At 35.2% G+C, this 70,894-nt stretch overlaps 7 protein-coding genes and 1 pseudogene across 9 annotated transcripts; 7 read left to right on the top strand and 1 right to left on the bottom strand.

Moving 5' to 3' along the window:
• Positions 1–2,057: 2,057 nt before the first annotated feature.
• Positions 2,058–8,842, bottom strand: LOC116144560 (vacuolar protein sorting-associated protein 45 homolog). The gene is made up of 14 exons (XM_031430004.1): positions 8,805–8,842; positions 8,533–8,658; positions 7,761–7,962; positions 7,579–7,658; positions 6,561–6,788; positions 6,335–6,460; positions 6,130–6,210; positions 5,899–6,040; positions 5,602–5,780; positions 4,507–4,662; positions 3,980–4,087; positions 3,780–3,901; positions 2,936–3,067; positions 2,058–2,514 (listed from the first exon to the last, which is right to left on the bottom strand). Exons 2-14 carry the CDS (start codon positions 8,620–8,622, stop codon positions 2,454–2,456), a joined length of 1,707 nt encoding a protein of 568 aa, XP_031285864.1. The 5' UTR covers positions 8,623–8,658; positions 8,805–8,842; the 3' UTR covers positions 2,058–2,453.
• A 5,221-nt stretch (positions 8,843–14,063) lies between these two features.
• On the top strand, positions 14,064–17,659 carry LOC116144556 (putative UDP-glucuronate:xylan alpha-glucuronosyltransferase 3). Its single transcript, XM_031429999.1, has 4 exons — positions 14,064–14,296; positions 14,829–15,038; positions 15,291–15,925; positions 16,459–17,659. The coding sequence occupies exons 1-4, from the start codon at positions 14,241–14,243 to the stop codon at positions 17,478–17,480; spliced, it is 1,923 nt and encodes a 640-aa protein (XP_031285859.1). The 5' UTR covers positions 14,064–14,240; the 3' UTR covers positions 17,481–17,659.
• Positions 17,660–21,614: 3,955 nt separating this feature from the next.
• On the top strand, positions 21,615–23,957 carry LOC116144552 (annotated as a pseudogene).
• An 8,118-nt stretch (positions 23,958–32,075) lies between these two features.
• Positions 32,076–35,390, top strand: LOC116144558. Of its 3 annotated transcripts, none has more exons than XR_004130272.1 (6): positions 32,076–32,381; positions 32,537–32,610; positions 32,705–32,880; positions 33,444–33,552; positions 33,881–34,815; positions 35,041–35,390. XR_004130272.1 is itself a non-coding variant. In XM_031430002.1 (5 exons), exons 1-5 carry the CDS (start codon positions 32,138–32,140, stop codon positions 34,187–34,189), a joined length of 912 nt encoding a protein of 303 aa, XP_031285862.1. In that variant the 5' UTR covers positions 32,076–32,137; the 3' UTR covers positions 34,190–34,990. The 3 variants fall into 3 exon arrangements, 1 of the variants encoding a protein (XP_031285862.1); XR_004130273.1 differs by having other exon boundaries at positions 35,035–35,390; XM_031430002.1 differs by lacking the exon at positions 35,041–35,390 and having other exon boundaries at positions 33,881–34,990.
• A 5,271-nt stretch (positions 35,391–40,661) lies between these two features.
• On the top strand, positions 40,662–44,553 carry LOC116144557 (serine carboxypeptidase-like 42). The gene is made up of 10 exons (XM_031430000.1): positions 40,662–41,142; positions 41,774–41,881; positions 41,983–42,075; positions 42,175–42,267; positions 42,640–42,725; positions 42,840–43,118; positions 43,231–43,364; positions 43,667–43,759; positions 43,878–43,995; positions 44,085–44,553. Exons 1-10 carry the CDS (start codon positions 40,893–40,895, stop codon positions 44,250–44,252), a joined length of 1,422 nt encoding a protein of 473 aa, XP_031285860.1. The 5' UTR covers positions 40,662–40,892; the 3' UTR covers positions 44,253–44,553.
• Positions 44,554–45,199: 646 nt separating this feature from the next.
• On the top strand, positions 45,200–48,840 carry LOC116144562 (pentatricopeptide repeat-containing protein At3g09040, mitochondrial-like). Its single transcript, XM_031430008.1, has one exon. The coding sequence runs from the start codon at positions 45,238–45,240 to the stop codon at positions 48,304–48,306; it is 3,069 nt and encodes a 1,022-aa protein (XP_031285868.1). The 5' UTR covers positions 45,200–45,237; the 3' UTR covers positions 48,307–48,840.
• Positions 48,841–51,026: 2,186 nt separating this feature from the next.
• Positions 51,027–53,302, top strand: LOC116144551 (serine carboxypeptidase-like 42). The gene is made up of 7 exons (XM_031429995.1): positions 51,027–51,253; positions 51,357–51,489; positions 51,604–51,882; positions 51,995–52,128; positions 52,431–52,523; positions 52,642–52,759; positions 52,849–53,302. Exons 1-7 carry the CDS (start codon positions 51,027–51,029, stop codon positions 53,014–53,016), a joined length of 1,152 nt encoding a protein of 383 aa, XP_031285855.1. The 3' UTR covers positions 53,017–53,302.
• Positions 53,303–53,966: 664 nt separating this feature from the next.
• On the top strand, positions 53,967–56,701 carry LOC116144550 (pentatricopeptide repeat-containing protein At3g09040, mitochondrial-like). The gene has a single exon (XM_031429994.1). It carries the CDS (start codon positions 54,005–54,007, stop codon positions 56,699–56,701), a length of 2,697 nt encoding a protein of 898 aa, XP_031285854.1. The 5' UTR covers positions 53,967–54,004.
• Positions 56,702–70,894: the final 14,193 nt, after the last annotated feature.

The following is a 70,894-nucleotide window of genomic DNA, read 5'->3' as shown; positions in this document are numbered from 1 at the left end:
GGAGTTAAATCCAATGGGCATTCGAAGTTGATATGTATGGAAAAAAATTAATGAAAATCGAAAATATCATATAAAAGGTTGGTATCTTGATAAAAAAAATTATTTTGAGTCAACTGAGCAAATCACAGGGAAGCAGAAAAGACAAATGCATGTTATTATGTCAATGCCTCCCATTGAGGTACTGTTCAAAAATATTTTACTAGTTTGAAGAAAGTTTGTGAAAGGTACCAATGTACAAGTCATTGTATATATTTTGAAACTTGGCATTTGGTTGTTGGATTGAATTTAAAACTTCATTGTATAAGTGAATGTTACAGTACCGTACTCCTCTTATATGTATTCAATTAAATTCGTACATTTATCGACTTAAATTAAATCTTCCTTATCCAAAGATTGAGAAAACCATTGAATAAGTCCAAGTATAATTTTTAATTACCTGAAACTCTGGTTTGCTCCAAAAAGAGCAATAAAAGATGTTGAAACCTTGATGGTATAAAAGAAAATGAGGTTTTATGAGTTTTTGAATTTGAATCTCTTAAGCATATAGTCTTTAAGAATTAATTAAGATATATACAAAGTGATTCGAACAACTTTAACCTTTTTAAGATGTACTAAATTAAGCAAATTCTTAATAAAAAGTACTGATTTCTTTTAGTCTCAAATTTATGTCTCATTTCAGTTCAGTCTTTGTTGTTTTTCTACTCTTACATTTTTCATCACAAAATAAATTATCACATGTTTTTTTAATAGAAATAGATTATTTAAATTTTGAACTGATTCTAAGGAGAATAGTATGTATATTCATCTATTCCCATCCATGCATGCAGGTATGCGGTGTGAGAAACGATAGATAGATGGATGGATGGATTAGGAAAGATGGGGCAGTGAACAAAAAGAGCAAAAAGGGGAAAAGGGTTTCGTGTCGAAAATAGGGAGTCACTGAGTAGAGTTAGTAAATAATAAATCTTGGTAATGGCACTCCAGCGGAGATATTTCTGCAACAACCCACCCTTTTGAGAAAAGGGAGAGTTGAAGTTGAGCAATACTTGAATGAGATTTGATAAGCGTGATGATGAGATCTCTTGGATTATCCAAGGTACTTGTGCACACTCCTCACGGCGAATCCTCATCTCAGAGATTAGACAGAGTACAACTTTACTTATTACTGACTCATTTACACTCCCAACTCATCTACACAAACTTACTGCAATTTGCCAAAGTTTTGTTTTGTTTTTGGAGGCAGAGAGAGAATGGAAAACTGGAAACATTGAAGTTTCCATTAATGTAATGTAATGGGTGGCTTGTCAAAATCTGCAGTTATCTCTGCTTATTACCGCCGCTTTAGGTGTTAATCATTTGATGGAAGTTTAGAGGCCCCGCTACCAAAGCTATAACCGGCTAAAACTGATTTTTTGCTTGGCTACTTTTAGGCACTCCAGCTTATACATTTTCAGTACGCCACCGTAATTGGTTAAGTCTCCTCGATTTCCCTGCCATAATATTCATTATACACCCATCTTTCTGCAACTTACATCATCATATTTCTAACCCTAACAGAGCATCCAATGTTAACTGCTTGTAGGGAAAGTGTTAATGACATTTTAAAATTTTAGAAATGGACACATTTTGTTTTGGTCAAGTATGCTGTAGAATTTACTATGTACATTATCTATTTAACTGTTTAATAGGCATATGGATTCAGTATTACCACAATTGCACGTTCAATCCTTTGATTTTCAGAGGCTGACATTTAAGAAGGGATACAAATAAATTCTCTCATTAAATATTTATAAGGTGGGTCCAATATAGTTTATTTTATTTTATTTTTTTAAAATCCATTTTCAAAACTACACCTCTGCTTACATTCTATGTTAAAGCTCCCAAAATTATGCCACCAGCCACATTCACTTGAAATGACATTCTTTAATTAATGGTCACAAGGACAGAAAAAAAACAACTATGCTTATAGATCATGGCCGTTACTTTTCACAAAATCATGATTGTACAACTACAAGGTGGATACATCAGTAAAGTATATAAAAGAAAGAAAGGAAAAAAAAAAAAAAAAAAAAGTTCATTTCTGTATGCAAAATTACAATTCTTTCTTTCTCCAGGGTCAAAAATGACTATGTATATTGAACTTGGAGCCAAAACTCGGTATAAATTGAGATTCTATACGGGTTAAGAGGGAGAATACAAACATCACATATCATCCTCCAATAAGAATTGATGGATTTTACCTCAAAGAACTCCGATTTGTTTTTCAATCCTGTCCAAATTGGAGAAGATGACAGACTCTTGTAATCGGGTTGGGTTGATTTTCATGATTCCCCTCTCCAAGCTTCTGCCAGAATTTTCTATCAAAGTTTACTACAAAGCCAACATGTCCAATTCCTCAAATAAAGCCGTAAATTATCTACATGGCTCTCAAAATGCAACACGGGGAATTAACTTCAAACAACATTTGTGCTGTATTTAGCTGTCCTCTGAGCTTCTTCCAGGTCCTTTAAAAACCTGCACATTTGAGACAAATTAATAAACCAGCAGACCGATTTCATGTACACTCTCCCCTTCCCATATATATATATATGCATGTAGGATTCCACATTTGGATAATATCGACGGTGACAACTTACAAATATGACCACAAGACCTATTGTCTACACTGTTAATAAATAATTCAATTCTGAAAAGATGCTAGTTCTTCTGAAAAATAGTAACCCACATATTTGGGAGCATCAATACATGCAGCCGGGATATTGATAAACTTACATGAGAAAGTAAAACTTTATAGTTTGAACTCATTTAAAGAAAACTATTATCCTAGCCATTTGGAATTGACCAACCAATCTGCTTAGGCATGGATTCATGTATGTTAGTTGTACTTTACATACAATCTTAACTTTAGCTCCCCGCTATCATAACCACAGCATACCTCTTAGAATTGAGAATTGCAGAACCACCAAGTATAAAACGAATTCCAGAATTGCTGGCATTCTGTAGAGAAACGGAACGTGACTCCTCATATGTTGTCCCACCAACAACGAAAATAATCACATCTTGTGGCCTGCTTAGATGAAATGCAAATCAAGGAAATGTTTAATCCTTATTATAACTTAGTAGTCAGTATAAGCTTTTCCACATAAAAAAGGCATAACTTATTCCTTGAAAATATCATTAGAAAATAACTAAAAATATCAAAAAGACTTCAGCCCAAATAATGTTCTGACTTTGTTCAAATATCTTCCAATAAATGATGAAATCAAGAAAAATTAAATTGGTAAATACAGATAGGAGTTATACTAAAAATGAAAGCATCTAGAGGGAGTGTGAGTGGGAAAAAGAGAGCAACTAATCATAATTGTAGGTCCATCACCAAATGGGCATAGACATGAGCAAGCCTGCAAGAAGCAATCTGGGAAGAACCTAAAGTCTTTTTCTGTATGGAACTGTTAATCTCCTAAACGGATTTAATGCCTGAATCAACATTTTTAACCCTAGATGTTTTGTCAACTGGATATTACATTTTCCATGTCAAATTTCTAAACCTCTACCTACTGTCAACAAAAGTAAAACCTCTGTACAGCCAGATATTACATTTTCAATGTCAAGTTTCTATAAGTTAACAACAAAGGACACCAAAGCAAGTGTGACTTTGCAGACGACCACTGGAGGCAATTATGTGACATGATAGATTATAAATAAATCACAATGGTTCCAAAAATACAATAAAGAGATGAACTTAAGCATTCATGTTGTGAATTTATAAAGCACCAAACCTGCCCTGCTGAAAGTGATTTCCAACAAATGGGTAGTCTACATCTCGCAACCGTCCCTTAGTTATGCTCTCCATAGTGTGAAACAGAAGAGGTTGGTGTTGGGTGTAGACATTCTCAACCCCCTACAACAATAGTGGGAAATGATCTATAAGCACACTGAAGTAAAATCCAAGCAGAAAGTACAAGTTTTCAAGACAAACCTTCAAGCCACGAGCCATATTTCGAGCAATATTCAAAAAATCACGATTTCCATAAAGATCCCCAGTACGCTTATCGACACCCGCTTGCTTCAAGAGGAACTGAACAAGCTGCCATTCCCCAATGGACAACATACAGAACTAGTTAGTTTCTTATATACCAAGTTCAAGTGATGTAACAATTACAGTCAGATTAAACTCTCACAAAAAGCTAAATCTCCAAGAAGAATGTAGAAGAAAAATGTCGGCAGCCATACTAGAGAAGCCCAAGATAAAGAAAACTTTTTTATTCAAACCAAGAACTTTCTCATGGAATATATGCTAAGTGCAAATATGACAGGCTTAGAGCAATCAGAAGCTATATAACAAGCATCATTGCTGAGCACGATACAAATGATGGATGCCAGCCCAATAAGCACTAATATATATAAATTGTCAGACATGTATGTATATATGCAAAAATTAATATAAAGAGAAAAAGAATATGAACAAGTAGATGCAGGCAGCCAGTGATAGTTTGGTAATGTTACCCCAGGCTTGTACTTGGCAGATTGAGAAGCCAGTTTGTTGAAAAGCTGCATCAACTGAACTGGGCTCTCCTTCTCATAGCGTAAAGCATACAACATCACTAGGCGCAGACGGTCAATGTCAGATATGCTCTCATTGTTTAGAAGATTTGTCACTGCCTGCAAAGAATTATGCAAGGAAGAAAGTCATGGCACAACACCACTGTAATTATGAAAAAATTGTACTCTCATTGTTTAGAAAGACTTGGTAACTGTCAGTTTCAAATTACCATTGCACTATTGCTCAGTTAATTAGCTTTATTTTTATCATTGATAAACTCATATTTGTTTCTCATGAAGAAAATAAAATTCTCAGTTACTATCTCAAAGTAAATGATGTCACTGTCTACAGATGGAAATAGTTCAGATAAGTTGAAATTGTGACTATTTTCAAGACTAGTAAACTGAAGAGTATCTGACACAAAGAATCAGTTGATACAATGATGTGAAGGCCAAATCACCCTATAAGCTGCAAGAGAATATTTATTTAATAAAATCAAGCATGGGATACTTGTAATCACGAATGAAACATATTTCTTGCATGAACTTTGTTTCCATACAGCAAGGATTCTCTCTGTATTTTGTAATATAATTGTGATCCCTTTGTTACACAAATTCAGCTCATATTTAATAAGGGATGAACCCCGTTTATGTATAGAACATGATTTATATCTTTCACATTCTGCCAGACTTTAGTTTTCAGAGCAATTTATGTTTGATCAACTATGACTTAATATTTCTGGATTCCCTTTCATAATATTTTCTTGAATAGTCTATCTTCTTTGTCCCTTTTGTAAGATCAATAAGAAATAGCTGGAATGCATGCACTTGTAGCAAAGCTAATGGTACATGAAGTTGAAAAAGGTAATAAGTATTTGAAAAAGGTTGGAAGTATAATAAGTCATCAATATTGATGCAAGCTTGTAATGCCATTACAAATGAATAATTTAGTATTTGTACTTCCACATAATTAATAAATAGTTCAGTGAAGAATCAATTTATCTAGACTCATTGGCTCATAACTAATAGGATCCAAGAGAAAAAAATAAAAAACAGTACCTCAAAAGCAGCCCCTTGCCCACCATTACATGCCAACTCCTGTTCTGTTTCCGAAACCAACATGAGTTTTCGCTCTTCAACTATCTTGCTCATTTCTGTGACTAATGTCACATGTTTTGAAACATTTCCATGCATCTTTTTGTACTCCGGATAATTTTCAACAAATTTGGCCATATCTTCTGCAGAATATCTCATAGTGTTTGAGTGATGAGTGCATATTTAGCCATAAATAATAATACTGGCTAACTAAACATTCAAAAAATGAATCTAAAATACATAATTCTGCTGTTTGCAAACCTATAGTCTGGATGTTTTGGTTGCTTTTTGCAACTTGCTGAAAATCATCAACCATCCGCTTGATATTCATTCCGATGTCTCCAAAATTCTCATACATGTTAGATTTGAAGAAAGCATCTTGTTCTGATGACAGCACAACCTCCTGTAAGCATATGAATAGCAAAAGAATAACACTTCACCACTGCATGGTATTCAAAAAACATGTGCAGCAAAGGGAAAGAGTCAATCAACCTGCTGATCTTTTGGAACTTTGCCAATGTTTCTCAAGTCAACTTTATTATCCTGAATGCCTATCAGTTCATGAACCATTGCCTACAAAAAATAACATAAACAATAAGCTGACCTTCTCCTTGTAACACCATAAAAAATCAAGAGGCTAGCTTATACTTGAGAAAAAACCAGCTGGTAAGATTATATTTATTGGGTTGACACATACCTGATAGGTCCACTGATTCAGCAATGGAGTCACAGGGTCATCCCTTCTATCAATTATTAGCAATAGTGGAGAAACTTCTGTACGTCTGAAATCAAAAAGACCACTTTCCTGCTGGTACATCAGCTTCTGTCATATCCCAAGAAAAGAAAACTTTAGTTTTCTGTCTGACTCTAAATATCATGGAATAAACTGAGAGCACTAGTCCAGCACATGCAATTCTACTTACAGCTGTTTCCTGGGCTATCCTCTTTGCAATATCTGAGGTCCTTTGGTATCGAATAACAGGTCTTCGTTTTAATGCCAAGAAAACAGCGGCTATACCATCAACAACTCGGTCAGAGAAGTGCTGCAAACTTGAAGGATCTACAACTGCTGGAAGCATATAAAGATGATTTGAGGGTATATTCAAAGTAAAATGATAAGGTTCACTTGCAACAAAATCTGCATAAAATTCCTGCAAAATCAATTCTCATTTAGGTCAGATTTACATTGTAGGTAAATAAACTGAGGTGACACTACAATATAATAACAAAATCTACCAGAGAAATACGACGTTAATGAAAATGCATTTCATCGTGTATCAGAAGGAGAATAATACAATATAAGTATAAAAAAGATTTCAGCCTAGAACAAGAAGCTATTACAAATTTTTTTCTGCTAACTGTTGCACAAAACCAACTATTATAGAAATAATGTTCCTCTTATACAAGTAACACTAACGGATTACAAACTCTTTTCCTCTCCCAAATTCTAATAAATCAGAATACTAAGTTGACATAGACAGAAAATCATTTCATCAAAAGCTCTCCCATGTGAACATCCCTTACACCTTAAATATTTTTCTCAAAGTTGTTCTAATTTTCTTTTCCCAGGAGTTTACTATAAAAGAGGCCATTATGCAGTGCAATTCTACCATAACTGGCCTAGGTCAAATAATCCAAATATAGCCCAACTTTCAAAACTTTTTCATCCAATGACCTCTCAGGATACTAACTCGTGCTTTTAATTGGCTGTTCAAAAGTTTAGCTCCCCCACCAAAAATTGGTCCTTGCTAAACAAATACCACAGCTTTCTTCTGTCAAAGTTCATACAAATAAAGTTGGCAATGTCCCAGTACAAATGTGCAAAATAATTCATTATTGATAATCAAACACTTTCGTATATAACTATTAAATACCAAAAAGAGAAAGGCAAATGAAGAAAATTTCAGTCAAGCACAACAGTATTGATAGATGAAGAGTTACCTGAACTTGCTGTACAACTTCCTGCTCATCTGAATCAGCTAAAATATGAATCTGGGTATCCTTCAACATGTTTGAGAAAACTGTAAAATTCAGTATGAGATCAGAAAGGAGCTTTGGATGGGCTGGAAACATACTAGCAAGACTTTGGATTTCTAACAATAAAACGGACAATAAAAACTTACATAAGTGATACTCTCCAAATCTAGGATTAGCCAGCTGCCGTCGCAAATGCTTTATATTCTCCGATGTGGGCCGAAGGAAATAAATAGCTTTTAGATGTGACATGGATTCTTTCGACTTGGAAATGGAATCTACCAACTCCACCAAAAATACTTCTTTCTGAAGTAGCTCTGTCTGAGAATACACCACACTTACAACACTAACCTGTAACTCAGTAAACAACACAAATGCCTCCACAATCACACCACATTTTCCTTTTACCTCAAATGCCTTATTAAACTAATCCACATACCAAGCCACATAAACTAGCAACAAAAATAATAATAATAATAATAATAATAATAATAATAAAAATGAAAAAAACCAAATCATTCAATTATGTCAATTTAGCATTACCAAATATAAGATATAGCTTTAAAATATCACGAACACTAACAATATTCTAATTTACAACCCAAGACATATACTGCAGAACTTCATACTAGTAACATTTAATCTCGTTCATAAACAAAATATGATGTCAAAAGTTGACAGTTAAAACTTCTAAATTGTCACCAAAAATTCCATTTCGATAACATTTTAATATTCGAGTAACATGATGCAACCATAAAACATTTCCGCTACTAGTGCTGTCATAAAACGAAGTCTTAACTAATAGAAACCGGATCGCATCGAATTGTACAATTTCATTCTAATGAACGACTAATAAGCATCGTAGAATAGTTAATTGATTGCTGAGAGCTTAAATAAGAAATTATGAGGTCAAAGCGTTACCGTTTGAGAATCGAGAATGAGAACTTTCATGCCGGAGATGTCCTGCAACATCCGGTTGATGTAATCCCGCGCAGCCGTAACTAGAACCATTTTCGTACGCCCTGAGGATCTAGGGCTGTGATTTCGCTGATATTGAAGAAGAGAATTAGGTCTAGCAAGGTATTCAAACTGAAATTAAATTGGTATGATCTTCTTCCTGTTCCGCGAGTTGCAGATCTGCGAAGATGAAGTTGGAACCAGAACTGAAACGTTAGATACAAAGCAATACGCACCGTTTTTCAGGTTACTCCGGGTCGAGGCAACATTTTTCTGCATGTTTGGTTTAATATTTTTATCCCTATTCTGGATCCTATTCTCCAAATAATGTTTGGTACAATATTCTAAAAATATTACCTTATTTTTTAATTACATTTTAACCCCATAAGGTTATTAATTTCACTAAATACCCAATAAAAAAAAGTTTAAAAATTAACAAAAACACCCCATCAACCCAACTTGTCAGATTCCGGCAACCACCGTCGGTGATAGCCGAAATCTGTACAACGGCCTAACTTTCGACCAGAAATGGCCAGAAGTTCTGGCCGTTAGCGACGGCCAAAGAAATGGCCGTCGTTGACCGAAAACGACGGCCACATCTTTGGCCGTCGCTAACGGCCAAAGATGGCCCTCGTTTGGCCTTTTCCGACCGTCGACGGCCATAACAGACCGTAGATCTGGCCTTTTTCCTGCCAGATCCACCATGGATCTGGCCGGAAAAGGCCATAATGACGTGTTACGGCACAGATCCGACTAGTCTGTGCCGTAACGAAATTTTCCGGCCAGATTCCGGCGGTGGTGGCCGGAATCTGACATTGCAGGTGGTGGGGGTGTTTTTGTCATTTTATATGTTAGGGTCTTTAGTTAAATTAGTAAACCTAAGGGCTTTTTTACAAATTTTTAAAATTTACCTCGTAATATTCCCATATCCAATAACCCAATACTATCCCTAAAATCCTATCCAAAATACTAAACCAAACGCACCTTTTGTAATTAAGATCCAAACACGTCGGTTATCATTGCAAACATTTTCCTATCCTTTCTATATCCTATCCAAAATACATTTGTTTCCTTATTATGAAAATTATATTCTATTTTATTTAATTATTTTTAAACCCTCTAAGTTTATTAATTTAACTAAACACTTCTAATAAATTTTAAAAATTAATAAAAATACCCCACCCACTCATGTTTATCAGATTCCGGCCACCACAATCGAAAGGTAGTCAGAATCTGGTATAATGACACACTACTAGCTTGATCTGGCCGATAGTACGTCGATCAACGACAATCATATCTCTAGCAGTCATTGACGCCAAATGCAGCCAGATCTAGCCTTTTTCGGTTAGATTCATGGTGGATTTGACTGGAAAAGGCTATATTGGCGCACGACCGGCCAGATCCAGTCGGTCATGTGTCGATAGGGTGGGTGGGGGTGTTTTTGTTAATTTTTAATGTTTTATTACATGGATGTTTAGTAAATTAACAAACTTATGGGGTGTTTTTGTTAATTTTTAAATCTTACTTTGTAATCCACCCAACTCATACTTTTCCAAAAACCATATCCAAAATACTAAAACAAACACACCCTAATTGACAGAAGTTAGTTAGATTTAACAATGATCACATAATCTCAATTGAATAGATTAATACAATATCAATAAAGATAACTCAATTTTATAAACTTTCTCTTATAATTTTAANGCAACCATAAAACATTTCCGCTACTAGTGCTGTCATAAAACGAAGTCTTAACTGATAGAAACCGGATCGCATCGAATTGTACAATTTCATTCTAATGAACGACTAAAAAGCATCGTAGAATAGTTAATTGATTGCTGAGAGCTTAAATAAGAAATTATGAGGTAAAAGAGTTACCGTTTGAGAATCGAGAATGAGAACTTTCATGCCGGAGATGTCCTGCAACATCCGGTTGATGTAATCCCGCGCAGCCGTAACTAGAACCATTTTCGTACGCCCTGAGGATCTAGGGCTGTGATTTCGCTGATATTGAAGAAGAGAATTAGGTCAAGCAAGGTATTCAAACTGAAATTAAATTGGTATGATCTTCTTCCTGTTCCGCGAGGTGCAGATCTGCGAAGATGAAGTTGGAACTTTTCTTCAGGTTACTCCGGGTCCGGGCAACATTTTTGTAATTAAGATCCAAACGCGTCGTTTAATCAATGAAAATATTTTCCTGTCTTATCCCCATCCTACTTAAAAAATACATCGTTTCCTTATTCTGAAAATCATATTCTATTTTATTCAATTATTTTAAACTTTCTAAATTTATTAATTTAACTAAATACTTCCTAAAAAATTTAAAAATTAACAAAAACACCTCCCACCCATATTTACCAGATTCTGACCACCACAATCGGAAGATAGTCGAAATCTGGTATAATGACACACTATTGGCTGGATCTGGCTGATAATATGCCGATCAACGATAGTCATATCTTTGGCCTTTATTGACGCCAAACGCGGCCAGATCTGGCATTTTCTAGCTAAATCCATAGTGGATTTGGCTAGAAAATGCTATATCGATGCACGACCGGCCAAATCCAACCGGTCATGTGTCGATAGGATAGATGGGGGTATTTTTATTAATTTTTAATGTTTTATTACAGAGGTGTTTTTATTAATTTTTAAATCTTACCTCGTAACAACCACTCAACTCCTACTTTTCCAAAAATCATATCCAAAATACTAAAACAAACACACCCTAATTGAGAGACATTAGTTAGATTTAACAGTTATCACAGAATCTCAATTGAATAGATTAATACAATAACAATAAAGATAACTCAATTTTATAAACTTTCTCTTATAATTAAGATGTTGTAGCTCGTAATTAGATAAACGAGACTCATAACAAACAAGCAGGATTCATTTAGGAGTTGATCAGTTGCAAACTACCATATTGGAAGTTGTGAGAGAGAATTTTTTAGATTAAATTATAAGTGTAATATTATTATTATTTAAAAAAAAAAAAAAAAGATAATTACCATTAAAATACACCCCCTCCTCCAACAAAGCCATTTCCGTGGGGAAGCGAAAAAAGATTTCTTCTAGGTTTATGTTTATTTCTTTCTTTAAGTTTTTCATTTTATATTATTAGTTCTACAATTAACAATTTCACAGAGTTTATTGCATGACAGGGAAAAATATTTCATTAATCTAACAAGTATTTTATTAACACTGTTTTTGATCCTACAATTAACAATATCACGAGGTTTTCCTTCAGGGGTGTTTTTGTCACAAGAAATCTAACAATATTTCATTAACTAACTTCGAAGCCTCTCTCTCTTTAAAACAATTTCTTTCTTATTACGAAGATATGTTATAATATTTCAAACATTTCATTAAGTGATATAAAATAACAAATAATATTGTCACGCATTTTTCTCTTATAATTATAAAAATTGTTAAAATATGATAAGTAAATCGCTCCATCATACAGAGAATAATTATCTTTACTAATACAGACTTGATGATATAATTAAAAATCTTAGTTAAATAGTTGTTTATCAACAATTATGAAAAGTTTGATCATGTCTCACAGTTGATTAGAACATCATGTTTCAACGATATCATTCAGTGATATATAAATGATTATGTAAAATTAAGAGAATAGTAACTTAAAAATAGGTGGTGTCGTAACCAATATTTTAATGACCAACCCTAGGTGAAACCTGTCAAAGTTGTCGGGTCCTGGGTTGACCGGATTAACCGGTTTGACCGGCTTTTAAATCGAATGATAAAAAGTTTAAAATTCAGTAAGTACACCCCTAAAACTTACCAGTAAATCCTTACAGGTTTGAAATTTAGCAAACACATCCCAAATAAAAATCGACGGTCAACTAGTTGGCCGCGGCAACACATCAAATGTAATCTCAATCATCCTTTGAGCCCATTCCCCAGAAAATCTACCGAAGATCTAGCCGAAATCGGTTTGACTTTGATCAGATCTCACCGATGCGAGTGTCGACATTCTAGGTTAGATCTCAACACTGTCGGTGTAAAAAACCATCCCCATCACCACGAAAATACTCTCCTTAGCCTTCTGACCAAAAACCATCTCTCCCCACCCTTGTTCGCTTCGTCAATCGGGGGCAAAAGCTAGCTATTGCTATCGTCGGTTTTTTCGAATTTTGGAGATTTACTCACTAAAAACCAACTCCATTGCCAACATTGCATTCATTGACACTTTCTCTTCAAAAATCCCAACATCTTAGCCTTCAATTGTTCGTCGATTATCATCTTAATTTATAGGGTTTTCGGTGAATGAAATGGGTAATCAAGCTTGATGAAAGCCCCGGTTCTGGTTGAACTAGCTAGGATGGGCCGGGTTTTAAAACAATGGTCGTAACTATCCACCTCAATCTCTAATTAATTGGATCTAATGTGAGCTCCTGAAAATATAATTTTTTTTCTTTCTAAAATATTAATTTTAATTTTAAATCCTAAAACCCAAGAGTGGAAACATATTTTACAAGCTACGGAAGGATTTCTGTAATTTATTTGGTAAATTGATTTGTGTATAAAGATTGTGCCCATAAGTGAAGCCTCCAATTCAGTTGTGTTTATATTAGTTTGGCAAATCATATTCTAATTGTTGGTTAGGAATTGGAAATTGCTTTTAGTTAACAACACACGACATTTGATTTTGACATTCACCAGCTCTTCACCTGCCATCAACCAACTCTCAATTGACTTATCATAATTTTTACCTGAAGAGAACATCAATAAATTAATGGAAAAGGACAACAATACTAGTTATACTCTAGACATTTAAATAGGTTTAGGTTGAAAACAATAATTAATTATGACCCATTAAACTAATCATAGTGCTAATAAAAACATGGATATGATAAATAGTTTAAGGAATTGCGTATTCATTTCATTGATGCAATGATTCAGTTTTAAAATTAATGTATTAATTATATAAAATAATTAATACATTAATCAAATTGAATTCATATATGATAGCATTTGATTGGATTAGTGTATAATAAAAGCCTATATATGTAATTTTATACCATAAAATCAAATTTATTACTCATATTTTGGCTTAATTTATAATTTTGTTTGTCCTTATTTTATTTTTTAATGAGAAATAAAAGAAAACAAAGAAACAATGGATGATGGTAAGGTAAGAACGTAATATTTTCTTTGACCACAAACACTCCTATTCCTTGAAAACATTTGAAAATAAACCAAAAAGTCCTTTTATCATTACGCGTATTTACAATAATAATTTTCCCAACTTGTAATATCTTAATCACCCTCCATTAACCACAAATTTAATAAAATAAAATAAAAATATCCCAAAATAAAATTACCTCGCTAAGCAAGTGTAACAACGGGTTAATCTTAATTTAAACCTCTCTCGCGTTGACTAACTGCTCTGACAGCGACCACGCTCTTTCGTATTAACAGGCTCCAGACTGCCGCCTTTGATCTTCACACTTCAATAAATTTTATTTTTGCAACCACACCCCCAATAGATGACAGCTCTCTTTTAGTAATAAGCAAATATTTTTCCACTGATCTCTCTGTTTTCCAAAACCGTTTTTCTTGTTTTCATTTTTTTTCTCTTTGACTTGCTGTGAGTTTCGTTATATAAAATCAGATGTTGCCTCCCCGGTGCTGCAGCTGAGTCGAAGAAGATGAGAGGTCTCTCTCCTAGTCCTTTAGAGGCCAGACACCGATTGTCCTCTTCATTGTCAGTATTCTCTCGAAATCTCATTATAAATTTTAACTAGATGAACGCAAACTAATTGTCATGCGGTCGAAGCACTTGATTTGTGCTCTAGTTGTTAACGATTTCGTTAAAATTAGTTTGGTGAATGATTAAGTAGCTTTCGTTCAGATCTATTAATTTATTGAAAATTTGAATTCCTTAGTCTTTGTTTCTGCGTTAGAGTTTCGTGTTTGAGTTGCTTAATTTGTCTATACTGATTCTTGAAATTTAGTTGTGTTTGAGATCGTCACTTGTGGCTCGAGTTCTGGCTTTGATTGATGATTGCAGCTCTTGACACTTAATTTGAATCAGTTAGTACTCAAATTTGTAAAATAAGCATTTAGAAGAATTTAAGAGTTGAGTATTGGTTCATTGTGCAAACGATTCTATGGTGTACTGAACGAGTTCCGATTTATTAAGTTAATATCTAGTTATCTTTTGATCTTGCGTCAATTTTATATTATGAAGACACAATTTGCTGTTCTGGCTGTTCATGAATTTCTTTCTGTTGCAGTGAAGAGGCAAACAAAAGGAGGTCCCAAAGATATAGGGTTTTTAGAAATGTTGAGAAAGCGCTTCATGTTCCAATACAATATAGGAATTTAAACTGCAAGAAGTCCAGCTTGAAAGTATTGCTGGTTATTATCTCGTTGGGAACTTTGTTCACACTTTTCCGTTCTCCAGCAGTTCATATTGCTGATCATCCATCCAGTGCTGCATCTCGGTATGTTTGATTGTCTATTCACGAGTAATCAGTTGTAATTAAATGTTTGGTTTGCTTTTTAGTAGGTTTTAGCTTTTGTAGTAGTTGTCATCCTGAAATTGGGTTTCCTGAATTAGAACTTTGTCTCAGTCTCTAGGACTAGACATCACATCTCTTTTTATGAGTCATCTAAACTATTGATAACTAAAAGGCAAAAGGCAGCTTTTTTTTTTTTTTTTTTCTCTTCCTGACTGAGAAGTTAATTGCATACAGGTCAAGTTTCATGAGATGGATGGGAGAGAGTGCTACTGCAGATCCACGTTATTTATCTACTTTAGATATGGACTGGGACCAAATTTCAAGTGTTGTAGAGAAACTGACTGACAGGAACAAATATCAAGGTATTGGCTTGTTAAACTTTAATGACAGTGATATAGAACAGTGGAAGCAGCTATTACCAGATGCCGAGCATGTTCCTTTGCACCTTGACCATGTATCAAACAACATAACGTGGGAAGTGCTATACCCAGAATGGATAGACGAAGAAGAAGAATTTGAAGTTCCCACTTGTCCTTCTCTGCCTATGATTCAAGTTCCTGGAAAACCACGAATTGATCTTATTGCCGTCAAGCTTCCTTGCAACAAGTTGGGGAGATGGTCAAGAGATGTGGCCCGTCTACACTTGCAGCTTGAAGCAGCAAGGCTTGCTGCCTCTTCTAAAGGCCTACATCCAGTGCATGTGCTTTTGGTAACTGATTGCTTTCCAATTCCAAATCTCTTCACTTGTAAGGATATTGTTGTACATGAAGGGAATGTATGGCTATACAAACCCAACCTTCATAGGTTGAGAGAAAAGGTACGGCTACCTGTGGGGTCATGTGAACTTGCAGTTCCTCTCAAGGCTAAAGGTCAGTCAGAAACTGGTTTCATTATGTTGTTTGATTCTGCTATCTGCTTAAAGATTTTAGTTGAAATGGAAGCTAGCTAGTTGATTCCATCCTTTACCCAATTTGGAACTTCTTTTTTTTTTTCTTCCCTTGTCTCACAATGTATAAGCATTTATGGTGTTTAGTTGAGTTATATTGACTAGCACATCAATCCATCTAGATAATTTAAAAAAAAAAGGTAGCAGCACATTTTCATTGGGAGTTCATAAAACCGTGGCTGGTTGAAGTCATTTTACTGATGGGAGTCTTATTTGGTGATCTTAATCATTGACTATCAACTGTACCATTTCTTATAAAAAGAGCGAAGACAATACTATGATCAAATGGTTTACATGCTTTTCTATCTATTGTTGTTTTTGTTTTGATAAGCCGTAAAACATATGCATTGGAACCTGTATATGGTAGGTCAATACCTCTGGATCTATGCCGCATGGATTAAAAAAAAAAAAAAAAAGTAAAAAAAAAAAAAATAGTAACTGAATACTTTTGAACAGAGCATTTCTACTCGGAAAGGCCACATAGAGAAGCATATGCAACAATCCTTCATTCTGCACATGTATATGTTTGTGGGGCCATTACTGCAGCTCAGAGTATCCGCTTGGCAGGCTCAACACGAGATTTTGTGATACTTGTGGACGAAACAATTAGCGAGTATCATAGAGGTGGGTTGGCGGCTGCAGGCTGGAAAGTCCATACAATCCAAAGAATCAGGAACCCAAAAGCTGAAAGGGACGCATACAATGAATGGAATTACAGCAAATTCCGTCTGTGGCAGTTAACAGATTATGACAAGATCATTTTTATTGATGCCGACTTGCTTATACTTAGAAACATTGATTTTTTATTTGAAATGCCAGAAATAACTGCCACTGGAAACAATGCTACCCTGTTCAATTCAGGTGTTATGGTGGTTGAGCCATCAAATTGTACATTCCAGTTGCTAATGGATCACATCAATGAGATTGAGTCTTACAATGGTGGGGACCAGGGCTATCTGAATGAAATCTTCACATGGTGGCACCGGATTCCAAAACACATGAACTTCTTGAAGCATTTTTGGGAAGGTGACGAGGAGGAGAAGAAACAAATGAAAATTCATCTTTTTGGAGCTGATCCTCCTATCCTTTATGTTCTCCACTATTTGGGAAATAAACCATGGCTATGCTTTCGGGACTATGACTGCAACTGGAATGTGGACATTTTACAAGAGTTTGCTAGCGATGTTGCTCATAAAAGATGGTGGAAGGTGCATGACGCCATGCCAAAACACTTGCAAAAATTCTGCTTGCTTAGGTCCAAACAGAAGGCAGCATTGGAGTGGGATCGAAGGCAAGCTGAGAAAGGTAACTACACTGATGGTCATTGGAAGATCAAAATAAAAGACAAGCGTTTGGAAACTTGCTTTGAAGATTTCTGCTTCTGGGAAAGCATGTTGTGGCACTGGGGTGAGAAAAATTGGACAGATAATGCAACTACAACTCCAGCTCCACCAGCCATTACCACTGCATCTCTTTAATCTTCATGATTGGTAATTCTTTCATTTTCACATTCTCCATGTAGCATATGGAAGAGTTTTAACACATTTTGAATATCAAGCAATTTTGTAAAAAAGTGTATCTTCTGCATGTACTTCTTGACTTCTTATAGCCAGTATAAGATACCTCCTACATCAATATTGCACACCCTTTTATCAAATGCATTTTACACTATTCTTACATGCGAGTATCATAGAGTCATGCACACTTAATGTTCTTGAGGTATATACATCCGGCTATGCAGCGGCTGCATCACCCATGTCGGAAAGAGTTAAATACTGAACAACTTTTTTCTATAATATGATGATTGGAGAAAATTTTTAATATCCGAATGCATCTCTTGGACAAATATACTCTTTAACACAAATTGAGTTGCCATTGATCTTGAATGATATAAAAGGTACGAAAATACATGGAGCAATTGCTGTATTGTTGAGCTTTCTGATTTCTTTAACTGGTTACTGGTTAGGACTCACATTTACTTATAAAATTGTATCACGGTAATTCCCAAGGTCTTGTAACGTGGCAGCATTAAGTTTGGATTCTCCCTCTGTGGCTGGATTAACCATGTCAAAGTCTTGCTGCCATGGAGGAAGAGTACGAACAGTAAAGATTTTTTATTTTTTAAACAAGGTAAAGGATTGGACTTGAAGAACAGATATCGATTATATAACTATTTAACCAGAGACAAAACTTGTGTTGCTAATCTTTATAGACCACGGAATCACATGCCATTATACAATTGTAATATTGAACTTACAATACCAATCGGCTTCTAGGCAATGAATTCTTAATATCTTTCTTTATTAATATGCACCTTTTGATTAATTTAAAATGGAATGAAAATGGAAGCTAACAGCTTATTTCAACAAATTTATTATCCCAATTAACTGATGATTATTCATCTTGTTTGTTTAACTTTTTAAAACTCTATACTATTATAGTATTTAAAGTAAACAATAAAAAACGTATTTATTTTAATATTGATGGAATTCAATTCAAAATCTAATCATATTCTATTCAACTCAAAACATTTAACAATTACCTTTCATAATAAAAAACTACTGTTGGCCACCAGCCACCACTGTTCACCGACGTCGGAACAACGCATGATCGATCGAATTTGGCCGATCGTGCGCCAATCTGGCTTTTTCCAGCCAAATCCACAATGGATTTGGTCGGAAACAGCCAAAAATCTGGCTGTTGACTATAGCCATATCTTGGTCGTTAACGACAACCAAATTTTAGTTGTAGATTTGGCCGTTTCCAACCAAATACACTTTCAATCTGATCGGAAAAGGTTATATTGGCGCACGACCACTAGATCCAACCGATCATGCGCCATTCCGGTGATTGTCGACCATCGTTTGATGATGGTGGCCGGCAGTCGGTTGGGTGGGTGGGGATATTTTTGTTAATTTATAAACTTTGATTGGGGAAGAGGGAGAGGGGGGGGGGGGGGGGGGGGGGGGGGGGGGGGGGGGGGGGGGGGGGGGGGGGGGGGGGGGGGGGGTGTTGTTTAGCTAAATCAATAGATGTAGGAGGATAAAAAATAATCTAAATATTTTCAAAAAATGCTTTTCAAAAATATACCAAACACTTTTTTAGAATCCTATCCTATTAGATTTAAAGCCTGTTTGACTCAGCTAATGAAAATTAGCTTATAAGCAACTAGTGTGTAACGCCCCACTTGAGGTACGTAGTAAATTCTGTTGTATGTTTGAATGTTTATTGCTTTGTTCTCATTTGAGCTTGTATGTCGCTATTTTCATTTGGTTGACCCTTAGTTGGTTGACCCTTAGTTGGTTTGATTGAGTGTTTGCCCTGATTTTGGTTGAGTTTTGGTGAAGTATGAAATTTCAGTCTTCGCCGCAGCGACGTTGGCTTTGTAATTGCGGTGTAGGTTCTGTAATTTTTTGCCGGGGTGATGGAACTTTCTTCGCCGCGGCGACGGGACGGTAGAAAAGTGTATTGAGGTTTCTAGAGAATTCTTCATATGGATAGAATGACCATTCTACCCCTAATTAACAGGAAAAGTGAGGAGTAAATTGTAAGGAAATTTTATGGAGAATATGTTAGAATGGGGGTGTGTTTGTAATGAATAAAAGGATAATGATGGATTTTTTAAGAAAGAGCAAGGGCAATATGGGAATGAATGAAGATAATTTGAGCTAAAAAGGGGTTAAGCTTAGTAAACCCATCATTCTTCATCTTCCATTGCCTCTTTCATTCTCCATTTCCTCTCAACTTTTCCTTCAAGCTTTCAAGGATTTTTGAGGGGTTTTAGTTGGATCTTGGTAGAGAATTAATCTAAGCACGAAGGATTTCTGTAATTTATTTGGGAAATTGATTTGTGGTTAAAGATTGTGCCCATAAGTGAAGCCTCCAATTCAGTTGTGTATATTAGTTTGGCAAATCATATTCTAATGTGTGTAGGAATTGGTAATTGTTTAGTTAAAAACACCGACATTTGATTTTGACATTCACCAGCTCTTCACTGCCATCAACAACTCTCAATTGACTTATCATAATTTTTACCTGAAGAGAACATCATAAATTAATGGAAAAGGACAACAATACTAGTTCTACTCTAGACATTTAAATAGGTTTAGGTTGAAAACATAATTAATTATGACCCATAAACTAATCATAGTGCTAATAAAAACATGGATATGATAAATAGTTTAGGAATTGCGTATTCAATTCATTGATGCAATGATTCAGTTTTAAAATTAATGTATTAATATATAAAATAATAATACATTAATCAAATTGAATTCATATATGAAGCATTTGATTTGATTAGTGTATAATAAAAGCCTATATATGTATTTTTACCATAATCAAATTTATTACTCATATTTTGGCTTAATTTATAATTTTGTTCCTTATTTTATTTTAATGAGAAATAAAAGAAAACAAAGAAACAATGGATGTGGTAAGGTAAGAACGTAATATTTTCTTGACCACAAACACCCCTATCCTTGAAAACATTTGAAAATAAACCAAAAAGTCCTTTTATCATTACGCGGTATTTACAATAATAATTTTCCAAATTGTAATATTTAATCACCCTCCATTAACCACAAATTTAAAAAAATAAAAAAAATATCAAAATAAATTACCTCGCTAAGCAAGTGTTAATCTTATTAAAGCTCTCTTGCGTTGACGACTGCTCTGACCGCGACCACGCTCTTTCGCAGTAACAGGCTCTAAACTGCCGCCTTTGATCTTCAACTTCAATAAATTTTATTTTTGCAACCACACCCCAATAGATGACAGCTCTCTTTCAGTAATAAACAAAATATTTCCACTGATCTCCCTGTTTTCCAAAACCGTTTTTTGTTTTTTTTTTTTTTCTCTTTGACTTGCTGTGAGTTTCGTTTATAAAATCAGATGTTGCCCCCGGTGCTGCAGCTGAGTCGAAGAAGATGAGAGGTCTCTCTCCTAGTCCTTTAGGGCCAGACACCGATTGTCCTCTTCATTGTCAGTATTCCTCGAAATCTCATTATAAATTTAACTAGATGAACGCAAACTAATTGTCATGCGGTCGAAGCACTTGATTTGTGCTAGTTGTTAATGATTTTGTTAAAATTAGCTTGGTGAATGATTAAGTAGCTTTCGTTCAGATCTATTAATTTATTGAAAATTTGAATTCCTTAGTCTTTGTTTCTGCGTTAGAGTTGTGTTGAGTTGCTTAATTTGTCTATACTGATTCTTGAAATTTAGTTGGTTTTGAGATCGTCCTTGTGGCTCGAGTTCTGGCTTTGATTGATGATTGCAGCTTTGACACTTAATTTGATCTGTTAGTACTCAAATTTGTAAAATGAGCATTTAGAAGAATTTAAGAGGTGAGTATTGGTTCATTGTGCAACGATTCTATGGTGTACTGATAGAGTTCCGATTTTATGTTAATATCTAGTTATTCTTGATCTTGCGTCAATTTATATTATGAAGACACAATTGCTGTTCTGGCTATTCATGAATTTCTTCTGTTGCAGTGAAGAGGCAAACAAAAGGAGGTCCCAAAGAATAGGGTTTTAGAAATGTTGAGAAAGCGCTCCATGTTCCAATACAATATAGGAATTTAAACTGCAAGAAGTCCAGCTGAAAGTATGGGTTATATCTCGTTGGGAACTTGTTCACGCTTTCCGTTCTCCAGCAGTTATATTGCTGATCATCCATCAGTGCTGCATCTCGGTATGTTGATTGTCTATTCACGAGTAATCAGTTGTAATTAAATGTTGGTTTGCTTTTTAGTAGGTTTTAGCTTTGTAGTAGTTGTCATCCTGAAATTGGGTTTCCTGAATTAGAACTTTGTCTCAGTCTCTAGGACATAGACATCACATCTCTTTTTATGAGTCATCTAAACTATTGATAACTAAAAGGCAAAAGCAGCTTTTTTTTTTTTTTTTTTCTCTTCCTGACTGAGAAGTTAATTGCATAAGGTCAAGTTTCATGAGATGGATGGGAGAGAGTGCTACTGCAGATCCCCGTATTTATCTACTTTAGATATGGAGGGACCAAATTTCAAGTGTTGTAGAGAAACTGACTGACAGGAACAAATATCAGGTATTGGCTTGTTAAACTTTAATGACAGTGATATAGAACAGGGAAGCAGCTATTACCAGATGCCGAGCATGTTCCTTTGCACCTTGACCATGTATCAAACAACATAACGTGGGAAGTGGTATACCCAGAATGGATAGAAGAAGAAGAAGAATTTGAAGTTCCCACTTGTCCTTCTCTGCCTATGATTCAAGTTCCTGGAAAACCACGAATTGATCTTATTGCCGTCAAGCTTCCTTGACACAAGTTGGGGAGATGGTCAAGAGATGTGGCCGTCTACACTTGCAGCTTGAGCAGCAAGGCTTGCTGCTCTTCTAAAGGCCTTCATCCAGTGCTGTGCTTTTGGTAACTGATTGCTTCCAATTCCAAATCTCTTCACTTGTAAGGATATTGTTGTACATGAAGGGAATGTAGGCTATACAAAACCAACCTTATAGGTTGAGAGAAAAGGTACGGCACTGTGGGTCATGTGAACTTGCAGTTCCTCTCAAGGTAAAGTCAGTCAGAAACTGGTTCATTATGTTGTTTGATTCTGCTATCTGCTTAAAGATTTTAGTTGAAATGGAAGCTAGCTAGTTGATTCATCCTTTACCCAATTTGGAACTTCTTTTTTTTTCTTCCCTTCCTTGTCTCACAATGTATAGCATTTATGGTGTTTAGTTGAGTTATATGACTAGCACATCAATCCATCTAGATAATTTAAAAAAAAAAGGTAGCCGCACATTTTCATAGGGAGTTCATAAAACGTGGCTGGTTGAAGTCATTTATTGGGGAGTCTTATTTGGTGATCTTAATCATTGACTATCACTGTACCATTTTATAAAAAGAGCGAAGACAATACTATGATCAAATGGTTTAAATGCTTTTCTATCTATTGTTGTTTTGTTTTGATAGGCCGTAAAACTATGCATTGGAACCTGTATATGGTGTCAATAACTCTGGATCTATGCCGCATGGATTAAAAAAAAAATAACTAACTAAATACTTTTGAACAGAGCATTTCTACTCGGAAAGGCCACATAGAGAAGCATATGCAAACAATCCTTCATTCTGCACATGTATATGTTGTGGGGCCATTACTGCAGCTCAGAGTATCCGCTTGGCAGGCTCAACACGAGATTTTGTGATACTTGTGGACGAAACAATTAGCGAGTATCATAGAGGGGGGGTTGGCGGCTGCAGGCTGGAAAGTCCATACAATCCAAAGATCAGGAACCCAAAAGTGAAAGGGACGCATACAATGAATGGAATTACAGCAATTCCGTCTGTGGCAGTTAACCGATTATGACAAGATCATTTTATTGATGCCGACTTGCTTATACTTAGAAACATTGATTTTTATTTGAAATGCCAGAAAAACTGCTACAGGAAACAATGCTACCTGTTCAATTCAGGTGTTATGGTGGTTGAGCCATCAAATTGTACATTCCATGCTAATGGATCACATCAATGAGATTGAGTCTTACAATGGTGGGGCCAGGGCTATCTGAATGAAATCTTCACATGGTGGCACCGGATTCCAAAACACATGAACTTCTTGAAGCATTTTGGGAAGGTGACGAGGAGAGAGAAACAAATGAAAATTATCTTTTTGAGATGATCCTCCTATCCTTTATGTTCTCCACTATTTGGGAAATAAACCATGGCTATGCTTTCGGGACTATGACTGCAACTGGAATGTGGACATTTTACAAGAGTTTGCTAGCGAGTGCTCATAAAAGATGGTGGAAGGTGCATGACGCCATGCCAAAACACTTGCAAAAAATCTGCTTGCTTAGGTCCAAACAGAAGGCAGCATTGGAGGGGGATCGGAGGCAAGTGAGAAAGGTAACTACACTGATGGCTCACAGTTGATTAGAACATCATGTTTCAACGATATCATTCAGTGATATATAAATGATTATGTAAAATTAAGAGAATAGTAACTTAAAAATAGGTGTTGTCGTAAACAATATTTTAATAACCAACCCCAGGTGAAACCCGTCAAAGTTGTTGGGTCCTGGGTTAACCGGATTAACCGGTTTGATCGGCTTGTCAAATCGAGTGATAAAAATTTTAAAATTCAACAAGTACACCCCTAAAAATTAAAGGTAAATCCTTACAGGTTTGAAATTTAGCAAACACACCCTAAATAAAAATTGACAGTGTACTAGTTGGCGGCAGCAACACATCAAATGCAATCTCAATCATCCCTTGAGCCCATTCCCCATAAAATCTACCTAAGATCTGGCCGAAATCGGTTTGACTTAGACCAGATCTCACCGACGTGGGTGTCGACATTCTAGGTCAGATCTCACCACTACCGGTGTAAAAAACTCTCCCCATCACCATGAAAATACTCCCCTCAACCTTCTGACCAAAAGCCCTCTCTCCCCACCCTCATTCGCTTCGCCAATCAGGGCAAAAGCTAGCTATTGCCATTGTCGGTTTTTTCGATTTCTGGTCGATTTACTTACTAAAAATCAACTCCGTTGCCAACGTTGCACTCGTTGGCACTTTCTCTTAAAAAATCCCAACATCTTGGCCTTCAATTGTTCGTCGATCATCATCTTAATTTATAGGGTTTTTGGTGAATGAAATGGGTAATCAAGCTCGATGAAAGCCCTGGTCCCGATTGAATTGGTTGAACTAGCCAAGCTGAGCCGGGTTTTAAAACACTGGTCGTAACTATCCGCCTCAATGTCTAATTAATTGGATCTAATGTGAACTCATGAAAATATAATTTTTTTCATTCTTAAATATTAATTTTAACTTTAAATCCTAAAACCCAAGAGTGGAAACATATTTTACAAGCNGCATGATATGAAACTAAGCACAATGCTATGTATGATTGATTGCTATGTATGATTGAATTTTATAAATTTTATAACTGAATCACTTTTGCTGATCATTACGGCAGTTGCTGCAATTTGCGCAAGTTGCAATTTATTTGTATAATATAAATATTGCAAATGCTGCAATGCAGCTGCTGCAATTTGCACAAGCTGTTGTTGCAATTTGCACAAGCTGCTGCAATTTGTTTGGTCTTTTTTCTTCTTTTTTGTTTGGTTCATGAGAAAACGTACACTTTTTCTTGGGAAGTTTTAGTTTTGACTCTACCATTTTGTACTGTTAGTAAAACCCCGAAACGCAATTAATGGTAAATTACCATTTCTAGAGCTGTAAATTTTTTTTTTTTAATTTTCTTTTTCTTGTAATTTCTAGAGTTCTAATTAATTGTACAGTTAGTGAAACCCATAAAGGAAATTACTCTCTCTATAGTTGCAATTTAAAAAAAAGAAAAAAAAAAAGAAGAAGATTTTTTTCTTGTTTGTTTTATGAATAACTTACACTTTTGCTGGGAAGAGTTAGTTTCTGTTGTACCCTTTGATGCAGTTAGTGAAACCGAGAAATGAAATTACTTTTTAATTACTCTTTCTGTAGCTGTCCTTTTTGTTTTGTAATTTAACTTAAGTGTAATTTGCGGCAGTTGCAAACTTAGATGAATAATTGTTTGTGTTTTGGTTTTGATTGACGAATTTTATGTGAATTGTGATGAATTGATTGAATTCAAGTGTTGCCTAGAGATTATAGGATATGAGTTACATTAGACACAAATGAATGAGTAATCAAAATTTGTTAGGGTTGTATTTGTAAACTTTTAAGGTATTTTTATCATTTTTTAAACTAATAGCGGGTGATTGATTTTTACAGGGTACCCGGAAAAGGAACCGGAACCTGCATTTTAGGTTCTGGTTCCTTGAATTCAAGAACCTATACTATGCGGTTCCGGTTCCGGTTTCGGTTCTGGGTCCAGTTCCTTTTTTTTGGAACCTGCACTGTGCAGTTCCGGTTCCCCCGGATAATATAAGGTACCCAGAACCGCTCACCCCTACCTCCATTGACTTTCAAATTTTTCATTTCATTGTACTACAATGGATCTTTCATTTTCTTTGTTGCATTTGAGTGCAAAACACTTCTTTCTTAACTTGTTTTAATATCATTTTAAAATCTTTGTAGATTCTTTCTATGGAAAGCATGGCTAATGTGAATTGGGCTGTAGTTTTGGATATTACCACTAGTTCAATGATGAAATAGTCCTCCCTATGCTCGACGTGCACTCAATATGCATGGTGCGTGCACCTGGCATGCATGACCAGGGTCCAAACCCACCATCGCCTCAAAGAAACATACAAATTGGATCATGTATTTTAATATAAATATAATGCAAGACTTGAATGATGAAATTGGTGTAAAAGATTTAATTTACTAACCTATGAAGAATCCTTTGAGAAAAGGCTAATTTAATAAACTAATTTTCAGGCCTAGTTGTGAACCATTATTTACTAAAGAATAATTGGAATTAGTAGACAAGGCAGATTTAATATAACATGTCTTCAACTTCGATCGATGACATCAACCTTGCCAGTGGCGCTGACTCTTCTACACCAAATCTCATTCTCTTGGCCGTTGTTGCTAAGTTTGAGACAAGAGACCTTGACGCTAGTGAGGAATCTTAGACTCTCCTCGACCTTCCAACAATTGTTGACTCTCTTAGTGCTTTGGTTTTGATTTTGACTTCGACTTCAACTTCAACTCCGATTGATGACATCAGCCTTGCCAGTGGTGCTGACTCTCCTACAGTAAATCTTGTCCTCTTGTCCACCATTGCTAAGTCCGAGACAAGAGACCTTGGCGTTGGTGAGGAACCTTAGACTCTTTTCGACCTTGCAACAACTGCTTCTGGTCATGAATCTCATTCGGAGTCCTTACAGATGAGGTTTGCTGATTATTTAATTGATTATGCTATTTAATTATGTCATATATTAAATTATTCTAATTAAGTATAAACTATATTGATTTATTGTATTACTTTATCTGTTCAGACAGCTTATGATAGTTGGGACTTTGTCCTTGGCTCAGCTGTTGGTCTTATAAAAAAATTGTTAAAATTGTCTGACACAGTTAAACTGTTGGTTTGGGAATTTTGCAAGAGTGATAGTATGGAATCTAGTAGCATTGAAGATCAACTTGAGGGTTCAATGATTATTAATGTTGATCTTCAATGATTATTAATGAAATGAAAAAAAAAAAAAAAAAAAGCAGCCATTTATTTGGGTGATATAAGCGTAACTTTTTAGGTATAAAATAAACAAACGCCGCCCTAGTCAGTCAATCAATTACTAAGATTATTACTCAATGTAGACTGGATGCGATGAACTGATTGGANTTTTTAAATTATTGAAGTTTCTATTATATGATCACATAGCATGATTATATAGTATATTGTTTATTAATAGCATGATTATATAGGCGGTAATTGATATATTTCTTATTGTTTATTAATTCTGTAAGTAATTGTAATGATTTTTGGTATATTTTCTTTTTTACTTTTTTTTTTTTTTTGGGTTAATTTCGTGTGTCTAATAAATGGGTCAAGTCAATAGTATGGGAAGATTGATTAGCTACACTTATGTAGAATCTGATACAAAAAGGTTGTATTGTGTGCGGTGATGATAATAACCAATAAGATTATATTGTGGAATCAATACAAGGGGTAAAGTTGAAAACAAGTTCAATATATACAAAAATAAATTACATTTAAACACTAGTTCATTGTATTACATAATGTTTTTTAGATTTATTTTTCATAATAACATCGTAGATTGAAAATATGTATTTGGTAATTGGCTTGATTGAGACGATAGAGACTATCATTTTTGCTCTGCCCCAAACCGTGGCCAGTAGTACGGTTGTCACCTACAACAACAGCCTCAATTCCCTTAAATTACAGAGTTGAAAGTGGAGGGAAATTGAATCAATGTTTTTTCGATTTATTCCTCGAGAATGATTGCTTGACGAAGGAAGTAGTGCACCATCACAATATGAAAGTTCTCCAAATAGTAGAGCAAAGGACAAATTATATGCATCGATAGCTGATCGCCTGCCCCCACAGTTCATACTTCTCATGCATTGAGCCCATACAAAGTTGATTGAAATGGACAAGCTTTATCTTTAGAGTTGGACGATGTGGATTCTAGGGATGGTCCTGGAACCACGTCTCTTGTACTTCAACCTATTTATGGTTCCATGTCGTAGAATACTTCTTTAGTTTCACCTGATATACATGAAATCTAGTAGAAGCTTTTTCTCAAGTTCTATGCCTTTAGAGCTAATGCTAAGAACAACAACATTAATGATTCAATGTCATCTGTTCCTGCTAGGTGGCATGAGAAATGATAAAGGGTAATACTACATGTACAAATAAATTTACAAAGATTTTTTATACAAAGTGATGTGGTAGGACATGTATGGAAAAATAAATACGATGAATTTGATTTTTGGTATTCACTCTTCTATTCATCTCCTGCTATCTCACTTTGTACAAGAAATTTTTATAATTTTCTTTGTACGTATAGCATTATTGAATGATAAATATTTAGATGATGACAATATTTTTTTCTCTCAACGAGGAAGTAGAAGTTTTGGTTTTAATTTATAATTTAAAAATGACCAAAAAGTGGCCTTTGCAAATGAAGTCATTCTCATTTTTGTTTTGATTTCAAAATTTTTAATATTAAAAGAGTGGTGCTATTCAATGTTCTGAAAACCGGACCGAACCTCCCGGTCGGACCGGTTCGACCAGCAATCGGTGAAAAATCCGGTCCGGTATATATAAAAAACTGACATTTTGATTTAAACCGGATTGGACCACGGTTGGACCTTCGGAATAGTACCGAATCGCGGTCCAATCGTAGCTAAACCCCAACGGATTCCGACATCTTTCGACGCAGAAAACACCCCTATTCGACGGACGACATCTCCACGACCAAAACCATCCATTTTCAGTCGTTGTCGTCCAGCCTACGTCAATTGCCGTCCACCTAAAGTTCATGCGTGACGCGACGTCGGATTTCTTTCGTTGATTCCGACGAGTTCCGACGACGATGGAACTCCCTAGCACCACCATTAGAGTTGCCGGCACCTACACATCAAAAGCCCCAAGATTCCAGCTTCGATTGGCCGTCGATCGTCGCTGCCGCCACCACTCACCAGAATCTTCGCGCGACAGGGGTGTTTTAGATAGATTTCAAACCTTAAGGGAGTATTATAGGGGTGTTTTTGATGGATTTCGAACCTTCAGGGACTAAAATTTTTTACAAATTACGGTCCAACCGACAGATCTAACCGGTCAAACCGGAAACCGGACCCTTAAACGGGTCATTGTCCGATCCGGTTTTCAGAACATTGGTGCTATTGGCACCACACCTTTTATCTTAATTGACTGTAATTCTAAATTTACCCATTTGGTTAAACAAGTAATTATATATTTTTGGTAAATTTTATAAAAGTTAAAATTGTAAATAAATAATAATAAGTAGATGGGGTCTATTATAGTGTTACAAAGAAATAAAAAACAACGTGATGAAATCTTAAAAATATTAGAAGGATTTATGTCAAAACACGCCCTTAATATTCAATTTGGCTTGACTTCAAATGATAGAGATAGGGTCATTTTTGTCTTCACATAATTTTAATTAAATTAATATTGTTGATTATTTATTTTAATAAAAATTGACCTACTTAAAGTGAAAGGTTAAGAAAAGCACAACCCCTGTTTGTTTAACTTTTTAAAACTCTATTCTATTATCCTATTAAATAGTAAAAAACGTTTTTGTTTTAGTATTGACGGAATTCAATTCAAAATCCAATCTAATTCAAAGACATTTTTTAGATTGAAAATGAAAAATCCAATCTTATTTCTATTTTCCAATCCTATTCAACTATTGTGTCTCTCCTTTTTCTACCTTTCACAATAAAAGTTCATAAAGTAACAAAAACACCCCCACCACCCACCCAAGCCACTATCGATCACCAGTCGCTACCGACGTTGGAACAATACACTACTGGCTGGATCTGACTGATCGTGCACCGATCTTGCCGTTTTCGACAAAGATGGCCAAATCCACAGCCAAAGATCTGGCCGTTGATGACGACCATATCTTGGTTGTCATTGACGACCAGATTTTGGCTGTTAACGAAGGTCAGATTCTGGCTGTAGATCTGGTCGTCTTCGATGAGATCCACATGGATCTAGTTGGAAAAGGCCAGATCCAGCCGGTCGTGTGCCATTTCAACCACTGCTGGCTGCCATTTGGCTTTGGTGGCCAGTTGCCGACAGTGGCTTCGGTGGGTGGGGGTTGTAGATAAATTAACAAATGTAGGGGGTTAAAAAATAATCTAAATATTTTTCAGAAAATGTTTTCAAAAAATGTACCAAGCAACTATTCTATATTTTTATCCAACTCTGATATTTTAGATATTATACCAAACACATTCTTAGAATCATGTACCAAACAAGCCTTAAATCTCTGTTAATACTTTGATAATCCTAATTTAATTTGGTAAAGATGAAATTAACAGAAAACTATTTAATCTAACTGTGCAAAAGGAAAAATGATCATTTCAAAGATGCAAATTTTAAAATAACCCTTCACTTCTCAAATTCACCCCATCGGCAATTTCAGGCCATTCTGGCTTGTTTTCGGCATAGTTGACCCTTCTCGACACCACCATTACAATCCTCTCAACCCCCACATCAAAACCCCAAACCTCCCCGCCTGATTGAACCTCCCAATCGTTGGTCTCTACTCTTAGTTTCAGTCAGCATTTCATCCAAATTCTGGTAGGTCCCGACATCGAAAACCACCCCCAACACCACCAATAGCATTACCGGCTTCCCCCCACCCAAAACCCCCAACATCGTCGATCGCAATTGCCCATCGATCGATGCCGCCTCTCCCTTAGGTTTTCGTGTTTTGTCGCGCCTTTCCACTCAAATTCTAGCACCTTGCTGAGGTGCAATCAAGTGAAAAAGTTAGGGGTTTTGGTGAGGAGGATAAGGGGATGTTGATGGTGATGTCAGGGAGGTCCAATGGTGCCAGAATCAAGTCGGATTTTGGCTTGGCTGGGGTCTCCTTTGGGATTATTTGAGAGAAATTTGATAGGAGTTATTTTGAGAGAAAAGTAATGGTGTTAATTTTAGGGTAGGAATTTGCAATTTATGAAACCAGGGGTGGGAACTTGTAGGTTCGCCAAACGTTGGGTGGGAAAATGTCGTTTACTCTTTGTGAAATAACTAACAACCAAGGGAAGAAGAAGAGAAACGACATCGTTTCTTGTTATCAATTAAACTATTAAGGGTCCGTTTGGTTCAAAGAATGTTAGATTATTGGAAATGTTGGATTGTGAGAAAGTTAAATTACCTCGAAAATTATTGGGAATTTTTAAGAAAATGTGTTTGATTAGTTGGAATAAATTGATGAGTATGTTATATTAATATGTTTGGTTGGGAGGAATAAATTGGTGAGTATGTTATTTAAATTACTAAATTACCTTTTTTTAAATATTAATATAATATTATTTTTATTATTAATTTTTTAATAATTTCTTTTAACTCTCAACATTTCGGATTTAGCTAAAACATCCTAGCTTATATAAAACTTTAATTTATAACAAAATAACCCCCACCATCCCAAGCCACTGCCAACCACCGTCAGCCATCGCTGGAAAGTCGCCGAAGTCGCTAAAAATGGCCAAGAGTCACTGGGAGGCTCCCAACGACTCTCGGTCATTTTTAGCGAATTTGGCAACTTTCTGGCAGCGGTTGGCTCGCTGTCGACAGTGGTGGTTGGGTGGCGGTGATGGTTTGCAATTTGTTTTAAATATAAGGGTATTATTATGTAAAAACTTAATTAAATAAGGGTAAAATTATAATGATGGATTAATGTAAATTGATTTTAAAATAAAGATATTATTGTTCAATATTTTTATTAATAAAAGATAAAATTATAATAAAAAATAAAATTACTTTATTAATCTTATAATATTTAAAAGAATAAAGATAATAAAATTATCTTCAATATTACCAAAAATAATTATTATTGTTATTATCAAAAACTCGATAACATAGGCATATAATCTCCTACCAATCGCCTCCTCAAGGCAATCCATTTCGACCGACTAATAACACAACACCCAAAACACAGACACTTTGAAGCTTCCACTTCTCAGTTCCAACAAAACGCATATGGATTTGATTTCATCTTTTAATATGAAAGCCACCCAGATTTTAATTCCAGCAATCACAAACTCGAGTAGCTTCTCAGCTTCACTTCGTAACTCTAAATTCCCAGTTCCAAACAAGTCCTGTACCGTCCATGCCAGGAAGAGAAACTCAAACTCAAACTCCGACTCACTTCCCCAAAAAAATTTAGTTGAAGAAGTATTATTAGACGAAGAGGAAGATGTTCTTTTTGAAGACTTTGAAGATGGTACTAATAACCCTTTTAAAAGAAACAGAGTCATCTCATTTAAGTTCTTATGTTAAGTTTTTCTTTACAGTGAAATGACCGTTATTTGATAATCAAAGAAGCTTTTATGAGTCATTGGGATTTTTTTTTCTTTTTCTTTTTTTTTTTTTTTGTAGAGGAAGTAATGGACGGTGATGATGGTGGTGATTATTTTGAAGATGAGTATGCGGAAGAGGATAGCGAAATCTATGTAAGTTGGTAGTGAAGTTATTTGTGTCCTTTAGTAATGTTGTGATTTGAAGTCGTGATTTTCTAAGAACATATTTTACATTTTGTTTTTGAAGGCTGGCGATGGAGGTGAAGGAGGTGGAATATCCCTTGCTGGGACTTGGTGGGATAAAGAAGCTTTGGCTATGGCTGAAGATGTCTGTCTGTCTTTTGATGGTGTCTTGAAAATATACGCATTTAAGACTACGTTAAATTGCATCATTCGAGTGCGCATTGAGAACATGTCAAAGAAGTAAGCATTTGTTGACATTGTTATAGGATTCTAATTGATTTTGCTTCCATCGGTGCATAATGTAGATTGCATTTACTTGCAAGAATTTCAATAGGACTTCTGTTTAGTTAGTGATACTCCTTTCATTTGCTATCAATCTGTTACTGGGTATATCTTGATGCTATCAGTTGCAAACATAATTGAGTATATATCATGGAATGCTTTCTATAGATAATTCCTTCTCATGCTCGTGAGAGTGGAAGTTGTAATTTACTAAGTGATGTATCCTTAGAGATGAACCAAAATGTCAATTACGCTCAAATCAAATGATACACGATGAGGGAACTTTCTGTCATAAGACGAGGATAGTTCATGTTCTAAAGATTCTTCTGCATAATTTCTTTATTTTCTTGTTATTTATTTATGCTGAAATCAAATTCTTGACTACCATCTGAATGGCTTATATTTCATTAGGATTTTTTCCTTCAACTTTTTATGGCTATCGCTTCCTAATTAGGAGGATTTTCACCATAAGATTAATTAATAAATGTCTCGGGGCTCTCTTTGCTGGCAATGTGTCACAGATCAGGTTCCCCAAATATGGAAGATATTGAAGCCTTTTCTGCATCCTATAGAGCTAAACTAGATGAAGCAGAGATTGCGAAATCCATACCCGAGAACATGTCTTTGGAGGTATTTATTAATTTATATTTATTCTGTTTTGGTTTTTCTTTTGATATGTTAATTGTGTTAGCTTCCTGTGGAGGAGGCAATCCTCTCTAGACAAGCAGTTGAAATTGACAACTAAAATGCAAGGAATGAACTGCATGTGTAGTATAGACTGGTTTGGTTATCTATTTGGTTATTCTTTTATATTGCCACTTTCTTTGGCTTGAAGAGCTGAATTGATTTTGTACTTTGCCACCAAATATCTGCTGGCTATTGCTTTAAGGCTAATTGTTGAATTGTTCAAGTTCTCTGTGAAACATTTTGGTCTAAGTAAATGCTTTTTTAATTTCAGGTGTCATCTCCCGGTGTTGAAAGGGTAGTTAGAATTCCACAAGAGCTGGAACGGTTCAAGGATCGACCTATGTATGTGAAATATGTCAGTGAAGTGGCTGCAACAGGTTCATCTTCAGAAAGTGATGGTGTTTTCAGGCTTATCTCTTTTGACCTGGAAACAAATTGTTGCACCTGGGGTTTGGCAGATGTGAGAATAAACAGAGAAAAAGCAGGGAAAGGAAGACCACTCAGCAGAAAGCAACGAGACTGGCGTTTGGATACAACCTTTGATTCCTTGTGTTTCGTCCGATTGCACTCTGATTGTTGAATTTTGTTCTCCAGTTATTTTTTCATCCATTAAATCATGTGTATTCATAGGAAACTCCATAATGTAGCCAGGTATGCTAACATAATGAGTTCTTAGGATGCCATCGGACAGGACCAATCCCTATATGAGTTGTTTATGTACATACTTTAATAAAATTCTGTCTTTTGTTCTATATACTACTGATTTTATATGGATGAATTGAATTAAAAAAATGAAATGAGAAGGATAAAACTGATGAAGTTTGGAAGTTACGGGGTCAAGATTAGAAGAATAAGAAAAAAAGGTACGAATAAAACTACTAGTTAGCATAATAGGTAAAGTTTTATAGAGGTTTCCTGGCCCTGGTTTAAAAATCTTCAGTTTGTTCTCAGAACTTCTTCACCTCCTTGACTAGTCCTAGAAACTGAAAATAAATATATAGGATTCTGTTAGCATTAGCTATTTATCGGGACAGTTGCAAGTTTATATGGATTTTTGTCTCACTTTATTGCTGAAATAAACCAAGGATGTTGTATCCTCTGATGCAGTGACATTTGAAAATGAAAAGTAAGGTTTTACTAGTCTATGAGATGGTGCAAGTTCTGTTTCGTCTTCATGGCATCCTTTCTAGTTACCTGGAAATTAAGGTATGACATCACCATTGGATCTTTTACTTTTGTCCTTTAGGTTTTTTTTTGTGGACGAAATATATTTTTCTTAAGTAGTAGCATATTTCTTTCCACAAATGCCACTGGCTGAATATTTAGTTTGGTCCATTTAGTCCAATTTTACTAATTACTAGGATGGGTCTAAATACCAGTAGAATCTTTGTTTTTGATTGTTAATTGTCTGAGTTCATTGTGGAGATACAGGAACCTTCCAAATTGCTGGAAAGAGGGCTTAGGGCTGAAAGTTTAAGCAGCAAGTAGCTCAGGCCTGCCACAAATCCTTCTGCATCCTCTGAGGCTGCTAATAGTGATCCAGGATTAGATCCGGTAGTTCTGGTCATTTTATCCTTTGAGCCAAAACATAACATGATCTGAAAATTTCCTGTGTCAGATTGCTCTAACAGTCTAACTGCCTGCATACTACCATTGAGTTGCAATTTTTTTCCGACTTCTCATTGTAATTTCTGTATCTTTGTAATATGTCCGTTGGCTGTGTGGCAGATTTTTTTTTTTTTTCTAAAAATATGTTCTAGTGTTGATTAAATTTGAATAAGCTGCCCAAATAAATACAATTATTTGGTTGCCTGATTGGTGCTCTTTGGAAATAATCTGTTGTAGAATTGGCCCCTCTCATTGATCTAGCTCTGGTCCTGATTTTTCTTTTTCAAAAGTTATTAAAACTGTCTACCTTGGTCCTTAACTTCTTTTATGTTAGAACTCAGGTAAACTGAAACATTTAAACTATAGTGCTATAATATTGAAATTATATCTTCAGACTTCTACCTTTGTTTGCTTATTGAATTCCTGTCTCTACCAATGAGGATATTAAAGAAGCATTGCCTAAGTTTTCAAAGAAATTCTTTTTCTTATTCAATTCAATTGCATTGGTGTTCTTTCCCGCAAAGTTAGATCTAGCCTTTTACTATAGCCATCATTAGATTGCTAAGAACCCAATACAAAATTGCTTTTATTGATCATCTTTTCATTTTATTTTATCCTCATATCAGCTGGCCATATTTAGAGAAACCCTAGCATAATGGCAGGATGTGAATATAAACTCCATTGCAGTGAACATAAGGTTTAGAAAGAAAAATAGAGCCTGATAGTGATTGATTTTCTTGAATTTAACTATTGAATCGCAGAAGTGTGATGTCAAAGCATGTACTTAGTGGTTCATCTGAGCCATATATCTCATTGTGATTATGAAATGCAAAAAGTGACTTGATTTTTAATTGCACTTCCTAAGATCTAGAAACTCATAAATTATGATTTTTAGCACTTGAGTTTGACTGTAAAGAACATCTTTCTATATAATCAAAACCCACTTTTCCCTCTTCCTGCTTTTGTATTTTGTTTCTTCTTTCCTGCAATTACGTTTGTAGAAACTTTATGCCACAATAGTGGAGAGGGGCCTTTAGAACAAAAGGTGAAAAATCTTACACATTAGTCTATACTACACAGCCCTATATGCTAAATTAACCAACCAAACACTTTATTGGATTCTTATCCAAATCTTTGTATTCTTTAAAATATTCATAGTTTTGTTGATGTCTTATAATACGGCTAACGTTGTCCCAACCAGCCCCACTTTTTATGGCTCAAGAATAGAGAGAAACACATTTTCATTTATGGAAAATGACTTGAATAGAATAGAACCCTCTTTTTGCTTTTGGTATTTTTCTCATTTTCAGCTTTGTTAATGCTATTTTCATCATTCTCACAGCATGCTGCTGCTGCTGATATAACCTGGGATATCCACTCTACTCTGCAGCTTTCACAGCTTTGAATTACAGAAACCAGCACACTCCTCATCCTGAGGTCCCCCAACATTTCTTCTTGGTAAAGTACCTCGACAATGTCGCTCAACTTACAAGGCAATAAAATTTCGAGTATTTTAAATGTTGAATAATATAAGATTTCTCTTGTTATGAAATGTTTGGCTGCAACACTATTTATTGATTTGAAATTATGAAACCTCTTTGTCAACCAACATATTATAGTTTAAGTTAAAAGCATAATGATATTTTCAACACTACTTATTATTGATCAATTGACCTCAGTCAGAGTATACATGTGAAGCTGTGTTTTTCACATGAATTTTTTAACTTTGATCATTTTTTTTCATTTAAAGTCCCTCACTGGCACCCACTGTTTTTTCCTTATCCGAATTTCAAATGATTTTCAAGTCTAACTTTGTGGATATATTATTATTTTTTTGGTATGAGATTTTTTAATTTAAATTAGAACACAAATTCATAATCATTAATTTATTGCCGAACGGATATGAGAAGAAGTTGGAAATAATTATTTTCTTTCCCATCTTATCAACTTTTAAACTATTAGATTGGAGCTGATCAAATATTAAAAGTTTAAGTAAAAAATTTAAATCAAAATTAAGTTAAAAGATATCATCCTCAACTACCGGTTTTATAACTTGGGCATCTCCAACCCAACGCCATTTCGGTGTAGGTGTGGAAAATGTGTTTTAACCCAACACTAAAAACTACACCAAATTGGTGTAAGTGAATACTATTCATCCACACCAATTTGGTGTGACACTATTTATTTATTATAAGATATATTTTATTTTATTATTTTTTTATTTGTATTTATGTTAATTTGACTATTATTTATATTAATATTTATAATAGTAAATTCATAATAATTATATAATTCAAAAAATGATAAAAAATTAAAAACAAAACTTCATTCAATGCAAATATTAAACTACAATAACTCAAAATAAAGATTAACACTAATTTAAAAACACTAAGATTAAAAAAAAAATACAATATAAACTAAAATAACAATTTAGTGTTCTGGTAGATTAGTTCCGAATTCTTTAAGTTCATCAAAATATTGGAAAGGACTATAACTATTTTGAGATCATTAACCTTGTTGTTGAGCTCTTTTTTGCATAATTCTTTATTACTCATTTTGAAAAAACTCACACAGGCTGGATCGGTTTATGGAATTCAAACCGATTTCAAATTTTTGCTTGACATAGACAAATCAAGATACAGAGGTTATCCATGCTCTTCGAAATGCATTAATTGATCATTTGTGGAAGAATATACATTTAGAAAATTAAATTACTATCATATGAAATTTTATTTTGTGTTTGTTGTTGTCCTTTTTTTTTTTGTGGCATTTTATATTAGATGTAATGTTTTTTATATTAAATTATGTTTTTTGATTAATAATGCTTAATTTTATTAAATTAGTAATATTTTTAAAGTTTTATTATTTAATAAAAATATCATTCTCAATATTTAATTAATATATACAAAAATATTAATGAAATAAATTAATTTGATTATTAATAGAAATAATATTCTTTTTGGTGTAATATTTGGTGCAATGGGTTGGAATGAAACGTGAAATACACAAAAAATCATACCATTTGGCATAAAACTTGCACAATTTAGTGTTTGTGGTTGGAGATGGCCTAAGTTATGATTTTCTTGTCATTTTATCAACTTTTAAATTATTAGATTGTAGTGAAAAAATTAAATTAAAAAATACCATCTCTAGATAAGGAGGACTTTTTTTTTTTTTGTTCTTTAAAAAATTATGCTCGAAAATTGAACTTGGATTTCATTATGGAGCTACAAATTGGGTTTTGACCTAATCACTGACAATTTGTTTAATAATAATTTTTTAAAATAAAGAAATTTATAATTAACAATGGGGGGAATGTTATGTTTATAATATTTTTTAATAAATTTTTTTCATAATTTCAATGTGATAATTCATTATTAGTTAATTTATAAATAAATAGACATAATTTATACAAGCAAATGAGACTTATTTTATAAACTGATCAATAATGAACAATTATCTTAAGATTATTAAAAAGAAAATAATAAAGTTATCGAAAAATTTATATCAAATTTGTGTATCGAATGACGTAATAAAATTTTAATTATTAATTAATAATAAATTAACGATCAAGATTTTGTTACGTTATTCAATGCATAAATTTAATGCACACCTATAACTGTAACATTAGTCTTATTAAAAAAGACCTTGGATGTAGTAATAAAAAATAATATACACAGAGATATGAGACAAATGTGGCCGTAGAATGAGGCCAAAAATCTTGAAAATAAAAAACAGTAGTCAACGTCCACGCTTGATGTCTTGTCGAGTCAATTTGAGCCCCGCGCGTGCTTGTGGGATCTACACTGGACCAGCGCGTGCGCTCATTCCTATCCGCAGTTAAAAGATAAGTTCAGCAGGCGGCCAAATTTGTCGGCACTTTATTGAGTCTTAAAAGTACAAAAAAGATTAGCCTAGATTCCATCAATTCAAGCCCAGAGAGCGATCCCATCAGTTCTCTGTTTACTGATTCGACAGTGCACAACACCAGCACCATCCGCGAGTGGCCGTCAAAATTTCTCAAATATATTACACGCGGGAAGCGGCTGGCTAAAGTATTGCATAGAAGATACTCTTTTGTACTTTAGACTTATTGACTCATAGTTCCCATAATAATAAAAAATATAATATAATGTTTTTATATATTTCGATTATTATATTAAGAGAGCTTTCTGATTAACCTTGACATTTACGAGAAATGCTACGGACACCAAATTTATACGCTGAAATTTGTTACCGAACGATGTAAAATCTATTAAGATACGGTTACGATGGATATAAAATACTGATTTCGTGAATAGAAGATTATCCATCTTACACAGACGATTGTCCATACGTTATATACGGATGAACAATCGTCCACAACAATATCAATAGACTCTCATTTATATAATATAGACAGGTGTCAATTTACTATAAACGAACATCCATATAAGATGGATGTCTGTCCAGAAAAGTTTAAAAACTAATAATGGATGGACGTCCATATACAATGGACAGCCGTCCATCCTGTCTATACCCAAATTCTAGTTTAATAGAATTTTTTTTTTGAAAAATTCTACATTGTGAATACTTTTTATCTATCTCTCTTGCTTTGCATTTTTTTTATAAATGAAAAAAAATGTAAATTTAAAAAAAAAATTATTTGAGTATGGACACCAGTCCATCTCATTTGGATGGTCGTCCATTGTATATTGACACCCATCCTCATTAGATGGATTGGCGTCCAAGCTTTTTACTTTAAAAATCAAATTTTTTTTTTCCTTTATTTCATCTAAAAATTTTGTGCTTTAAAAATAAATATTTTATCTAAAAATTTTGACTTAGACAAACAATAGTTTTTTTATAAATGAAAAAGAAAATGTAAATTTATAAAAAAAATTATTTAAGAAGGACGGTCGTCCATAGTAAAGGGACTCCCGTCCATAATATATGGACGTATGGACGGGAGTCCCTTTACTATGGACGACTGTTTATCATAAATGAAAGACCGTCTGGACTCTCGTCCATTTATGATGAATGATCGTTCATAATTGTTGGAGGTCGTTCATTCTCTAAATACTTGTGTTGTGTCTTACGTGGCCACGTCCGAGTCAAATGCCAAATAGATCGGTGCAAAATTTCGGTACCGACATTAGGTGTGTGCATAGATTTTTGATCATCTATAGGTGTCAACATTATCATTTATTATTGTACATGATTATTTTATTGATAATTAATTTTATAAAAATTTATTTATTATTGAATTAAATTTAAATGTAAGGATAATGCGGTAGTTGAACTCAGTTAAAACTTTTGCTTTTAGTTGTAGTCTGCAAGTCTGTAAACAGTTTCTTTCTCTCATTTATGGGGGCTAATCTGTAGTGTAGTGTATAAATAGAGCATAATTTTTATAGAAAAAATCAAATCTTGGGTTAAAATATTATTTCATATCATTATATAACTATCTTTTTGTTAAAGCTAAGCAACGCCAGAATTCACGTGACTGGTGTAACAGAATTTGTTTGATAAAGATATCCATAATTCCATACATGGTATTATCATCATCATTATTAATATAATTCTTTTTTGGTGTTACTTTTTTAAATCTTGGTTGTCATTCTATGTTTGGAGTTGCAATTCTGTGCAAATGGATATATAAAGCAGTGAGCTGTGTAAAAAGTTAAGATCTTGAAATGGGTATGGGTAGGTGGTGTTTTGGTTTGTTGTTGGTTTGGGGTTTGGTTGTGAGTAGCAATGTTGAAGTGAAGGGATACCCAGTTGAGGATCTGGTGGTGGGATTGCCTGGTCAAACCAAGGTTGAGTTCAAACAGTTTGCTGGGTATGTTGATGTTGATGTGAAACATGGCAGGAGCTTGTTTTACTACTTTGTTGAAGCTGAGGTTGACCCTCAGAAGAAGCCTCTCACTCTCTGGCTCAATGGAGGTTGGTTGCTTAATTTGCTTTTTTTTGGTTCTTTCTTTAAATTGAATCTGGTCAACTTATATGCAAATCTGGAACTGGTTTATGTTTCTCATTATGGTGTATTTTTGTTTTATGTTTTTGAAGTGAGTTCTGGTTAGATTTTGGAATGTTTTTGTTTTGTCTACTGTTTATTTTTTGTTTCCTTTACACTTAGGTTCCTGTTTATCTTTTAAAAAGTGTTTTGGACTGCGCATAAGCAACCTTTGTTGTGTTTTGTTCTCTGTAACATATGCTTTGATTTACATGCTGGTTATTTCTTATTTTAACTTATTGCCCGATGTACTCTATAAATCAACTGCAGCAACATATGAGACTATTAAGTTTGTAATTTAGTTCTTCATGCGTGAGCATTTGCTCTATGAGGCAAACAAACTATTCAGATTATATTTCTTCTCGTCGATTCAGGCCATTAGGACCATTCTTTGATTTGACCTTCAAGACTAATTCATTATCCTAACATAATGCTTTCGTGTTTGGAATACATATTTTTAGTAGCAAGATTGATCCGTCTTCTTCTACACCTGTGGTAGGGGAAAAGTATTCTACTGTGTTTTTAAGTAAAGGTCATCAAATTCCAAATTCACATTGACAGGTCCAGGGTGTTCATCTATTGGTGGAGGTGCCTTTACAGAGTTGGGTCCATTTTATCCCAGAGGAGATGGCCGAGGACTTCGAAGAAATCCAATGTCATGGAATAAAGGTATTGGAATAACATATATTACTATGGCATGTTACTGGAAGTAATTCGAGCATGTAGCTATAAGAAATTTCAATTTACATTCATTCTTTATTTTTTTGTAGCATCAAATCTCCTTTTTGTTGAATCTCCTGCTGGAGTTGGATGGTCATACTCAAATACGACTGCTGATTATACTTGTGGGGATGATTCTACTGGTAAAAGGGGCAGCATATGTCTTATTTTTTTTCCTTTAAGATTTTTTTGGCTCCATGTCCAGTTTGGAATGGTTAAAGCTAATTTAATTTTCTTGACAGCCAAGGATATGCGCACATTCTTCTTGAACTGGTATAAGAAGTTCCCAGAATACAAATCAAGAGAATTATTTCTTACAGGGGAAAGTTATGCAGGTATCAGGAGCTATAATTCTAATTTAATAGCCATTGTGAAAGGCAAAATTTGTTTGAAGTACCCCCATCCAGTCCACTCTTTAAAATGATACTGATTTGAAAATTTAAAATTTTGAAGCATATTTTGTATGATACTAAAACCTTCAATTACTTTGCGAGTATCAAACTCATGAAAAGCTATTGCTTTGTGCTCGAAGTAGAAACAAACAACTGGCTATTGTGGTAAATGTGATTTAACATTATTGTATTAGTTGTGACTGTGATCGATAGACGTGTGATTCGTTTCATTTCCTGTTAATTTGGTTTTATTTTAATTATCTTGGTTTATAAGCTTTGACAGTTTCTTTTATATTTATCGATGTTATTTGCCAGGTCATTACATACCACAGCTGGCTGATGTTCTGCTGGACTATAATGCACGTTCAACTGGTTTCAAGTTCAATATCAAAGGAGTTGCTGTAAGAAAATCTGGCATTATAAATCTAATTTCTTTGTTTCTTGTCGTGCTGTTTGGTATCTTGTGGTTGTTTTTGTTCTCATTTGATCCTTTCATTTGACTTTGCTCTGATTAGATTGGAAATCCACTTCTCAAACTTGATCGTGATGCTCAAGCAACATATGAATTCTTTTGGTCTCACGGAATGATTTCTGATGAAGTTGGTCTTGCCATCATGAACAAATGTGATTTTGATGATTATGTCTTCGCTAGTCCTCACAATATGACTGACTCATGCAACAATGCCATCAGTGAAGCAAACGACATCGTTGGTGAATATATAAATAATTACGATGTGATCCTTGATGTTTGTTATCCATCTATAGTAGAGCAAGAACTGCGGTTGCGGAAAGTGGTATACTTTATTGTTCCTTGTACTCAGCATATTTTGTTCTTTATTCTCAAGATATTCATTACTTGAAACTTTATGAAGAAATGAACAATTTTCTTTCTTCTTATATGTACAGGCTACCAGGATAAGTGTTGGAGTTGATGTGTGTATGACCTATGAAAGAAGATTCTATTTCAACCTTCCTGAGGTTCAGAAGGCTCTTCATGCAAATCGAACTAAATTACCATATGGCTGGTCTATGTGCAGTAGGTTAGAAATTTGCACTTCTAGCAGACATCCTCATTCTGTACACATATTAAACATATAGAGTAACTATTGCTGCATCTCTGCGTGAGTTATGCCTTCAGCTAGCTTGAACTAGAAAGTTCTCTAACTCCTGTTAAAATAAACAATGTAAGGTCTGTCATACATAATTCTCTGTGGAAGTTATTTTTAGCACTTCTTTTGGTACTGACAGGTCCCCCTGTAGGATTACCGATCATCCTGTATGTCAAATTTTTAATACATGACTACTTGTTTTACTGATCATTGCAATTTCATGTTTTCGGCAGCGTTCTAAATTATAGTGACACTGATGGTAACATCGACATGCTTCCCCTGCTCAAAAGGATAGTTCAGAATGGGATACCTGTTTGGGTATTTAGGTAAGATCTAATTAGGTAGATTATACGATCTGCTAACCCCACCCTTTTCTGGTCCTCCTTCACTAAACATTGTTTGGTTGGTAATGATTATCTGATTGTTAAATTTGATAAACTATAGTGGTGACCAAGATTCTGTTGTACCTTTGCTGGGATCCCGGACACTCATCCGTGAACTAGCACATGATCTAAAGTTCGACGTTACAGTCCCATATGGAGCTTGGTTTCACAAAGGCCAGGTACTTGCCCTCCATCAATTTCATCATTTTCCCTTTATCTATTTCTTTCCGTGTTAACTTGCTCCTAAATATCTATTTTCTTGTTACAGGTGGGAGGTTGGGCAACCGAGTATGGAAATTTGTTGACTTTTGCCACAGTAAGGGGTGCTGCTCATATGGTACCCTATGCACAACCATCAAGAGCCTTACATCTTTTCAGTTCATTTGTGCGCGGTCGAAGACTGCCTAATAATACTCGTCCTTCGATAGATGATTAAGAAAAAATGTTTTACGAGTTGCTGCAATGTGTTAGGGTTTCAAGTTAGTTCATAATTCTAAAATTTCGTTACTCGAAAGATAAGAAAGTCATCGTGTTTTCAACAATTACGGATACCCGAAGGGACAAAAGAAGGCCTTTCAATTGTAGTTGAGGAGAGAGGAAATTAAATATAGGACTTTTCTTAATTTTCATTGATGATAGTTCTCACTTCTCAGTTGTATCTTCTTGAAATAGAAGAAGAACATGATTGACTTGATAACGAGTTCATTTCATGTAATGAATGGGAGGAAGTTTGATTATTTGATTGGAATTATGTTAGCTGTATTTCCTGACATTGAAGTTTGTGGAATTGAAATGCAACAGAAATTTCATGCTCTTGTTAGACATGATCTTCCTGCACTTATTTATTTGATCAATTGTAAGCATTGAGCAGGAAGCTCTTTGATTCTTCCAACTTTTTGTTTTTTATTTGTTTCCGTCGATGATATGCTCTGCTTCTCGGTTTGGGGTTATCCACATTTGGTTTCTTTCTTAAGGAGTATCAAAGAGAATGTTCTATGTTATAAAATCCTAACCAAATATTTGTGTAATTGAACTTGTTTGGATTGAGAGAAAAATTTAGCGTGAGTTTTGAAATTGAAAGTGTAAACAAATAATTGGGATTTGGGAGTGCTTTACAATAGGAGGGGTGATTTTGAAAAACTCAAAAAAATATTTTTTATTTTTTAACTTCACATTTTTCTTGTTTTTCCTTCTTACCATAACTTTCTATTAAAGAAAACAAAAACTACTCTTGTTCCCCGCTTATCATAGGACTAACTACTTGTGGCGGGAATACTATGTTAGTTTTTTTTATTTTTTCAAGTTTTTAATTAAAGGAAGAAAAAGAAATCCCAAATAGAAAACAACAAAGCGAGACTCAGTAGCTTAGGCCTTAGGAAGTAGGAACCCAAGCGGGTCATGCCCGAGTCGTCACTGAGTCAATGCGCCTCAGGTTTCTGTTTACATCGTCACAAAACTCAAAGCCACGCTTCATTGTTCAATATTCAAGCTTCTCAAAGATTACCTCTGACTCGACCTCCTTGAAACCAGATCCCATTTACAATCATCTCTTACGAACTTGCGTCCAAGAATGCAAACACATCAATACCCGCCACCTGTTCGACGAAAGGTCTCAGAGACTAACCCACGCTTTGAAAACAAGCAGAATTGTCCATGCCCAGAGCCTCAAATTTGGATTTGGGTCAAAAGGGTTGCTAGGAAACGCTATAGTTGATCTTTATGCCAAGTGTGGCAATGTAGACTTGGCTGAGAAGGTGTTTAATAGGCTTGAAGAGAGGGATATTTTGGCTTGGAACTCTATTTTGTCCATTTATTCGAAACGTGGGTTGTTTGAACATGTTGTTAAATCTTTTGGGTTGTTGTGTAATTCTGGTGTGTTGCCAAATGAGTTCACATTTGCGATGGTCTTATCTGCTTGTGCCAAAGCAGTGGATGTTAATTACGGTAGGCAAATACATTGTTATGTTGTTAAGATTGGGATTGAGATGAGTGCTTTTTCTGAGGGCGCTCTTATTGATATGTATGCTAAGTGTGGTAATGTGAGAGATGCAAGGAGGGTTTTTGATGGGGCAGTGGATTTGGATACGGTTTCGTGGACATCAATGATTGCTGGGTATGTTCAGGCTGGTTTGCCCGAAGCTGCGTTGGAAGTGTTTGATGAGATGAAGAAACTTGGCCGAGTTCCGGACCAGGTGGCTTCTGTGACTGTGATAAATGCATGTGTTAGTCTAGGTCGGCTTGATGAAGCATGTGAATTGTTCGATCAGATGCAAAACCCGAATGTTGTAGCTTGGAATGTGATGATATCTGGGCATGGCAAGAGAGGCTATGAGGCAGAAGCGGTCAATTTTTTTCAAAGAATGAGGAAAGCTAGTGTTAAATCCTCACGATCCACGTTAGGCAGTGTATTGAGTGCCATTTCAGGTTTAGCAGCTCTTGACTTTGGCTTGATAGTTCATGCTGAGGCTATTAAACAGGGTCTCGACTCTAATGTTTATGTGGGGAGTTCTTTGATAAATATGTATTCCAAGTGTGAGAAAATGGAGTCCGCAAAGAAGGTTTTTGATTCTTTGGATGAAAGGAATATTGTCTTGTGGAATGCTATGCTTGGAGGTTATTCACAGAATGGGTATGCCCATGAAGTGGTGGAACTGTTCTCCACCATGAAGAGCTCTGGTTTTCAGGCTGATGATTTTACCTATACTAGCATTTTGAGTTCATGTGCTTGCCTGGACTATTTGGAAGCGGGTCGCCAGTTGCATACGGTCATTATCAAGAACAACTTTGCATCTAACTTATTTGTGGGGAATGCATTGGTTGACATGTATGCTAAGTCAGGTGCTCTGAAGGAAGCAAGACAACAATTTGAGCGCATAAGGAATCAGGATCATGTTTCTTGGAATGCAATTATTGTTGGATATGTGCAGGAAGGGGATGAGTTTGAGGCTTTTAATATGTTTCGCAGAATGAATTTATCTTGGATTTTGCCTGATGAAGTGTCCTTGGCCAGCATCCTCAGTGCCTGTGCCAATGTTCAAGGTCTCAAGCAAGGGAAACAGATACACTGTATGTCAGTCAAAGTTGGTCTAGAAACAAGTATTTATTCGGGAAGCTCGCTTATTGACATGTATGCCAAGTGTGGAGATATAGGGGCTGCTCGAAAAGTCCTCTCTTGTATGCCTGAACGGAATGTGGTCTCCATGAATGCTTTGGTTGCTGGTTATGCTCAAAATAATTTAGAGGAAGCCATTGTTTTGTATCAGGAGATGATGGCTGAAAGATTGACCCCAAATGAAATAACTTTTGCTAGTCTTCTAGATGCATGTGACGGACATCATACATTTAATCTGGGAACACAAATCCACTGTCTTATAGTAAAGAGAGGCCTTTTGTATGATGCTGACTTCTTGGGTGTCTCTCTATTGGGTATGTATATGAATTCCAAGAGAAATACAGATGCAAGTATTCTCTTCTCAGAGTTCAAAAATCCAAAAAGCAAAGTTTTATGGACTGCTATTATTTCAGGACACACTCAAAATGATTTCAATGAGGAGGCCTTGCATTTCTATCAGGAAATGCGTAGCCACAATGTCATACCTGATCAGGCTACATTTGTCAGTGTCCTTAGAGCATGTGCTATCTTATCTTCTTTGAGAGATGGTACAGAGATCCATTCTCTAATATTTCACATTGGTTATGATTTAGATGAGTTAACATGTGGTGCAATTGTAGACATGTATGCTAAATGTGGAGATGTGAAAAGTGCAGTTCAAGTTTTTGGTGAAATGGGGAACAAAAATTTTGTTATTTCCTGGAACTCAATGATAGTTGGATTTGCAAAAAATGGTCATGCAGAAGATGCACTAAAGATCTTTGATGAGATGAAGCAAACTCATGTTATGCCTGATGATGTCACATTCCTTGGTGTCCTAACAGCATGCAGCCATGCAGGTAAGGTATCCGAAGGTCGACAGATCTTTGACATTATGGTAAACTGCTACGGGATTCACCCTAGAGTAGATCATTGTGCCTGCATGGTTGATCTTTTTGGCCGATGGGGTTTTCTTAAAGAGGCCGAGGAATTCATCAACAAACTGAATTTTGAACCTGATGCTAAGATTTGGGCTACACTGCTAGGTGCTTGTGCGATACATGGAGATGATATAAGGGGAAGGTGGGCAGCCAAGAAACTCATTGATTTGGAACCCCAAAATTCTTCTCCGTATGTGCAGCTTTCTAATATATTTGCTGCATCAGGAAAATGGAGTGAAGTTAACACTTTGAGGAGGGAAATGAGAGAAAAAGGAGTGAAAAAGTTGCCTGGATGTAGCTGGATTGTTGTAGGACAGGAAACAAACTTGTTTGTTGCAGGGGATACATGTCATCCTAATTCAGATGATATTCGTGCAGTTCTGAAGGAATTGACAGAATTAATGAAAAAGGATCGCCATCTCCCTGAAATTGAATCTTTTTGGCATGATGAAATGTGAGGGGACCCTTGATTTTCATTACAATCTACCTACTTGAGCAGATGTGAAACTATTATTCATTATTCAGTTTAATGCATGCTGTATGAGGCATGTATTGATGGCAAGGGGATCAGCAGTCAAGACCCGAGTTTTTAGAGGTCTGAATATTAAATCGCTTGTACTGGTTTGCTGAAGAGATTCTCAGCATTATAATACTCGAGATCTATGGACTCAATGACCTATGCTAAATTAAAGTAAGTTGCTGGGGAGTTACAACGTGGCAGTCAGAGTCAAGGGACCTGGAAGCCAAGGATCGCTTTGCAATGGACAGCCTAGCATATTTTGGAGTTAGTTTTTTATCACTAATTCTGGCTTCTCAATTTTGGTGGGAAGAGGAGCACCAGAAGACATTATCTATCTTTTTCACAATAAGGTCTTCTACTAATTATTTTTAGCATGAATCATTGGTACAGTGGGTTGTGGCATTACTAGTAGGAAGATGGTTGATAGAAGCAGCACTAGAATTATAATATGAACAGAGTTTGATGAATTCCATCCGAGATATGCTGCTGGACAAGCAATGTGAGTAGGACATAGAGATTGATGACATAATTTATAGATAAATAGTTGGGCCTATGATTCATCAGATTGAGCTTTTGAGTTTTGGGATTAACTTCCCCCAAGCTGATGTGAATTCCATGGGGCCTTTATAATGAAGAAAAGTTTCCTAATTTTTTTCCATACTCACAATTGATTGATTGTTGGAATGAAATTCTTGTTTCCTGAAGTTAAATTAAGTTGTAGTTATTTGATATCATATCACTGATTTATGTTGAGTTGATATTCTGCATGTTCGATGCTCAAATGATTTATACTTAACTTGTTTGTGATTATTGTAAACAACATTAATTAATTCTTTGTATCTTGTGGACAACATACGTTACTTTACTTTTGCATGATCTTATTGAGGAATATCTAAGCATTGAACTTGTTTGATTGAGAGAAAAATTTAGCGTGAGTTTTGAAATTGAAAGTGTAAACAAATAATTGGGATTTGGGAGTGCTTTACAATAGGAGGGGTGATTTTGAAAAACTCAAAAAAATATTTTTATTTTTTAACTTCACATTTTTCTTGTTTTTCCTTCTTACCATAACTTTCTATTAAAGAAACAAAAACTACTCTTGTTCCCCGCTTATCATAGACTAACTACTTGTGGCGGGAATACTAGTTAGTTTTTTTTATTTTTTCAAGTTTTTAATTAAAGGAAGAAAAGAAATCCCAATAGAAAACAACAAAGCGAGACTCAGTAGCTTAGGCCTTAGGAAGTGAACCCAACGGTCATGCCCGAGTCGTCACTGAGTCAATGCGCCTCAGGTTTCTGTTTACATCGTCACAAAACTCAAAGCCACGCTTCATTGTTCAATATTCAAGCTTCTCAAAGATTACCTCTGACTCGACCTCCTTAAAACCAGATCCCATTTACAATCATCTCTTACGAACTTGCGTCCAAGATGCAAACACATCAATACCCGCCACCTGTTCGACGAAAGGTCTCAGAGACTAACCCACGCTTTGAAACAAGCAGAATTGTCCATGCCCAGAGCCCTATTTTGGATTGGGGTCAAAGGGTTGCTAGGAAACGCATAGTTGATCTTTATGCCAAGTGTGGCAATGTAGACTTGGCTGAGAAGGTGTTTAATAGGCTTGAAGAGAGGGATATTTTGGCTTGGAACTCTATTTTGTCCATTTATTCGAACGTGGGTTGTTTGAACATGTTGTTAATCTTTTGGTTGTTGTGTAATTCTGGGTGTTTGCCAAATGAGTTCACATTGCGATGGTCTTATCTGCTTGTGCCAAAGCAGTGGATGTTAATTACGGTAGGCAAATACATTGTTATGTTGTTAAGATTGGGATTGAGATGAGTGCTTTTTCTGAGGGCGCTCTTATTGATATGTATGCTAATGTGGGTAATGTGAGAGATGCAAGGAGGGTTTTTGATGGGGCAGTGGATTTGGATACGTTTCGTGGACATCATGATTGCTGGGTATGTCAGGCTGGTTTGCCCGAAGCTGCGTTGGAAGTGTTTGATGAGATGAAGAAACTTGGCCGAGTTCCGGACCAGGTGGCTTCTGTGACTGTGATAATGCATGTGTTAGTCTAGGTCGGCTTGATGAAGCTGTGAATTGTTCGATCAATGCACCCCGAATGTTGTAGCTTGGAATGTGATGATATCTGGGCATGGCAAGAGAGGCTATGAGGCAGAAGCGGTCATTTTTTTCAAAGATGAGGAAGCTAGTGTTAAATCCTCACTACCACGTTAGGCGTGTATTGAGTGCCATTTCGTTTAGCAGCTCTTGACTTTGGCTTGATAGTTCATGCTGAGGCATTAAACAGGGTCTCGACTCTAATGTTTACGTAGGGAGTTCTTTGATAAATATGTATTCCAAGTGAGGAAAATGGAGTCCGCAAGAAGGTTTTTGATTCTTTGGATGAAAGGAATATTGTCTTGTGGAATGCTATGCTTGGAGGTTATTCACAGAATGGGTATGCCCATGAAGTGGTGGAACTGTTCTCCACCATGAAGAGCTCTGGTTTTCAGGCTGATGATTTACCTATACTAGCATTTTGAGTTCATGTGCTTGCCTGGACTATTTGGAAGCGGGTCGCCAGTTGCATACGGTCATTATCAAGAACAACTTTGCATCTAACTTATTTGTGGGGAATGCATTGGTTGACATGTATGCTAAGTCGTGCTCTGAAGAAGCAAGACAACAATTTGAGCTCATGGGAATCGGGATCTGTTTCTTGGAATGCAATTATTGTTGGATATGTGCAGGAAGGGATGAGTTTGCAAGGCTCTTATCATATTTTGTATGATACTAAAACCTTCAATTACTTTGCGAGTATCAAACTCATGAAAAGCTATTGCTTTGTGCTCGAAGTAGAAACAAACAACTGGCTATTGTGGTAAATGTGATTTAACATTATTGTATTAGTTGTGACTGTGATCGATAGACGTGTGATTCGTTTCATTTCCTGTTAATTTGGTTTTATTTTAATTATCTTGGTTTATAAGCTTTGACAGTTTCTTTTATATTTATCGATGTTATTTGCCAGGTCATTACATACCACAGCTGGCTGATGTTCTGCTGGACTATAATGCACGTTCAACTGGTTTCAAGTTCAATATCAAAGGAGTTGCTGTAAGAAAATCTGGCATTATAAATCTAATTTCTTTGTTTCTTGTCGTGCTGTTTGGTATCTTGTGGTTGTTTTTGTTCTCATTTGATCCTTTCATTTGACTTTGCTCTGATTAGATTGGAAATCCACTTCTCAAACTTGATCGTGATGCTCAAGCAACATATGAATTCTTTTGGTCTCACGGAATGATTTCTGATGAAGTTGGTCTTGCCATCATGAACAAATGTGATTTTGATGATTATGTCTTCGCTAGTCCTCACAATATGACTGACTCATGCAACAATGCCATCAGTGAAGCAAACGACATCGTTGGTGAATATATAAATAATTACGATGTGATCCTTGATGTTTGTTATCCATCTATAGTAGAGCAAGAACTGCGGTTGCGGAAAGTGGTATACTTTATTGTTCCTTGTACTCAGCATATTTTGTTCTTTATTCTCAAGATATTCATTACTTGAAACTTTATGAAGAAATGAACAATTTTCTTTCTTCTTATATGTACAGGCTACCAGGATAAGTGTTGGAGTTGATGTGTGTATGACCTATGAAAGAAGATTCTATTTCAACCTTCCTGAGGTTCAGAAGGCTCTTCATGCAAATCGAACTAAATTACCATATGGCTGGTCTATGTGCAGTAGGTTAGAAATTTGCACTTCTAGCAGACATCCTCATTCTGTACACATATTAAACATATAGAGTAACTATTGCTGCATCTCTGCGTGAGTTATGCCTTCAGCTAGCTTGAACTAGAAAGTTCTCTAACTCCTGTTAAAATAAACAATGTAAGGTCTGTCATACATAATTCTCTGTGGAAGTTATTTTTAGCACTTCTTTTGGTACTGACAGGTCCCCCTGTAGGATTACCGATCATCCTGTATGTCAAATTTTTAATACATGACTACTTGTTTTACTGATCATTGCAATTTCATGTTTTCGGCAGCGTTCTAAATTATAGTGACACTGATGGTAACATCGACATGCTTCCCCTGCTCAAAAGGATAGTTCAGAATGGGATACCTGTTTGGGTATTTAGGTAAGATCTAATTAGGTAGATTATACGATCTGCTAACCCCACCCTTTTCTGGTCCTCCTTCACTAAACATTGTTTGGTTGGTAATGATTATCTGATTGTTAAATTTGATAAACTATAGTGGTGACCAAGATTCTGTTGTACCTTTGCTGGGATCCCGGACACTCATCCGTGAACTAGCACATGATCTAAAGTTCGACGTTACAGTCCCATATGGAGCTTGGTTTCACAAAGGCCAGGTACTTGCCCTCCATCAATTTCATCATTTTCCCTTTATCTATTTCTTTCCGTGTTAACTTGCTCCTAAATATCTATTTTCTTGTTACAGGTGGGAGGTTGGGCAACCGAGTATGGAAATTTGTTGACTTTTGCCACAGTAAGGGGTGCTGCTCATATGGTACCCTATGCACAACCATCAAGAGCCTTACATCTTTTCAGTTCATTTGTGCGCGGTCGAAGACTGCCTAATAATACTCGTCCTTCGATAGATGATTAAGAAAAAATGTTTTACGAGTTGCTGCAATGTGTTAGGGTTTCAAGTTAGTTCATAATTCTAAAATTTCGTTACTCGAAAGATAAGAAAGTCATCGTGTTTTCAACAATTACGGATACCCGAAGGGACAAAAGAAGGCCTTTCAATTGTAGTTGAGGAGAGAGGAAATTAAATATAGGACTTTTCTTCATTTTCATTGATGATAGTTCTCACTTCTCAGTTGTATCTTCTTGAAATAGAAGAAGAACATGATTGACTTGATAACGAGTTCATTTCATGTAATGAATGGGAGGATGTTTGATTATTTAACAGGAATTATGTTAGCTGTATTTCCTGACATTGAAGTTTGTGGAATTGAAATGCAACAGAAATTTCATGCTCTTGTTAGACATGATCTTCCTGCACTTATTTATTTGATCAATTGTAAGCATTGAGCAGGAAGCTCTTTGATTCTTCCAACTTTTTGTTTTTTATTTGTTTCCGTCGATGATATGCTCTGCTTCTCGGTTTGGGGTTATCCACATTTGGTTTCTTTCTTAAGGAGTATCAAAGAGAATGTTCTATGTTATAAAATCCTAACCAAATATTTGTGTAATTGAACTTGTTTGGATTGAGAGAAAATGAGATAAAAATTTAGCGTGAATTTTGAAATTGAAAGTGTGAACAAATAATAGGGAATGCTTTACAATAGGAGGGGTGATTTTGAAAAACTCAAAAAAATATTTTTTATTTTTTAACTTCACATTTTTCTTGTTTTTCCTTCTTACCATAACTTTCTATTAAAGAAAACAAAAACTACTCTTGTTCCCCGCTTATCATAGGACTAACTACTTTTGGCGGGAATACTATGTTAGTTTTTTTTATTTTTTCAAGTTTTTAATTAAAGGAAGAAAAAGAAATCCCAAATAGAAAACAACAAAGCGAGACTCAGTAGCTTAGGCCTTAGGAAGTAGGAACCCAAGCGGGTCATGCCCGAGTCGTCACTGAGTCAATGCGCCTCAGGTTTCTGTTTACATCGTCACAAAACTCAAAGCCACGCTTCATTGTTCAATATTCAAGCTTCTCAAAGATTACCTCTGACTCGACCTCCTTGAAACCAGATCCCATTTACAATCATCTCTTACGAACTTGCGTCCAAGAATGCAAACACATCAATACCCGCCACCTGTTCGACGAAAGGTCTCAGAGACTAACCCACGCTTTGAAAACAAGCAGAATTGTCCATGCCCAGAGCCTCAAATTTGGATTTGGGTCAAAAGGGTTGCTAGGAAACGCTATAGTTGATCTTTATGCCAAGTGTGGCAATGTAGACTTGGCTGAGAAGGTGTTTAATAGGCTTGAAGAGAGGGATATTTTGGCTTGGAACTCTATTTTGTCCATTTATTCGAAACGTGGGTTGTTTGAACATGTTGTTAAATCTTTTGGGTTGTTGTGTAATTCTGGTGTGTTGCCAAATGAGTTCACATTTGCGATGGTCTTATCTGCTTGTGCCAAAGCAGTGGATGTTAATTACGGTAGGCAAATACATTGTTATGTTGTTAAGATTGGGATTGAGATGAGTGCTTTTTCTGAGGGCGCTCTTATTGATATGTATGCTAAGTGTGGTAATGTGAGAGATGCAAGGAGGGTTTTTGATGGGGCAGTGGATTTGGATACGGTTTCGTGGACATCAATGATTGCTGGGTATGTTCAGGCTGGTTTGCCCGAAGCTGCGTTGGAAGTGTTTGATGAGATGAAGAAACTTGGCCGAGTTCCGGACCAGGTGGCTTCTGTGACTGTGATAAATGCATGTGTTAGTCTAGGTCGGCTTGATGAAGCATGTGAATTGTTCGATCAGATGCAAAACCCGAATGTTGTAGCTTGGAATGTGATGATATCTGGGCATGGCAAGAGAGGCTATGAGGCAGAAGCGGTCAATTTTTTTCAAAGAATGAGGAAAGCTAGTGTTAAATCCTCACGATCCACGTTAGGCAGTGTATTGAGTGCCATTTCAGGTTTAGCAGCTCTTGACTTTGGCTTGATAGTTCATGCTGAGGCTATTAAACAGGGTCTCGACTCTAATGTTTATGTGGGGAGTTCTTTGATAAATATGTATTCCAAGTGTGAGAAAATGGAGTCCGCAAAGAAGGTTTTTGATTCTTTGGATGAAAGGAATATTGTCTTGTGGAATGCTATGCTTGGAGGTTATTCACAGAATGGGTATGCCCATGAAGTGGTGGAACTGTTCTCCACCATGAAGAGCTCTGGTTTTCAGGCTGATGATTTTACCTATACTAGCATTTTGAGTTCATGTGCTTGCCTGGACTATTTGGAAGCGGGTCGCCAGTTGCATACGGTCATTATCAAGAACAACTTTGCATCTAACTTATTTGTGGGGAATGCATTGGTTGACATGTATGCTAAGTCAGGTGCTCTGAAGGAAGCAAGACAACAATTTGAGCGCATAAGGAATCAGGATCATGTTTCTTGGAATGCAATTATTGTTGGATATGTGCAGGAAGGGGATGAGTTTGAGGCTTTTAATATGTTTCGCAGAATGAATTTATCTTGGATTTTGCCTGATGAAGTGTCCTTGGCCAGCATCCTCAGTGCCTGTGCCAATGTTCAAGGTCTCAAGCAAGGGAAACAGATACACTGTATGTCAGTCAAAGTTGGTCTAGAAACAAGTATTTATTCGGGAAGCTCGCTTATTGACATGTATGCCAAGTGTGGAGATATAGGGGCTGCTCGAAAAGTCCTCTCTTGTATGCCTGAACGGAATGTGGTCTCCATGAATGCTTTGGTTGCTGGTTATGCTCAAAATAATTTAGAGGAAGCCATTGTTTTGTATCAGGAGATGATGGCTGAAAGATTGACCCCAAATGAAATAACTTTTGCTAGTCTTCTAGATGCATGTGACGGACATCATACATTTAATCTGGGAACACAAATCCACTGTCTTATAGTAAAGAGAGGCCTTTTGTATGATGCTGACTTCTTGGGTGTCTCTCTATTGGGTATGTATATGAATTCCAAGAGAAATACAGATGCAAGTATTCTCTTCTCAGAGTTCAAAAATCCAAAAAGCAAAGTTTTATGGACTGCTATTATTTCAGGACACACTCAAAATGATTTCAATGAGGAGGCCTTGCATTTCTATCAGGAAATGCGTAGCCACAATGTCATACCTGATCAGGCTACATTTGTCAGTGTCCTTAGAGCATGTGCTATCTTATCTTCTTTGAGAGATGGTACAGAGATCCATTCTCTAATATTTCACATTGGTTATGATTTAGATGAGTTAACATGTGGTGCAATTGTAGACATGTATGCTAAATGTGGAGATGTGAAAAGTGCAGTTCAAGTTTTTGGTGAAATGGGGAACAAAAATTTTGTTATTTCCTGGAACTCAATGATAGTTGGATTTGCAAAAAATGGTCATGCAGAAGATGCACTAAAGATCTTTGATGAGATGAAGCAAACTCATGTTATGCCTGATGATGTCACATTCCTTGGTGTCCTAACAGCATGCAGCCATGCAGGTAAGGTATCCGAAGGTCGACAGATCTTTGACATTATGGTAAACTGCTACGGGATTCACCCTAGAGTAGATCATTGTGCCTGCATNAGGTGGGCTGACGTTGTAGTTGTAGTTGAAGTTGAACTAATGAACTCAAAACTAACGGAGAGGAGTTTAGTTTATAGTTGAAAAGAGCTGGAGTTTTGTCTTGTAAGAGAATCCGAAAGTTCTCGGGCATAGCTTTTTACTTTGCACGATTCTGATTTGTAATATATTAATATTTATTTATATATTATTCACATTAATACAAAAAATTAAAATATTATCTCTAATATTTAATTCATCGTTCTTAGAGTATAAACTATAAACCCCTGATTATCATTTACTTCCAAACTTATTAAGGGTTATTATTAGATATTTTTCATGTGCTTAATTAATTTTAAAAGCATTTATGATTATAGAAAATAATCAAATATTAAGAGCATCTAATAGAAAGATTTTTAACACTTTTACAAAAATATTTTTGACAATTATAAGAGATGTTATTTTAAAGTTTAAACTATCATGCGTAACAAACACGCGCTTTCTTATTGATCCAGATCACAGACCTCCCATGCGCGCATGACGTTATTTGAGAGCGTACAACAGCTAGATTTTGATGAAGATATTGTGCGTCAGAAATCGGACGGTTGAGATTGCACGAAGTACCACAGTAACAAGTGAGGCGTACCACAGGGAGCGCAGTGGCTGAGTCGCTTAAGCGTACAGGCTTTTTCTTTAATCTTTTTGGTGTTTGTGTTGTTCTTATACCGGGCTGAGTTAATGCAGTGTTAGGACACGATCTACGAGGAGAATAGCAGAGCGGAGCTGACGTGGCATGTCCGGATTCAACGGTCATATTGTGAACATGGCTTGGAATTGTTTATTGTTGTTTGTGTTTGTTTGTTTGGGGTTTTCTTTTTTCTTATTTGGGACAGGGCAAAGCGTAGCCCCTCCCTCACGAGGGATAAGATTACACCCATTTAGTGTAATTCATGTGGTGTTTGGATGCCTTGGGAAAGATACCATTGCCAGCCCACTAAAGGAAAGTTGTTATTAAAATGTAATGCAATTTGTACTATTTAGTAGGGACGAAGGATTTATATGGGATTTTTTAAACTATATATTAAAAAAAAAAAAAATTGAAAGTTAATGGACACTTTTGAAGTAAGAATAGCACTGGGGCGCTAGGGTAATGATAAATTGAAATTTGAAAATATAAAGTTAAATCATCTAAGGAAAAGCAGGTAAGTTTGAAAATATACCACCAAAAGTCTGCAATTGGGGATAAATTTTGGCAGGACATCTTATTTAATATTGTCGAGTTGGATTTGGTGCAATTAATCAATATGAGTAAACTGAATAAAATATAACATTATTAGTGTGTGTTCAAATAAAGATGCTATAACCTTATTCTGCAAAGTCTTGACAAGAGTAGCAAGTGTGGTCTATGGAGAGCATACAAAGTTGTGTGGTTTCGCAAAACATCATGTGGGGTGTGATAATTGAGACTTTAGGTGTGTTTTCTCTTAGCACATTGACAATGCTTAATAAGACTCTTTAGGAGGGAGGTGGAGAGAGGTGTTCCATGAAAGGAGAGTGCATGAACTGATAAAAGTTATTCATAGTTGACAATGAAGAAGGGATTAGGCCATCCATACACAAATTAGTCGAGAATTAGAGTCATTCTCCTAATGAGTTCATAGCAGGATGAAACCAATGAACCTCGAGTGGATTAGTGGCGTATGTGCAAGCTTAACCTGCTCAAGTGTGATGTTGGGGTCTCGCATGGGTTGTTTCGCTGTGTCGAAACTCTAGGCCTGTGACACAAACAAAGAGTCTATTAAAAATAAATAAATAAGTTACTAATGTAACCAAAAAAAAATTGCATATTACAGTTTCACCATTATTTAAATAAAAGAGGGTGTTAAAAAAATGTGGGTTTATTTAGCTTGACTTCCATACTTCTCCATCAAATTGTTATAATCCGGTTTCCAACGGTCTAGCCCTTTAAATTGGAATTGGCCCATGCTATAATCAAAATGAATGTATTTATTGGCACCCACTACCGACTAAAGAAACCCTACTTTTTAATAAATTTTATAATGATAAATTAATCCCCAAATTATATTATTAAAATTAATTTTAATTTCTAATCTTAACAAATATTTTTGACACCTCACTATTATCTCATAAACCCTAATTTTTTTATGCTATTTAAATCATTATTAGAATAAAAAGATAATTTAATGGAGGAAGAAATTTGTAATATGATACGTCAAATCACAAGCATACAAAATTGCAAGTTTTTAATTGTTTCAGGTATAAATTTGTTATTTTTTTCTTCAAAGTATTGATAGCTATTTTAATATATATATTGGATTATTTGAAAGGATTATTTTAGTTTTAAAGTTTTAAGAACTTCCAATTTATCTAAAATTTTATTTTAAGAATAACAATGATTAGGGTATACAGCTTAAGTGACCAGAATAAAATGTTAACTCTTTTAAAATATTAAAAAAATGAAGGATATTTATGAAATTTACGGGATGTTATAAGAAAAAAAATTTAATTTTAAAAACAATAGAAATAGAGTGTCCCAATAAATGAGGCTTTATTAGTCCATTAGTATTAGTAGTAGTAGAGTGCAAATAGCAGTATAGCACCACCCATTCAAAATTTAATAGCCCAACATTAATTTATAAGACAATAATGTTACGGACACCGATTTTTTATACCGAATTTTTGTATCGAAGAACATGACATTCAGTCAAACGCGACCACATTGGAGACAAAACACATCTTTCATAAATAAACGATTATCCAACAATTCTAGACGCCAGTCCATATTTAATGGACGATTGTTTATCACAAATGGACGACCGTCCATCAATTGGGACGAATTTTTATACCAAAATAACAATGGACAGGAGTCTATTTCCTATGGAGGGGCGTCCAACTCGAATGGACGCCCGTCCATAATTTAAATTATAAAAAAAAAAAATAGAGCGTCCATTTTCAATGAGAACAAAACTTGTCAAATATTTATTTAAAATGAGTGGGTAACTTGAATGCTCTTGCTATGCCCACTACACTTAAAAAAAATGATTAGAAAATAAACACATTGCTGTGACTCCCAAACAATGGATGCCCGTCCAAAGTCAAGCCTTTTTGTCCATAATCAACCAACATTGAAGGTGGGGCATCAAATGTGCTCCTGCTATGCCCACTACACTTAAAAAAAAAAATGCTTAGAAAATAAAACTCCCAAAAAATGGACGCCCATCCAGAGTCAAAGGCTTGGCCTTCCATTAAAAATGATAGATGGTGAATTGGTGATGGACAGGTATCCATGTTATAGATGGTGAATTGGTGATGGATGCCTGTCCATAAAAGATGCCCGTCCATATTATATGGATGGGCATCCATTATTTTATTTCTAAAATTTTATAGACAGGCGTCCATATGAGGTGAATGCTCGTCCATAGTAGATGGACTCTCGTCCAAATAATATGGACGAGAGTCCATTGTTATTTTCGTGGATGCTTGTCCATTTGTGATGAACGGTCGTTCATCAAATATGAACGGGTGTCCATAATTGTTGGATGACCGTTCATTTACAAAAGACAAGTGTTGTCTCCAATGTGGCTGTGTCTAATTGGATGTCACGTACGCCGATGCAAATCATCAGTGTCCGTAGCATTATTCTTTATAAAATCTATGTCGTGCCCCAATCATGCATGAACACCAAGGAGACCCTAGCTCAAAATCACTTTTGCACTTTCATCCTTTTAATGTTTGGAGTACATTGCACCTATCTCCAATACTATAAAATACAAACAATTTAGTCCATTTAGGTGAGACTTTTCAATAAAAAGTCTATAATCTTGTTGTCTTGTTCATATATTATTATAAATAAATAAAAGATAAAAAATAGTATAATGGATGCCTTAAATTTTTTATGTTGTTCACTCGGGTTTTAGTTTTGATGAATTTTTGCATTTATAATTGTGATGAGTAATACTTAGATGATGTTTATATTTCCATAATTGTGAAATTAAACAAGTTATTATAATGTGCTAACAAAATATTATATTTGGATATCAATCATTACTTTTATGAAAATTTGAATTTTCTTTTTAAGTGTAAAGTATATTTTTTGCTTTTTTTTTTTTTTTAATTATATATATATATATATTATATATATATATATATAATATCTATATATATTATATCTATAATATATATATATATATTACTTCCTAATAATATGTGAATAAGATAACATAAGTATAATAGACATTTCATTGAAAATTCTCACTTAATTAGACTAAATTGCACGTATCTCATAATACTTGATGTAAATAAATGCACTCCTAAACTTAAAGATGAAAGCATGGTTGTTAGTATCCTACGATACCCGATACGTATCATACGATACGATTCAATACAGATTGCTAACGATACGTATCAGAGGGTGTATCCTAAACCATTCGATACGTTGATATGTATCCTACGATACGATACGTATCCGTTCGTATCCTTAAAAATATCGATATAAATCGATACGATTTTATTAATTTGGGTCAAATGTCCAAAAAAAAATTCGGGTCGAAATCGGGTCACCCAACCCAATTCACTAAAACTTGTCTAAATTTACCTATTTTGCATGGAGAAAGTAAAGAGGAATATGTATTGCCCATTTTACATGATAATAATAATATAAGTGGAGATATAGATATTGACATTGATCTTGGAATTTTGTGATTAATTTTGATTATATAATACCGTAATTTAAAGTCAATAATACCACAAAATTCTTTAATTAATCTTGGGGATTATATTAATTTTTAGAAAATTTTGATTATTTTTTTTTTTTTTTGAAAAAGACGTATCTTACGATATGATACGATACGCGATACACGATTCAAAAAATTAGGCTTTCGATACACGATACGATACACGATTTGATAACCATGGATGAAAGTGTAAATCATCCTCACAATATTTTATCTTTATTTTTGCCGAATTTTACAATAAAAACCTCCATAATTTCTTTAAAAAATTTCCCATTCATGTATATTAACTAATAAAGGGATCTCGACGAAATTCGTAACGTTATATTTTATTAATATTAGGTTGCATTTGGTTCAGGGTGATATAAAATTAATCTTGTAATCTTTGTTTAATTTTCAAGTTCCCTCGTTTGGTTGTCAAGTAATAAAATATTACGTAATCTTTTATTGCAAATAGTGTTTACTGTTGGTAATATAAGATTACCAAGGTAATCTTAATTTTGACCTTATTTTGCCCTTAATCTTTTATCATTTCGAGCACATTTGCACTTATATGTCTACCAAATAACAATTACCTAGACCTCCTACATTTGAAAATATAGCTAAAACACCCCAGCCACAAAAAAAGTTTAAAAGTTAATAAAATACCGCCAGCCACCCAAGACCACCGTCGGTCGCTAGCCACCAACCCTAGCCGCTGGCAAAAGTCATCATATCTAGGCAAGACCGACGAGATCTTGCCAGTCGTGTGTCGGTAAAGATGTTTACGGCCATGGATTTGTAATCCATGGCTAGAAACAACTAGATCTGGCCGTTTCATAGCCGAAGATGTGGTTGTGAAACACCAAAGATCTGGCCGTTTCACAGCCGAAGATGTGGTTGTGAAACACCAAAGATCTGGCCTTCTCAAGGCTAGATCTTTGGTGTTTCACAGCCCATATTTGGTCATGAAACGGCCATATTCACAATCAAATATAGTCATTTTTTACCATGAATCTTTTATCCATGGCCGGATTAGGTCTTACCGGCACATGACCAGCCAAATCCGATCGGTCATGCGCCATTACGGCGGCTGCTGGTGGTGGTGGTGGCTGGCTGCCGACAGTGGCTTGGGGTGATTCGGGGTGATTTTGCTACAAATTAAAGTTTTATATGGTTGGGGTGTTTTAGCAAAATTTCAAATATAGGGGGTTAAAAGAAATAATTTAAAAAATAATATATTATATTATTATTTAAAAAGGAGGGCAATTTAGTAATCTACATAACATACCCACTCATTTATCCTCGCAACCAAACATATTATTATAACATACCCACCAATTTATTTCAACCAACCAAACACATTTCTCTAAAGATTCCCTGGTCATCTATCTTTCTAGTAATACAACATTCCCTGAACCAAATGCGCCCTTAATATTATTAAAGACTAATCCTAATTATCAATGATGACAGGGGAGCTTAGAGCCTTTAGTGCAACAAATTATCATTTTAATCGTATAATAAGTTAAGAGTAATGCTAGGTACACAACGCAATCTCACAATCTTCTCTCATAACTCTCGACGTGGTAGGTTGTAAAATGGATCCCGTCTGTCTATTTGTGAGCTAACCAATGACAAGCTGTCACGTCGAAAGTTCTCAAAACTCTTGACGCGGTAGCTCGTAAAATGGGTGAGCTAACCAATGATGAGCTGTCACGTTGAGAGTTGTGAGAAAAGGTTGTGGACCTAGCATTATTGATAAATTAATTAATTCATTCAATCAATATAATAATATATATACATATATTTTATATCCAACCTGATATCTTATAACGTTTTCACATTCTTACATACACAGAAGTAAATATGTAATATTTTCCGACCTTTTCTTGTTTTTGAATCTTTGTATTGTGAATTAAAGTTCATTATAATATGTGCATAAGTCTCAAAGTAATATGATTCTTAAAAACTTATATTATATTTTATGTTTTGAAAAACAGAAAAATTGTATTTTGTTAGAGTTAGTGAACTCTATTTAGCGTTTAGATACCCATTTTTAAAGGCGCAGCAGAATGATTTACCAAGTTGTGTTAACACAATTAGGTTTACAACAAATCAATAATAATTCAACTCCAAATGTAAAGCACACCAACATATACATGGTTTGGCCAAATCCACTTTTAGCCTACATCCATGGGACCTCATCTAGATTGAAGCAAATCCACTAATCAACAAACATTATAAGATATAGTTCAAAGTTGATTTTAGCTACAGCAAAGAGAACCCCTTGTTCCAGTTACACTAAACACTACCTTTTGAATCTCTAATGTCTTGTTGCACCACAAATCTCTTCACACCAGGTTCACTCCTAGAAAATGCTTGAGCTCCACCCAAGCTTCAGTCATTGAAGACACGCTCCAACATCAACAAAGAAACCACATTCCAGTCGCCATTCAACAATGAAGATAAACAAGAAAGTTTCTAACACAAACTCATATAAAAGAACCTAACCAAGAACAACTCTCTAAAAAGTTCGGAGCACCAATGATATAGATATTCAAGTTCAAAAAGAAAAACAAACAAGGAAGAAGATGAACTTCCTTTTACCTCAACAAAGATGAAGGATGATAAGTGTTTAACACAATAACATAAGGTGAACCTTTGTGGAATAAAACTCTCTGAAAATTTAGAGCACAAGCAAATAAAAAAAATCAAAGGTTAGTTCACAAATGAGTAAGAATTAAAAAGATATAGACCAATTTCGTGCTCCGTAATTCTTGCCAAGTCAGCAAATAATGGTTGACATATGTTGGTCCAAAAATGGAAAAGATTACATCTATCTTTTGGGACCACAACCAAAAGAGGAAAAAACTTATTTCCCTGGACCATAAGAGGATATTGGGACACCTGTAAGTGGTCCAAATGACAGCACAAAAGATGCAAAGAAAATATCTTAGTTGTTAAGCAAAAAAACACAACTTGTAAAAAATGAGTCAGACATGTGATGTTAGCACTACAGAAATGTGGGCGCACACACGTAGTAAAATGCGAAGTGAAATGCAATATGCATACGTTTGACATAAGTGTGCAAGCACACATCCATCATGAACACACATGAAATGAAAATGTAAAAGACATAAGCCTGACAGTTGAACACGTGGAGAACAAAAAGAATTCCAACTTTTTGTTAGACCACAAACATATCTTTTCTCTTTCTTGGGGGACCATAGACAAAGCCTTACAACCTTTTAGGACCACATAAGGAAATTGTGACAGCATGTAAAGTTAGGTCACACAAGAATATCATGAATCAAAATAAACTTGATGGGCAGGACAACAAAGAGAAAACGCCACTTGGCAAAATGTGTCACTATAACATAAGTTGGACAAAAATATCAACAATCTCCCCATTTGTCAAACTTACGAACAAAGCACTAAAATGATCAAAAGATCAATACATACCTATCTCACAAAAACAACTAACATCACATAAAGAGAGACAAATATCAACCAATAATAAGAGTGTCATAAACAAATCATGAAAAGCAAATATGGCACTAAAAACAATAAACGGTTCAGCATATTTAACAAACAAGGAAAAACAAACTCACCTTAAGAGAGTCAACAAGAAACAAAAGTAACTTCATTAGTTCAACCAAAGAGAAACAACCAAAAGAAACAAATATACAGTAAAAAAAATAACCAGAGAACTACCAACAACGGAACAAATCACCACAAACACAACAACAATACTCCACTCCCCCTCAACTTTACATCTCTTCTCCCCCTCTTTTTCATAAGGTTTGAACCAAACCTCAATGGCGACTTGATCTGCGAGTGGGAAGAAAATAAGATTAGAGCAAAGACTTGAGAGAAAGAAATCAGGGACGACGCAAAAAGGTTTTATTGCATACAAGAGGTGTGATAGTATAATAAAATCAAAAACCCTAAAAACGAGATTCACTTAAATAATGACTCTACTCAAACAGATGTGCACACAGCGCGACAATGTGGGCACACAACAAGTAGATTCAGCAAATTGTGAGCATTCAACAGATGTGAGCACGCAAGAGCAGACAAGAAGAAAGCAAGCCTTTTAAACAAGTTGTAGGCACATCATCCCAATTTGACAGCAAATTCCAAAAGCATCAGACTTTATTTACAAATAGAAAGACAATTAAATAAAATTGAAATAATGAAATGCTTTACATGAATTTTTGAAGGTCAAGATAGTCAATCTGTGCAAATCATCTTAATAGATCAAAATTTTTGAACTTAACAGGCACAAAAACTCATACAGAAGTTGTCAACATAATGCAATAAAAAACAACACTTCCTTAATCACACACAAGTGAGATAAATTTTCAAGAGCTTGTTTTAGTATGTGATAGTGTCCTCAAGGGGGTTAAATGATACAGTGGTCAATTTAAAATTTTTGCAAGAGAAACTCCCCCTTTTCTCATGCCCTAATATATTTTGTATTTTTCTTTTTCAACAAGGAAGATAATGATTCGACATATCTCTTTCCATTTTGAACAAAGGGCAAATAACTCTCATAAACGTAACCAAAACGTAGCTTTCACAATTGCAAGAAGGTAGTCCTCTTAATGGTAGATTTTCCAAGATATAGGAGTCTCTACAAATCAAAAAACTACTCAAAACAACTTTCACACTTCATGCAAGGTAGCTCTTTCATAATGGTGACAAGAATGGACAATCAACTTATGATGCAATAAGGTCATGTTATAAAGAGAGTCTCAGTGGACACAACATATCATATTTAGCACACAAATAAGAGAAAATAAATGACAATTAGAATGCTAGCACAAATCAAGAAGTCTTGGCAAACAAAATAAAAGTAGCATGTTCATGCTTTATTCATCAACTGAAATGAAAAACTATTCAAGTTAAAGTAGTCCAATGGACTTCCTCAAGAAAACAAAGGTATCATAGTCAAGTGCTTTTGTAAATAAATCAGTCAATTGGGATTTTGTGTTCACATGAGCAAGTGCAATGATGTTCTCCTCAACTAATTCTCTAATGAAATGATGTCTTATGTCAATGTGCTTAGTCCTAGAATGTTGAACTGGAATCTTAGAGATGTTAATGGCACTCGTGTTATCACAAAAAATAATCACACAATCTTGATCAACACCATAATCATTCAACATTTGCTTTAACCATAAAATTTGAGTGCAACAACTTCCTGCGGTAGTGTACTCAGCCTCGACAATGGATAAGGAGATTGTATTCTGCTTCTTGCTATACCATGTGACAAGATCGTTTCCAAGGTAGAAACATCCACCCGAAGTGCTCTTTCGATCATCCAAACTTCCTGCACAATCCGCATCACTATATCCAACCAAGCTATTGTTAAAATCAAATGAGTACCAAAGGCCAAAATCACACGTACCTGAAACATATTTCATGATTCTTTTCACTGCATTCAAGTGCAACTCAGATGGATTAGTTTGAAACCTATCACAAACACCAACACTAAAGCAAATATCATGCTTCGGTACATCTTATTGTCTACCTTTTTACCATGTTCGTCTTTGGACAACTTAAGGGTAGCACTTAGGGGTGTTCAAAAGCGGTTAATCGAACCGATTAACCGCTTTTCTGAATCAAACCGAATTTTCGGTTCGAGAATTTTCCCGAACCGAAACCGAACCGATTAATCGTTTTAAAAAAAGCAGTTAACTAGTTTTGAACCGGTTTTCCCTTTTTTTTTTTGATAAAACTTTTTTTTTTAAAATTTTGTCCTAAATTAAATTGTAAATATAGACAATACATATCCAAATAAAAATTAAACATTCATATATATCCATTCACCACTACTAACAATAAATTAAAAATTGATACAAATAAAAGTCCGAAATGAAATAAAAATAAAAGTCCATAATAAAACAACAAAATAAATAAATAAGTCCCAATGGAAAACAACAAAAGAAATTGGGCAAATACAACTCCACAAGTAGAAAGCGGAAACCAACATTAAGTCAATATTAGTAGATCTCCCAATTTCTGCCCAAATAAAAATTAAATGTTAGAAGTTTATAAAAATTAAATCATATTTTTTTTCATTGCCTACAGTAAAAAACTATTAAAGAAATCAAACCTCAATTAAATGCTGCAAAACCTTCAATCATCAAGATGAATACGAGTAGTATTTCCTATTGCCGAAGACACAAATTCTACAAAAAATAGGTCATATAAATAATGATTAAATTCAAAATTCAGTCAATAAATCCAATAAAGACAACATAATAACTAATAATTGAAACTAAAGCAAAAACTTTACCTGACTCAAGCTCTGCTATCTCTTCCAAGCTCTCCGCAATCATGAATGGTTCACGTGTAGCCCGAATCCAATCTTGTGTACAAATAAGAGTCTCCACCGTCTTAGGAGTGAGGAAGCTACGAAATGGATCTAATACACGACCCCCAGTGCTAAACGTTGACTCAGATGCAACAGTAGAAACCGGCCTAGCCAACACCTCTCGTGCTATCGAAGAGAGAACTGGATATCTATTTGAATTGACTTTCCACCAACTCAAGATATCAAACATCTTGTCCTTGTGACACTACTCACATTCATCCTCTAAATATTTATCCATCTCAGATTTGGTCACTATAACTTCCTGTCCAGCCATTGCCTCATCGTACATACAATACATTAATTCTTCAAGATCAACATTTACGTCTTCCACATTAACTTGACTTGCTTGTTGAGACTGTTGACTAGATTGCCAACTTGGAGAATTATAAATGAGCTTGTATTGGTTAAATAAAGAGTACAAAGTTGTATGCACTTTTGTCTTCAAAAGTTCAGCATTAGCATCATCATAGGATTTACTAATAACCCAATTCACATATCCTAACTTGAATCTAGGATCCAACACCACTGCAATGAATAACATTAAGTTGATGTTATCAATATTTGACCAATATTTATCATGTTTTCCCTTTATTCTCCTAGCCATAGTACTTAAGCCAACATCATTACTTCTACACCATGTTGAAATCTGTATTCCAATGGCAAAGATCTCGCGCATGTATGCATTGCCAGTAACAAAAAGTGAGCCCGACACACGTAGAGTAGCATCATAAAAAACTTTCAAAAAAGGTAACAAGTAATGGACATACTCCCAATCACTAGGCATAGGCAAACCCCTTGACTTTTCCTCTCTAGTAAGTTCATCTTTATACTTAATGTCTTGGATTTCCAACAACTCAAATGCTTTCTGAAATTTTAAAGCTACATCCAACATTAAGTACGTAGAGTTCCACCTTGTTTCTACATCAAGAACCAAAATATTTTTTTATGCAATCTTTTCTTGCTCTACACACTCCTTAAACCTTTGTAATCTCGCTGGAGAAGACCTCACATATCTTACTGCAGAGCGAATTCTAGAAATGGAGTCCTCTATGTCTTTTAACCCCTCTTTTATAGTGAGACTCAATATATGTGCACAACACCTCATGTGCAGAAAGTCACCATTCAAAACACTACCCTTCCAACTTTCTAACCGATTCTAGAGATATTTTATTCCAACATCATTAGAACTTACATTGTCAACTGTAATGGTGAAAACCTTAGAAATACCCCAATCAAGCAAACACCTCTCAATTGCCTTGCCAATCAATAAACCTTTGTGATTAGCAATTAGACAAAAGTTTAAGATCTTTTTGTGTAATTTCCAATCATCATCAATGAAGTGAGCTGTCAAACACATATAGTTAAGGTTTTGGCAAGATGTCCATGTATCTATGGTAAGATTTACTCTCTTACTAAACTTACTAAAAAAGACCTTCAACTTATTTCTCTCCTCAACATAAATGTTAAAACAATCTCTAGCCATAGTAATACGAGAAGGAACTTGAAATAGAGGTTGTGCATCCCTTATCATATCACAGAACCCCTCACGTTCTACATGCCTAAAGGGTAACTCATCAACAATGATCATTCTAGCTAGAGACCGTTTAAGCCTATCTGGATTGAATTTCCAAGTTGTAAGTGAAGATTGTGTGGAGGTGGTAGCAGTACCACTTGATTGGTCATGTGATTGTGTCTGTTGAAAAACTAAGATCCTTTGTTTCTTATCCATCACATTCAAAGGGTATTTTTTACATCAACTTAAGTGATTCTGTAGACAACTAGTACCACTTTTACTTGGACATGCAAGCACATTCCCACAATAATCACACGTTGCTGTCTTATCATCCATATTCTCACAAGGATTTACAGTAAAGTGATCCCACATGTCAGAAGTATTCTTTCGAGTATTAGAACTTACACGTTTGGGGACTTGTAATGGTCGTGGATCAGGATCTGTAGAAGGCTGTGGGGCTACCAATGAGTTTGGAGTTGGATTCCTACTAGTTGGTGTCTCAGGACTCTCATTAGTATTAGAATGGTTGACAGCCATGGGATTAGAGTTGGACATCTACAACATCAACACGAAGAAATATGTTTTAGTTTGATACATGAAATAATTCCATAAAAACTACCTAGTAGTGATTTGGAAAAGGAAGCCGTAAGTCATGGCTTTTAATAAAAGTTATTTCTTGATTAATGTTCCTTTGAGCGGTGCTATTTGTTCCGCCAATGATCTAAATCATCCCATTACTTAATACAATATCCCAATAAAATCTTTTAGAACTATATTTAATTCTTACAATATGCAGACTACTTTCACAAATATTCTTACTCTTTCCTAATCTCCAGAACTTGAAACGATTCAAAAGAAAAAAGAGAATTTGAAAGAAAAGTTCTTATTCCATACAAAAAGCAAATCAATTATCATCAATGAAATTGAGTGCGACCAAATTTGGTCATTCTAGCAGGAAACAAATGAAAAACAATTTGTTGGTTTGCAAGGTCCTCAGACTGCGATTTGGGTTGATTTCCACCACAAATCTGGTCTTTTTGGTTGAAAATAAATGAAAAACAATTTTACACCAACAAACCCATCAAACCTTTTTCCATCTATTTTTCTTAATGTAATATTCATCTATCTCTCTCTCTCTCTCTCTTTTTTTTTTTTTTGGCTTGAAACCATAAATTAAGACATGACATGTTGCCTAAGGGATAAACTACAAGGTGCAGGGGAGTCTACATAGTAGAAGGAGCTCTGGACTCTAGTGATTTAAGGAACCGTACATAGTCAGCAATGAAAAGCTTCTAGTGCTATAAATTTTTTTGACAATCAATAAACTTTTTGAAAAAAGCCCAGATCTCTGATACCTGATCGTTGGAAGAACACAACGAAGCTAAAGCTGAAAAATGAAAGCTATTGGAAGAAATCACGAACTTGCTCTGCTGCGGTGCTACCTGCTGGAGCTGGAAGAAAATGAGGAAGCTGCTGCCTGCTGGAGCTAGAAGAAGGAGAAGGATGAAGTTGCTTTGTTGGAGTTGGAAGAAAGATGATGATATCGGGAATGTGGGAACTGAGAAAAAATTTTTGGGTTGAGATTTTAGATTGAGAGAATTAGGGATTTATTTTAGTTTAGGTTAAGATTATTATTTATTTATTTATTTAATATAATATATATATATATTTGA

The sequence above is a fragment of the Pistacia vera genome, unplaced genomic scaffold (assembly GCF_008641045.1).
Source record: "Pistacia vera cultivar Batoury unplaced genomic scaffold, PisVer_v2 Contig447, whole genome shotgun sequence".
Taxonomy (NCBI): domain Eukaryota; kingdom Viridiplantae; phylum Streptophyta; class Magnoliopsida; order Sapindales; family Anacardiaceae; genus Pistacia; species Pistacia vera.
The sequence above is the reverse complement of the archived record's forward strand: the minus strand, read 5'-3'. Positions and strand labels throughout refer to the sequence as shown.

Coding starts and splice junctions, on each gene's coding strand:
- LOC116144557 (XM_031430000.1), top strand. CDS start 40,893: ATGGGTATGGGTAGGTGGTGTTTTGGTTTGTTGTTGGTTTGGGGTTTG. Junction 42,268..42,639: donor TACAGGGGAAAGTTATGCAG/GTATCAGGAGCT, acceptor GTTATTTGCCAG/GTCATTACATACCACAGCTG. Junction 42,726..42,839: donor TCAATATCAAAGGAGTTGCT/GTAAGAAAATCT, acceptor TGCTCTGATTAG/ATTGGAAATCCACTTCTCAA.
- LOC116144562 (XM_031430008.1), top strand. CDS start 45,238: ATGCGCCTCAGGTTTCTGTTTACATCGTCACAAAACTCAAAGCCACGC.
- LOC116144558 (XM_031430002.1), top strand. CDS start 32,138: ATGGATTTGATTTCATCTTTTAATATGAAAGCCACCCAGATTTTAATT. Junction 32,611..32,704: donor AAGAGGATAGCGAAATCTAT/GTAAGTTGGTAG, acceptor TTGTTTTTGAAG/GCTGGCGATGGAGGTGAAGG. Junction 33,553..33,880: donor CCGAGAACATGTCTTTGGAG/GTATTTATTAAT, acceptor TTTTAATTTCAG/GTGTCATCTCCCGGTGTTGA.
- LOC116144551 (XM_031429995.1), top strand. CDS start 51,027: ATGCTAAGTCGTGCTCTGAAGAAGCAAGACAACAATTTGAGCTCATGG. Junction 51,254..51,356: donor ACAAACAACTGGCTATTGTG/GTAAATGTGATT, acceptor ATTATCTTGGTT/TATAAGCTTTGACAGTTTCT. Junction 51,883..51,994: donor AACTGCGGTTGCGGAAAGTG/GTATACTTTATT, acceptor TTATATGTACAG/GCTACCAGGATAAGTGTTGG.
- LOC116144560 (XM_031430004.1), bottom strand. CDS start 8,622: ATGGTTCTAGTTACGGCTGCGCGGGATTACATCAACCGGATGTTGCAG. Junction 6,211..6,334: donor TGAATCAGTGGACCTATCAG/GTATGTGTCAAC, acceptor TATTTTTTGTAG/GCAATGGTTCATGAACTGAT. Junction 5,781..5,898: donor CCAAAACATCCAGACTATAG/GTTTGCAAACAG, acceptor GATATTCTGCAG/AAGATATGGCCAAATTTGTT.
- LOC116144556 (XM_031429999.1), top strand. CDS start 14,241: ATGAGAGGTCTCTCTCCTAGTCCTTTAGAGGCCAGACACCGATTGTCC. Junction 14,297..14,828: donor CACCGATTGTCCTCTTCATT/GTCAGTATTCTC, acceptor TTTCTGTTGCAG/TGAAGAGGCAAACAAAAGGA. Junction 15,039..15,290: donor CCATCCAGTGCTGCATCTCG/GTATGTTTGATT, acceptor AATTGCATACAG/GTCAAGTTTCATGAGATGGA.